Here is a 72089-nt window from a genome sequence, read left to right as displayed (position 1 = left end):
GAATCCAAAAATAATATTATCAAACCAAATAATTAAGACAATCACTACAAACAAATCAAAATAGAGTAGAGTTGAAAATGATAAAACCCGAAATGCCAATAGAAGCGGTGCCGGACTCGACGACAAACTCAAGTCCCAACAAGCGGTGCCGGACTCAACGACGAACTCAAATTCCGACAAGCGGTGTCGAACTCAATGGCGAGAAGGGGTGCCGAAAGTACTGCCAATTTTAATGGAGACCCTAGACATGAAAAACTATTATCAATTTTTAAGAATAGACATAAAAATTTATTTTCAAGAATCCGACAATAAAAATTTTGATGGCATTGAAATGTAAATAGTAAAGTGGAAATGGGTGCAAAATGGAGCTCTGTAAGACTGTAACAGAGAGTATATCATGACATTAAGTTTAAGAATGTTAATTGTAGTTTTTACATCATTAATTGTAACACTAAAAACTGGGTTAAATTTCTATTCTCTCTTCCTCCTGGCTCCTGCACAACTACCAGAAACAGGGAAAGCACCAAACCCCAACTATCATACTCTCAACTTTTCCCTCTATCTATATGATTCTATCTATCGACAAAGAGGTAAAAGGGGGGAACTAATGATTCAGCACAACAAAGCACCAACGATTACTTGAGTTAAAAACGAAAAAAAAGCTCCCGTTGCCACATAGTCAAATGATTCATTCAAACCACAGTTCCGGCAGCCGGCACATTCTGCCCAAAAAATAAATCCCCCGTTCCCCAATTTAAGCGAAATTTTCCAACAATCTTTAAAATTATAGTTTCTATTGCTATCCATTTATCAACAAAGGGGTTAAAAAATCATAAAGGGCTTGTAATCACTAATCAGTAAGCTATGTCTGGACTCTGGTCTCTATAATGACGAATTGAAAGTTGGAACAGGGGTGGAGCCGCGGAGGGCGGAACTGGAGAAGGAGAACTCACCTAGTCGGCTAGTCCCCTGACACCTAGAGAGGGCGGACTGCGGAGCCGCGGAGGGCCGAGAAGGAGATCTGGAGAAGAGACGCCGTCAAGAACCGAGTTATCGAGGAACGGGAAGCCAAGAAGGAAGAACTGTTGAGTCAAGAACCGAAGAAGAGCTGAGCTGCTGAAGGAAGAACTCAAGGATGAAGAAGAACACGCCGTCCTCTTTGGTTATTTGGGATTATGGTGTCGGTGACTACGGGCTACGGCTAACATTTAAGAAGTAAGAAGACGGTGGCGTGCCAGGCGGATGGTTGGATGGAGAAGACGGGCTACGCTAGGGCCTGGGCAGCTGGAGCCTGGAGAAGACGGGCTATGGACGGGGGATGGCTAAGATGTCTTGTCCCGTTACTCCCGTAGGCGGTAGGCCGTAACTCGTAAGCTCTATCCCCGTTGCCGTTGGCCTGGATGTCGGTTGCCAGACCGTTGGTCGCTGCCTGTTGGTCACTGCCCGCTGGTCGCTGGAGGAGGAGCTCTCCCAGAGGCGGAGGCCGGAGGCCTTCCTTTGGTCCGAGGCCCTAGGCGACCGCCTCGATCGCCTAGGGCTCGGGCCGGCATGGGCAACCGTTCTCATTGGCTGCATGCCAAAATATACCAAGAGGCAGGAGATTCAAGTACCAAAAATAGAATAAATAATAAATATTTTTTTTATGCAAAGCAGTGTTATAAAGCATTTATGTTAGATTACCAGGATTCAAAAAAGGTTAAGATTACTTGCCGCTTGTAAAAATTATCAAATGAACCAGGTATATCTAGAATGGTTTTATCTTAGATGAATTAATTTTATTCTAAGATAAAATTATTAGTCAATTCATTTTATTTTAGATCCACGATGGTCCATAGGGCTGAAATTGGATCAGAAATAGACCATATACTAGCATATCTATTGTTAGAGTAGAGAAAGGGGATGCATTCCCATAGAAGGTGTTGGGGAAAAAAATGGATTGCCCCAAAGCGCGTGAGCACACCGCCGGCACGTGATAACAGGTACCTGACCTCAAGGCACGCCCGACCAGGTGCAGGCACCCGACCTCAAGGCACACTCGACCTCAAGACGCCCGACCTCAGGGCGCCTAACCTCAAGGTGCGCCCGACCAGGCGCCCGACTTCAAGGCGCGCCCGACTTCAAGATATCTGACCTCGGCATCCCTGACCTCAAAGTTCTGTGGCCCTGCAACCTTGGTCTCGGCCCAGTCGACCCCGAACGACTTCGATCCCAAAGAAGACCCAGTCATAGAACAAGGCAAACTCCTCCACTCCGCCGGGAACCAAGCCTTTCAGGGCCCCATCCTGTGATCTCCGCCTAAACGGCTATCAGCAATTAATGCGCATGGTCTCCACAGATCTCCGGCTTACTCAATAAATGCGCATGCTCTCCATGGATCTCTAGCTTACTCAAAATCCACGTTCAGTCATCTACGGCAACTCATTAATGCGCACGATCGTGCCCAATCATAATGGTAACTCATTAATTCACCCAGTCAAATCTCAGGTAACTTTGCACCCCTCCTATAAAAGGGGAACTCCTTCCCCTTAGGAGGGGTCTTTTTTCCGCCGATTTCTAGTAACAATATATTCATCACCTTCTCCTAACTAAGCCCCCTCTGACTTAAGCATCGGAGGGCCGGCGCCGGAAACCCCGGCCACCGGCTTTTTGCATCTCTCCGGAGGACGTCGCCTGCTGACACGCCCGCCGGAGCTCCTCCTCCTCAGCTCGTGGTCCCCCCCGGGTCCAATTTCCAACAACAAAAGGTATTGTCTGCTTTGGAGGCAGGTCACCCTCGAGTCTCTTCGGCTCTTTGGGGCACCATAAATCCCTCACGGCTTTGTCCTTTAAAAAGACGCCTTTTGAGGAAAGGGGTGTACCCTCCTTAATAAGGCGCAATCCTTTCCGCTACTTAACCAATGTGGGACTAAGTCCCTAGCCCCCTCCACCCCCAACACTAGCTCCCCAAACGAAAAGGATTCATGCAGAGTCTATGGGGGGTCCACACTCACTGCACCATCTGTTAGAGTAGGAAAAGGGGATGCGTTCCCACATAAGGTATTGTCCGCTTTGGGCAGGTCACCCTCGGGCCTCTTCGGCTCTTTGAGGCGCCATATACCCCTCACGGCTTTGTTCTTTAAAAAAGTGCCTCCTGAGGAAAGGGGTGTACCCCCTCCTTAATAAGGCGCAATTCTTTCCACTACTCAACCGTTGTGGAACTAATTCCCTAGCCTCCTCCACCCCCAACACTAGCCCCCCAAGCGAAAGGATTCGTGCAGGGTCTATGGGGGGGTCCACGCTCACCGCACCATCGGTTAAAGCAGGAAAAGGGATGCGCTCCCACAGAAGGTATTATCCGCTTTGGGGCAGGTCACCCTCGGGCCTCTTCGGCTCTTTGGGGCGCCATATACCCTTCACGTCTTTGTCCTTTAAAAAAGTACCTCCTGAGGGAAGGGGTGTACCTCTCTTTAATAAGGCACAATCCTTTCCCCTACTCAACCGATATGGAACTAAGTTTCTGGCCTCCTCCACCCCCAACACTAGGCCTCCGAGCAGGAAGGATTCGTGCGGGGTTTATGGGGGTCTACGCTCATCGCACCATCTGTTAGAGCAGAAAAAGGGGATGCATCCCCTATTGTCCGCTTTCAGGGCAGGTCACCCTCGGGCCCAGTGGGCTCTTTGAGGGTGGAGGGAGCCAGGGACTTAGTCTCACATCGGTTGAGTAGCGAAAAAGATTGTACCTTATTAAGGAGGGGTACACCACTTCCCTCAGGAGGCGCCTTTTTAAAGGACAAAGTCGTGAGGGGTATATAGCGCCCTAAAGAGCCGAACAGGCCCAAGGATGACTTGCTCCCAAAGCGGACAATACCTCCTGTGGGGACGCATCCTCTTTTCCTGCTCTAACAGATGTTGCGGTGAGCGTGGACCCCCCATAGACCCCGCATGAATCCTTTTCGCTCGGAGGACTAGTTTTGGGGGTGGAGGGGGCCAGGGACTTAGTCCCACATCGGTTGAGTAACGGAAAAGATTGTGCTTTATTAAGAAGGGTACACCCCTTCCCTAAGGATGTGCCTTTTTAAAGGATAAAGCTGTGAGGGGTATATGGCGCCCCAAAAAGCCGAAGAGGCCCGAGGGTGACTGGTGCCGCACCAAGCACGGGAAAATCAGCTGCGGTGATGGTCCAACTCGGGCGTCTGCTGTGGTGTTACAATAAGAAACAGAAGAAGAAGAAGGAAAAACAGGAGGAGAAGAAGAGAGGAAGAATGGCAGAAAGAGAAGAAGAGGGAGAAGGAGAGGGAGGAGAGAGAAGAGGGAGACGTGGGGGAAAAGAGTTTCTTAATCTTTCATTAACCCTAATCAATATAAAAGTTCTCGATAAATAGGGCCCAAATAAGAACAATTAAAATAAAACCCTCCTTACACAAAATAATTCCCAATGAACCCGAAATACACAAATAAATCCTAAAATGCGAACAAGCCCAGAAATAACATAAAACAAATATGTAAAATAAAATGGTGGACTAAGCGGGGACATAATCAACTCCGATGTCCCCATCAACTCCTGAAACATTGCGTTTGGCTTCTTGAGGGCGGGTTGGAACCTAGTATGCATTTTTCTTTATCAGTTGATGGACTTTGAACAGGCATCAGGGACGGCCTAGTCGGTGCTTGGCTAGAGCCGGGCTGGTTAGGAGGGTTGGAAAATAGTCTGGATTGCAGGAGATAGCTTTGATTAGGTCGGGCTCCTGGGGGTATGGACCGAGAGTTGGTACGCCTCACTACAAGGATCCGTAAGAAACTATCCACATCTTGAGCCAACTGGTATGCTTGGCCAAGGGTGGTAATCTTTCGAAGGATTAATTTTTTCTGGATCTCCTCACGGAGTCCTGCCCGAAACCTAGAGAGGGTAACAGTCTCCTCTTCGATTACACCGCATCTCATATGAAACTTCTCAAATCGTGCAATGTAATCGGCAACGGTTGATGTCCCTTGAGTTAATTTCTGCCACCTATCCATAAGTCGTTGTCGGTAAGAGAATGGCAGATATTTCTCATTCAACTTTTCTTTCATATCCTCCCAGGTGGTGATACGAGGAAGCCTTTGGATCTCACGCATATGTTCAACGTTATGCCAGTACTAGTGAGCTTGCCCAATAAGCTTCATTTTAGCGAACCGTACTTTTCTATCATCAGTCATTTCGTACCACTCAAAATAATTATCCATGGCTACTCTCCAATTAAGGTACACGCTCGGCTCTAATTGATCAGCAAATGTGGGGGCATCTACTCTTACGGTACGAAGTAGTCGCTCGTCAAGATCGTGTTGGTGATTAGGAGAAAGTTGGTTCCTAGGAGGATGGGGAAAAGCTACAGGTGGTGTGGCCAAACCAAGCTCGGGATAAGCTGCGATTGGGGTTGACGGTTCAGGAGTCCTAGGATGTTGCACTAGGGCACGGATCTCTCGTTTGAATTCGTCATGATTAGCTCGTAATGCAGCGATTTGTTCCACAAGATCTTGCAGAACTCTGGGGTCCATGGTGGTTAAAGGGGTCTGAGAGCCAGTGAGGAGGTTCTCCCTACCACTACGGGTTGGCATACAGGGATTACACTAGTTGGTGATATGACATGCAATGCTACTAATGAACCCTAACTTACTAAATGTAATGCAGGACAACCTACTAATGCAACCTACTATAAATTCGGAAATCAGCAAATTTTCATAAAAATAACTTAAAATTAAATGTTACTAATTTGTACTTTGGTTATTTCAGAATTAAAATAGGAAATTAGTCACTATAAGAAGTTAGGTTGCAAGCACGTATTACAGTCATTCTAATCCTAAAGTAATCTGATTGACGGATATTGAGAATTGTCGCTAAGGTGTGCTAATTTAATATCTAGATTTAAATGATGGGTAGGATGGTGTGGTAGTAGATGTTCTAGGTTTTACAGTTTGACAGGAAAGTAAGTTTACAAAATAGGATTGTCATACAAGAGAACTAGAACATAATTAGATAAGCAAGCCCAAAAGAAAGAAGAACCTGTTACCTATGGCGAATGTAATCAACCAGAAGCGTCCGTTGTGGAGTCTCGAACATGAAGTTGGCGCTGGGCAGAGCTAGCTGGAGCTGTGGACCTGGATCTACAGCACAAGAATTTCTGGGCTGCTGAAATGGGCTGAAGAACACTCTGGATCGGGCCAGGGCCTGCGGCCAAGGGGCCTTGGCCCGCGCTCAAAGAAGCGTGCCCGCGGGCCTGGGCCAAACCGAACCTTCGGCCGCTTGGGCCTAGGCCACGCTCAAAGGATCTGGCGCACGGGTTGAGTGGTGGGAGATGGCCTGGCAGCCTGCGGAACAGACCCTAGGGCAGACCGCTCAAGCTCGGGGAAGAGAAGAAGGCCGGACGGAGTTCGGTGAAGGGGTGCTGCAGGCGGTCCGTTCGGAGGCGACGCTTGGGGAGAACGGCTCAGACAAGGACTAGGCGGAGAAGAAGAGGCTCGGCGGCGGGAGGTGAGGACTCGGCGGCAGGGAAGCATTCAGGCGGTGGAACTCGGGCGGTGGAGCCGACGACGGTCATGGATCGGGGAAGACGAAAAGGTAGCGGAGAAAAGGAGGTGGAGGTGGCGGAGGGCTCGGAGAAGGAGGCGGCGGGCTCGGAGGGACGCTCGGCAGAGGCGGCGCTCAGAGGATGAAGGCGGCAGCGGTCTTCCAGCGTTGGCTCTGATGCTCGGAAGAGGTGGCGAAGCCGGAGGCCGCTCGGGGAAGAAGACCAGCGAGGACCGGTGGGGCTCAGCGTCCGTGGGATGCTCGGCGGCGTTGATGGCGGCAGCGGTGGAAATCCTCTAGGGTTTCCTTGTCGTTAGGAGCAGAGGTATTTTTTTTATAAGGCACGTGCAGATCACATGCCTTCACTTGAACCTTTCGCGTGCAACCACACGTGCGGGAGTCACGTGCAGATCACATGACCCTACGGATTCTTTTTTTTTGAAACCTTTACGGGTTCAGGTTTCAGTTGCAACCCACTCTGATAACTGTTAAGCCTAGCACGTGCAGATCACGTGCAGTCTTTTTTTTTTGAATTTTTTTTTTGGACCCAGGTTACCGGGTTGCGGGTGATAGGTTTAGGACTTACCCGTTACCAGACTTCGTCTTCAACCTCCTAACCGATTCGGGAGGGCGATCTAGTCTCTTCAGCGGCAGCTGCGGAACCGCTGAAGGGAACTGGGATGGAGCAGGTGGCCCTGACACGGTGGTGGGCGGTGACAGGCGGCGGCCGAACGCGGCGGCAGGTGGATTCCCCCTGTGTGCGGTGGCCGGCGGGTGCTTCGGCGGGTCCGAGGGACAGGGCCGAAAGAAGGGCGGCGATGCTCCTCTTCTTTCCGGCAACGGGAATCGCTCGTGGCCCGTCAACACGCTCCGGTGTCCGTGGTCGAGGGACGGCGTAGATCTCGTGCGCCCACCGGAGGCCTGGGATCCGGCGCGGCTCTTCCATACACCAGTAGAGGGTGCTGCGGGTTTCTTTGCTCTTTATTTTTTTTTCTAGTGAAAGCTGACAGAGGGGAGGGGGAGGGGTTGGTGAAAACTAAGAGAGAGAGGTCTGGTGAACGAGGGGAAAGAGGAGGTGGAGGCGTCCCAGGGCGAGAGGCGGTGGGCTCGGGCGGCACCTGACGGTGGGGAAGAAGGTGGCGGTTCCAGCAAGACGGCGGGAGGTAGATGGGTTTGGGACCGAACCCCTTGAGGGATGAAAAGGAGGGATCACGGAGAGGGGGGGTATCGGGCGGTGAACCAGGGATCGTGGCTTTGGCAGGACAAGGCCGACTGGCTTTGATACCAAGCTGATGCCGCACCAAGCACGGGGAATTCAGCTGCGGTGATGGTCCAACTCGAGCGTCTGTTGTGGTGTTACAATGGGAAACAGAAGAAGAAGAAGGAAAAATAGGAGGAGAAGAAGAGAGGAAGAATGACAGAGGAGAAGGAGAGGGAGGAGAGAGAAGAGGTAGACGTGGGGGAAAAGAGTTTCTTAATCTTTCATTAATCCTAATCAACATAAAAGTTCCCTATAAATATGGCCCAAATAAGAACAATTAAAATAAAACCTCTCTTACACAAAATAATTTCCAATGAATCCGAAATACATAAATAAACCCTAAAATGCGAACAAGCCCAGAAATAACATAAAACAAATATACAAAATAAAATGGTGGACTATGCGGGAACATAATCAGCTCCGATGTCCCCATAAGTGACCTACCCCCAAAGCAGACAATATCTCCTATAGGGACGCATCTCATTTTTCTACTCTAACAGATGGTGCGGTGAGCATGGACTCCCCATAGACCCCGCACGAATTCTTCTTGCTCGGAGGGCTAGTGTTGGGGATGGAGGGGGTCAGGGATTTAGTCCCACGTCGGTTGAGTAATGGAAAGGATTGTGCCTTATTAAGGAAGGGTACACCCCTTCCCTTAGGAGGCGCCTTTTTAAAGAACAAAGCTGTGATGGGTATATGGTGCCCTAAAGAGCCGAAGAGACCTGAGGGTGACCTGCCCCCAAAGCGGACAATACCTCCTTTGGGGACGCATCCCCTTTTTCTGCTCTAACATCTATATACATATTTGTTTTATTTGATACGAAATACAGATATTAGTCGAATGCAAAAATTCACACTCATATTTATTTCAAACGGATACGGATACAAATCGGATACTAAATATATAGATATAAAAACGAATATAAATCGGATAATTAAACTTTATGACCACGAAATCAATGATATTACCAAGTGGATGATAAATCAAGTTAATAACATATTAATGCCATCATTTATTTTTCTAAAAAATTCATAAATGCTATAAAAAATTAAATAGGATTATAAATATAATTTAATATTCGGATACAGATCGGATAGGTGTCTATTCATATTTATATCCATGGATATTCAAATGTCTATTCATATTCGGATAGATATTATCTAAACTCAAAGTCTACTCAAATCGGGCCAAACCGCCAGATTCAGGCGTACCGAAACTGAGTCGGTTCGTCATTCATATTCGGTTTTGGCCCCTACCGGCCAGAACTGATATTAGACCAACTGAAACCGATTTTTTACTGCCCAGAACCTGCCGATTTGCACCGAATCAATCTAGTTTCGAACTAGATTTGGTATGGGACACCTGCGACTGTTCTACTGGTTCCGTCCCATACTAAATTGGCACCGAACTGTATCAAACACCAATCAATATGAGTTTCGGTATCAGTTCGGCAGATCTTGTCCAAATCATCGGTTCCAATTCATCAAATAATATCCGATGTGCGTTAGGGTGAACCACATCCGCACGTGATTGTTATTTCTGTTCACCCTTAGAGAGAGAGAGAGAGAGAGAGAGAGAGAGAGAGAGGTTTGGCAGCTTCGGGGCAGCAAGCCCGTCTCCAGCCGCTCAAAGAAAGTCAATTAATCACCAACCGCTGTACTAACACAGTCAAAACCGCAGCACCTTTTGACAAAAATTAATACCTCCCAAGAACCACTAGTTCGAAGACCCAAAAGTAAGTGGATCTTTAACTCCCGCGCCCGTGATTCTAGAAAGATATGATTGTAGGGAATTCTTCCAGATCAAGATATGAGTGATATTTGTTACTAAGTTATGACTTTGACTTAGATCTAATTTATTTAGAGTTTACTTTTAAATATAAAAATTATCTAATTTCTTTTTTTACCCATTAAACTTTGATATTTATGAAATTTGATGAAACTTCACTTAAATGCTATGATAATATGATCAAGTGATTTTCCTTCAACCATGAATCTTGAAATACAGCCTTATATGTTGCCTAGCCTTCAATTGGAGACTAAATCTTCTCTAAAAGAAATCTAGATATGTTTTATTTTATTTTATCTAGAATTAAAAGGATCGCAATTATAACCATCCATTCTTATTTTTAATTATTTGGATTTGTTTTAATAATAATTGCAGCATGATTTTCTGATGATGGATGTGTGTATGGTTCAGATTTGACACTATTTTGTTGTGTTCATGTACAGTGCTCTGCATTGGCAATGGTAGACTTGAAGCATGGGCATGGACATAAGAGTGAACCATCTTGAAATAGTAGATACTACTAGTTTGGCGAAGTCAGTGCTCAAAATCAAGCAAGGTGGGGCTCACATGAGACTGAGGTGGTTACCCTACCCTTCACCGTACGTCACATCCGTTAATCCGACTTTATATTATCTTACTGAGTAGTACCTTATTCTATTCCAACTAAGAGCACAAATGAGCCTAACTCCTCCTGGGCTGCTCAAGTCTGACTCAATCCCAAGCTCAACTTGACTCGGATATTACTAGGCTCAAGCCAAGCTCGAATAGTTTGAAGAGTTTTTCAAATCTAGCTCGAATAGTAAAATACTCGACTCGAAAGCTTACAAACCTAATTATATATATATATATATATATATAATAATTTATTTATAATATATATTATTAATTTAATAATTTAAAATATAATATTATGTTATGTTTTTTAATTATATTTTTTTAATTTTTGAATTCGAGCTCAAAATAGCTCGGTTCATATTCGAGTTGAGTCGATTTTGAGTATTATTTATTTTTTTATTTAGACGAGTTTAAGTTTGAATATTAAAGCTCGATTAATCTCAAATCAAATTTTGAATCTTAATATTTTAAATTAAGTCAAACTTGAGCCTTTTGTTATTCAATTTGGTAGACCCTAGGACCAACCCACTATTGATTATTATTACAAGGATATATATATATATATAACAGCTATTTCTTGGTGGGACTCGCATAGCGTTGATAAAAGTTGACGGGGTTCCTGGAAGGAGCCATGCACTGATAGCCTACGACTGTAAATAAAGAAGTTCAATAACTTCGCGCGCCGACACAATCCCTTCCGCCACCGTCTGTACTTTATTCTTTTCTTTCAAACTTCGCCATCTTGCCAACCCCACTGTGACTCTGTGAGCCTCTCAGCATCACAGAATCACAATTGACCACAAAGTAAAGGGGAAAAAAAAATAGATACACTGCCCTCTCCTTATATATTTCATTTTTTTATATTTTCTTTCTTTACGTTTAGGTAGGGTTCCAAATGAGCTTTAACAAACTACTAATAATTACCTGAAAAAAGTAATGTTTGAACAACATAAAGAAAAAAACAAAAAAGCACATTAAACTAACATTACTTTTATTCATATCGCTGAGCATTCCCTCTTTTTTTAAAGATCATGAACAGACGCCAGAAAAAGACCAATTTGGGTTTTGTCAAAAATAGAGTACCTGATGAAGCTTGTTTACCGGAAGGCTAATGAGGCTGCCGATTGGATGACTTTCTTTATTGCTAACCATTTGAAAGGATACCTATGGGTAAGTGAGGCGGAGCTGCTTAGTGCTCTTTGAAATGTTTTGCTTTTGATTTTTTTGGTTGTATTCGTATATGTTTAGTATGATACTTTCATTTTTTAAGCCAAAAAAAAAAAAAACAAACGGGATACTTGCATCAGACAAAAACAATAAAGAGAAGGAATTTAATTACACATTGTATCATGGAGCATGGGGATGGGTCTGGCTTAAGGGGGTGGTGTCGGTGCAAGATGGAATGGAATCTTACTTATACCTATCCAATGATAGGTCTTATGGAATGATGGAACCTCAGAGAATTAATCCTTTTGGCATCTTTGTTTGGAGAAGGCTTGCGTGCAACCTAAAACGAGCATTGGCTCCTCCAGAACCATCAGATATTTCCTTGTGGTATTATGGCCGAGTAAAATTAGTTAGCACTGGTGGGCATAATTGATGATTGATTTCGAGCCCACTTAGGAATTTGTATTAGGCTGTTGTTAGATTTATCTAATTTATTGATTTTATTTTAAAATTTAAAAGTTCATTTTTAATTACTAATTAAGAAGTGATTCTTCATTTTCTTCTCCTATTCAGGGAGTACTGCATTTCTTGATTTATCTTTTTTTATTTTTCAACTATCATCGCTTGAGGACTTCATGGCACGAGTTCTTTCAACTTCGAAGCAAAGACAAAATAAAGTCGTCAAGGTGAAAGTAAAATAGTTGGAATGGAGATTCTCCATAAAATATATAGCTTTCATGAGGTTGAAGGAGTGTTCTTTTCTCACATGTATAGTAGTTTCATTGTTTTTTCTAGCTATCTGTCGGTGTGACATTTTCTTTAAATCACATTCTCTATGAAGCAATAAGGTCACTTAACTTACCTATGGTATCCAAAAATAAAAATAGGTTACTATCGATTTGTCCGGATTTTCTCTTAAAATAAAAGAAATATGGATACATCCATTTGCTTGATGCTTTCACCGATAAATGGTAAAATAAAAATGCTATGCCTAACCTTCTACTTGTTTAATCTCATTATCATGAGCGCTAGATCAACCATCTACTCACCTTGCCAAATTGTCCTATCCAATTATAGGTGTACTATTCTGATAATTTTAGGTAGAATGCCCCTCGGCCATTTGCAATTGAACCTTAGCACCCTCCATCATCCAAATGAAGCTGTCTCCATCTCTCCAAGTGTTCATGACATGGGACCTATCATTAGTGCTGCTAATGATAGAGGGTAACTTTATCTAGTTGCAAAAGGGAGGAGAAAAGGGGCTACAAAGAGAGGCGAATGGATTAGAGCGGCGGTTGCGCGTAATGGCTGTCGTTCACGTGCTTGCGCGTGACTCCAAGTGTGTCACGTTCTCGACGGATGCCCCCAGATCACCTCAGACAAGACCTTGGCATCTGTGTCGGCAAGGGGTTTGTTATAACTCTTAATACGCTCTCGCCATAGAAATTTTGATTATGTTCCCCAGAGAAAATCTACTAGCTTATTATAATTATGGTTTAAGTTGCATATGCAGGTCTCCATTTTTTTTTTTTTTTTTCTAGTAACTCCCCCTTTTTTTTTTTGCTAAAACGGATATTTCATACATCACGGGTACGAATACGCCCAATAGAATCTGAAAGCAAATAGGTAACTCCCTTTCTCCAACACAAAGAGTACCTCTAGAGTGATTAGCCACGTACGAGGCCACCAAATTCGCAACCCCTATAGCTTCTCTATAAACGTGCCTAGCTTGGAACTCAACATTATCTCTCACCATGATCCAAATGTCCTGGAATAGAGGATGACGCCCATCCGCGCCATTAGATCTCTCTAAATCTAGCCGATCATCGTGTGAGTCGCCCTCTAGTACGACCGCTCTGGCCCGCAGCACACGCCGTGTATACTCCAGACTAGCCTACGCCGCTCTCAACTCTATACTTTCATATGTGTGGAGTGATTGATTAAAACCCCATTTGATTTTGATGAGCTCAAAGCAATTGAGTATATCTTGTGATTACTAATGAATTCAATTGAGTGTTTCAGTGAAAATCCTGTCCAAGTGTTTCTAGACTTGGTTCATAGTATTTTGGATAAGTTAAGAAGTCTGCATGAACCAATGTCTGAGACTCGAGTCCACTCCCGAGTATCACGAGTCGACTCCAAGCGTATCAAGTTCACTGGCACGAGCTCGAGTCGACTCCAGATTAGTACGAGTCGACTCCGACTGAGAACAGAAAGAAGAACAGAAAGCTTCATCTCAGAACCTGTCAACGAGTCGACTCCTGAAGTGCGCGAGTCGACTCCAATGTTCACCGAGTCGACTCCAGGGAAGTAAGAGTCGACTCCAAGCAGTCACAGGCAGAAAAGTCAGAGAGCAGTTTTCGGGTCTGAGATTCGAGTCGACTCCAGTGGAACGCGAGTCGACTCCGATGGTTGGCAGGTCGACTCCAAAGAAGGTAAGAGTCGACTCTCAGAGGAACACAAGGAAAAAGTCAGAGAACGATTTTCGGACTCTGAGATTCGAGTCGACTCTCGCAGTACACGAGTCGACTCCGAGACTGAGTGACCATCAACAGACAGAAGACCATGTTACTGCCTCTGAGCTTCGAGTCGACTCACAGACAGCTCGAGTCGACTCCAAGACAAGCTACACGTCAAAAGGCAGAAGACCAACTTTCGGAAACTGAGAGCCGAGTCGACTCCAAGACTGGATGAGCCAAACGACAGAGAATCGAGAGTTCGGGCTCTGAGATTCGAGTCGACTCCCAGGACAGTCGAGTCGACTCGAGTGGACAAAATTCAAATTTGGATCCACGGACTTCAGTGGATGAGCCGACTCCAAAAATTGCCAGGTCAACTCCAGAAGTTGGCGAGTCGACTCCAGGTCAAGACGAGTCGACTCCCAGTCAAGACGGCAACTTTAATTCAAATTTGGAACAGTTGCCGAGTCGACTCCGGAAAAGCGTGAGTCGACTCCTGCTACAGCCGAGTCGACTCCTGATCGCGCGAGTCGACTCCAACCCACCAACGGTCATATTGTCAGGCTGCGCAGAGTATGCAGAACGGCCAGAAAAAACAGAGTAACGGCTAGTTTCCGTGGGGATTGGGTTAAATAGCCACAGTGGACTGTAGCAAGGCAGAGAACAGAGATTCCACTCCAAGCATTCAAGTTTTCAAGCTCTCCAAGTGCTCTTAAACGAAAAAGGGGAGATCTGCATTTACTGCTCCAATAACTTCTTCCCAACAATCAAAGCTTCCTCCTCCTGCATTCAAGTCGACCACTCTTTCAAGAGGAGACCGGAGTTCCAGAAGCCATACCTCTTCACCAGCTTAAAAGCGTTTGAGGGCTTCTAACTCCTTTACGATTATATTGTCTTAAGTCTGCTTTTTGAGAAGCTATTTTCTGTTTTCTTCTATCTCTTGTATTTACTTGATTCAATCGGGGGATTGAATCAAGGGGTTTAAGGTTGGTTGGTGAGCCAAGTTAAAACCAACGTGTGTAAGGGTTTGATTGTGAGCCCGGGAAAACAATCGGGGTTGGTTCTAGTCGGTGAGCCTGAGAAAACCGACCGAGTTCGTTGTGAGCTCGTAAAACAACAAGTTTGGTTGTGAGCTTGCAAAACAACCGGCTGTAATCCAAGGGGGTTATAGTGAAATTCCCAAGTGAGACTTGGGGAGTGGACGTAGGAGCAAGGGTTAGCTCCGAACCACTATAAAACTTTGTGTTTGTAGTGCATTGTCTCTCATCTTCTTCCCCGCACATTACTCACAGCACTAGGCGTTAATTAAATAACTTGCTATAGTTTTTAATTAATCATCCACAAAGTTTTAATTAGCCAAATTATATTAAAAACCCAATTCACCCTCCCTCTTGGATTGTCTATCTGGGCAACAAGTGGTATCAGAGCCAAAAACTCTTCCACTCAAGAGTTAAAAGATCAAAATGACAACCCCATTTGGATCTTCTCACATTGAGGGTCAGTCCACCCAAAGACCCCCTTTCTTCAATGGATCTGACTACTCATACTGGAAGGCTAGGATGAGAATATTCATCCAAGCCCAAGACTATGAGATGTGGTCCATTGTAGTAAATGGGCCATACATCCCATCCATATACGTAGATGGTGTTAAGGTACCTAAACTAGAAATGGACTGGGATGAACATGACATGAGGAAGGCACAATTAAACTCTAAAGCTATGAATGTGTTTTATTGTGCCTTAGACCGTAATGAATTCAATAGGGTCTCTACTTGCAATTCTGCAAAAGAGATTTGGGACAGACTTGAAGTGACCCATGAGGGCACGAATCAAGTGAAAGAGTCCAAAATAAATATTTTGGTTCATAAATATGAACTATTTAAAATGGACTCTAACGAAACAATTACATGCATGTTCACTAGGTTTACTGATATTGTCAATGGCCTAAAAAGCCTTGGCAAGAATTATACTAACAGTGAACTTGTCAGGAAAATCCTTCGGTGTCTACCAAGGTCGTGGGAAGCTAAAGTGACGGCAATCCAAGAAGCTAAAGACTTGAACAAGCTTCCACTTGAAGAGCTCCTTGGATCCCTTATGACGCATGAGCTTATCATGAAACAACACAACGAGGAAGAGTCCTCCCATAAGAAAAAGGTAATAGCTTTAAAATCTACTTCTTCTAACAAGGACTTGTCTTGCAGCAGCAGCAGTGAAGAAGAAGAAGATGAGGAAGATGGTGGTGAGGCTCTTCTTGTGCGCAAGTTCAAGAAATTCATCAACCACAAGAAGTCCTATCATCAAAGGAGAGGCCCCTCAAATTCCTACCGCAAGGACAAAGGTAAGGAAAGGGAAAGTGAGGGGATCGGCTGCTATGAGTGCAAAAAGCCGGGACACATCCGAGCTGAGTGTCCCTTACTAAAGAAGAGCAGCAAGTACAAGAAGAAGAAGAAAGCCCTTGTCACCACCCTATCGGACTCCGACGCATCATCTTCATCATCGGATGAAGAACAAGAAGAGAAGGCCAATTTTTGTTTCATGGCCAACGAAAATGAGGTAACTTCCGATACGCACTATGATTTTTCATTTGATGAACTTTATGATGCATTTAATGAATTAATGGTAGAATATAAGGCTATAAATCTTAAGAATAAAGAACTGAAAATAACCAATCAATCATACCTACATAAATACGATAAATTAGTTAAGGATAAGGATTTAATCACCAAAGAAAATATAGAACTTAAAACAAGCAACCAACTTTTAACTCAAAAGACCAACACCTTAACTAAAGAAAATGAAAAACTAACTAAGGAATTTTCAGAACTTAAAAAATATAAACAAACCTTAGATAAGGATCTTACTAAAGAACTTAATGATCTAAAAGCCGAAAATCAGACACTAACTAAAGAACTTAACAAATACAAACCCTTAGTTGAAAGATTTACCTATAGTTCTGAAAAATTAAACATGATACTAAATAGTCAACGTGCAGTGTTTAATAAAGTCGGTTTAGGATATAAACCAAGGAATAAGCAAAAACTTCTTAGTAACTTCTTTGTTAAAGCTGGAGAAACAAAAACTAAGAAAATAACCTGCTTTTATTGTGGTACAGTAGGCCATAAAGCAAATGTATGTAATTTTAGAAAAAGTAAAACTAAAAGAAAAATTAAAAGGGTATGGGTTCCAAAAGGAACCAACTTGACTAACCATGAAGGACCCAAGAAAACTTGGGTACCTAAGATGACATGATTTGCTTGTGTAGGAGTGTCTTGCAGCCAAGGTCAACAAAAATTGCTGGTATTTGGATAGTGGCTGCTCAAGGCACATGACGGGTGACAAAGACCAATTTTTCACCCTTGAAGCTAAGAAGGGAGGTGCTGTGACGTTTGGAGACAACAACCAAGGTCACATCATTGGTATTGGTAAAGTTCAAATCACCCCTTCTACTTTTATAGATAATGTTAGATATGTTGATGGTCTTAAGCATAACTTGTTAAGCATTAGTCAATTATGTGACAAAGGATATGATGTTATGTTTAAACCATCACTGTGCATTATAACAAATACTAATGATAATAGTTTAGTTTTTAAAGGGATTAGACGTGGAAATGTATATGTGGTAGACCTAGAAGACCTTGCAAAACATAACCAATGTTTAGTTGTTAATGAAACTAAAGATAATAATGCTAGTTGGTTATGGCACCGTAAGTTAGGTCATGTAAGCATGGACACAATAACTAAATTAGTTAAAAGAGATTCCGTGATAGGTTTGCCAAAGTTAAAATTTGAAAAGAACAAAATCTGTGAAGCATGTCAATTTGGCAAACAATCTAGGAATTCTTTTAAACTCATAAAATGTGTCTCTACCTCTAGGCCTCTAGAATTATTACACATGGACCTATTTGGTCCAACTAGAACAACAAGCCTAGGTGGAAATAAATATGGTCTAGTCATAGTAGATGATTACTCTAGGTACACATGGGTCATGTTTCTAGCACATAAGGACCAAGCATTTTCCATGTTTAAAAAGTTCCATAAGGAAGTAACAAATGCTAGAGAGTCTTCAGTCATAGCCATTAGAAGTGACCATGGTACCGAATTCGAAAATCAATTATTTGATAAATTTTGTAGTAAAAAGGGGATAACCCATAATTTTTCTGCACCTAGGACACCACAACAAAATGGAGTTGTGGAAAGGAAAAATAGAACACTAGAGGAAATGGCTAGAACGATGTTATGTGAAAGTAACCTCCCTAAGTACTTTTGGGGAGAAGCCATTAATACTTCTTGCCATATATTAAATAGAGTTCTATTAAGACCCATCATAAAGAAAACACCTTATGAACTGTGGAAAAACAGAAAACCAAAGGTTAACTATTTTCATGTTTTTGGATGTAGGTGTTTTGTACATAATAATGGGAAAGATAATCTAGGAAAATTTGACCCTAAATCTGATGAAGGAATATTCTTAGGTTATTCTACAACTAGTAAAGCCTATAGAGTCTTTAATAAAAGAACACTAGTTATAGAAGAATCTATACATGTTGTATTTGATGACTCTAGTGACATCTCCTCTAGTAAGAAAGCCAATCTTGATGATGATATTGAAATACTTGAAGAAAAGATAGATGAGGTGGGATTACAAGATGGTAATCAAAAGTTGATTGAAGGAGAATCATCAAACCAAGAGCCTATAGTGGATCATGGGCTAACTAAAGCTTGGAGGTATGCTCACGGGCATCCTAAGGAACTAATTCTAGATGATCCATCACAACCGGTTAGGACTAGAGCATCTCTTAGAAATTTGAACAACCATCTAGCTTTTGTTTCACACTTTGAGCCCAAACATATAGAAGAAGCCGAAAATGATGTAAATTGGATAAATGCAATGCAAGAAGTTTGATATGGAGGGAAACAAGTCAATCAGCACCCCCATGAGCTCATCATGCAAGTTAGACCAAGATGAATCAGGTAAATCTGTAGATCAAAAACTTTATAGAGGTATGATAGGTTCTTTACTGTATCTTACTGCAAGTAGGCCTGATATTATGTTTAGTGTGTGCATGTGTGCTAGATATCAGGCTAATCCTAAAGAATCACACCTAGCTGCAGTTAAGAGAATCTTTAAATACTTAATTGGAACTAAGAACATAGGGCTGTGGTACTCTAAAGAATCTAGCCTAAACTTAATAGGGTACACAGATTCAGACTTCGCTGGATGTAAGCTTGATAGAAAAAGTACCAGCGGGTCTTGTCAATTTCTAGGAGAAAACCTAATCTCATGGTTTAGCAAGAAACAAAACTCGGTTGCATTATCCACTGCAGAAGCTGAATATGTTGCAGCCGGGAGTTGTTGTGCTCAAATCTTATGGATTAAACAACAATTAGAAGATTATGGCATTAAACAAGATAAAATTCCCATTAATTGTGATAACACAAGTGCCATAAATCTAACTAAAAATCTAATTCAACACTCAAGAACTAAACACATTGAGATAAGACATCACTTCATAAGAGATCATGTATTGAATGGTGATGTGTCACTCCAATTTGTATGTACTGATAATCAATTAGCAGACATTTTTACAAAACCCCTAAGTGAAGAGAGGTTTAGTGTGCTTAGAAGGGGATTAGGAGTGATTGATCCATCCTAGTGGGAGTTTTTCACTAGATTAATTGATTTTGATGATTAGAATGAGGTTAAAATAGAGTTTCTATGCAGTGATCATCAAATCAGTCCTTAATTAGGTGATTTTCCCTCATTTGGCACGATTATGGCATGGTTTTTAGGTGCGTGCCAAGGTTAGAGACGACTCGAGTAAGTTTCAGAGCCAGCTCCTAAGGGGGAGTCGACTCGCGCATTAGCGGGAGTCGACTCGCAAAGTTGGCAGCTGAGGGGGAGTCGACTCGCACACTGTCGGGAGTCGACTCGAAGTCTACATGCGCTAACAGAGAGTCGACTCGCGCATACTCTGGAGTCGACTCGAGGTCGAGTCGACTCGCGACTCAGGGGAGTCGACTCGCAGTCGGGATCCGACTTTTTAACCCTAGGTTTGTCGTTTCGCAAACACTTTTCCTCAAGCCGCCACTGTTCACAAAGCCCTAGAGCCGACTCCTAGGTCATCCCCGATCGTCTCCAAGACCTTTTCCCGTCGATTCTTCGCCGGACATTGAGTTTCCGTCCGTTCCTAGGTCATTTCCGGTCCGTCCCGAGCTTCCTCTGTCGGTTCTTCACCGTCCTCTAGGTATTTTTCTTTCCGTTTAAGTCAAGATGCCTCGTAAGACCGTCGTTAGGAAGAGGTCCCGTCCGGAGGCCGGTCCCGAGCGACGCTCCAAGGCGCGGCACGATCCCGCGAGGCAACCACCTCCGGATCGGTCCCCGCCTAGGGTGGTTCTCGTTAGGCCGTTGGCCGGGAAGGCCGTCACCTCCGGGAGGTTTGTCGATTTCGACTATCTCTCCCGGGAGGGGTTCACCATAGGCGATAGGCTTAGAGCCCAGGGCCTAGAGTACTTCCTCACCTTGGACCTTCCCACCTATCCTGGCCTAGTTCAAGAGTTTTACAGTACCGTCCATCGGGGAGATGGAGGTATCGAGGGTACGGTAGTAGGTGTCCCGTTGCGTGTCACAGAGGACCTCATTGCCCATATCCTTCATCTTCCATTAGTAGGGGTGGCTCCCGCACACCCTGAGGATAGAGTTGCGGCCCTTACGGTCGTCTTAGGGCATCCACCTCAGTCCCCTCTAGATGAGGTATCTGCTAGCTCACTTCCTATTGAAGTAAGAATTCTTTTGAGCATTCTGTCCAGGTCCATCTTCCCTAAGACAGGGAGATTTGATTTTGTGAATGAGAGGGACTTAGCTATTATGTCTTATATCCTTCAGGACACCCCGATCAACTTTCCAAAGCTAATTTATAGGTATATGTGTGAGCCCCTAGATAGACCTAGGCTCTCACTCCTATACGGGATGTTATTCACTCTTCTTTTTAGGCAGTACGAGATTCCCATTCCTGAGAGGGAACCCTCTCGTGCCTTGCGATGGACTGATCGCTTGTGTACGGGGACTATGCACAGGATGGGATTTCGGAAGAGAGAAGGGATCTGGGTTAGGAAGTCTACTCTCACTGCTCAGACCACCAGACCATCACCCAGTCCTGAGCCAGATTCAGACTACCCAGACCTTCCAGACCATCCAGACCTCCCATCCACTCCTCCTGCTCCTACCACCTTTGCCGGACCTTCCTCCTCAGCTACACCATCTATGGAGGTTCGGATTGATCCAGTGCAGCTCCGGGAGCTGCGGCAGGAGATCGTCCGAGATCTGAGGGACGAGCTGCTTCGGGAGCTCCGAGGTGCGGTGCCTGCTCCCACTCCTGCACCCGTATCTTCTCAGTTGGTCCCTTCCTTGACAGCCGTGACTGACATGACGGCTCATGTACGGGAAGAGATCTACAATATCCGGAGTTTGGTCCAGGCCCAGTTCCACAGCATGAGTGAGGTCACGAGCTCCACTCGACAGATGCGAGAGGAGATAGGTCGTGACATGCACACCACCACCGAGGGGGCCGAGCGCTTGTCGAATGTACTCATCGACAAGCTGGACGCACTTCAGACATCGGTGACTGGGCTTCAGGCGTCGGTGACAGAGCTCTCCACTACACATAGCAGAGCCACCACGTCTATCATCGCACAGCTTGGCCATGTGACAGATGCAGTCACCCTCCTCATGGAGCAGAGCCGATTGAGAGGAGGAGCCACATCCTCGAGAGGAGGAGCCACATCCTCCAGAGGAGGAGATGCATCCTCGAGAGGGGGAGCCTCATCCTCGAGGAGGCCATAGATGTTTTTGTGTTTTGTCTTGTTTTGCTTTACTTATTGTATTCTCAAATGTATTCACATTCATATCAATACAATGAGTAGACATTTTATCTTCAATTATGTGCCATTTGATGTGCCATTTGTTGATTGTGTGTGATTACCTCCTTTTTGGTATGATGACAAAAAGAGGGAGAAATATGTATAAAATATGGTAAAATATGTAAAAGGGGAGAAATATTAAAAAATATGTAAAAGAAATCAATGGAAATCAATATAACGATAAACTCTTAAAAACACACACAAATTTGTTCTAAGAGGATTCGGTACCTCGAGGCTCATTATCTCTCTTTTGGGGCTCCTAATGGAGTAATCTCCAGAATCTATTCAAGGGATATTCGGAGATTAGCTGAATCCTACTCAAGAACAAATTGACAGATTTTCCCTCTAAAAAGATAAAATTCAGTTCAAAAACTTCAAAGCATTAAAAGGAAATTCAGAGAATCAAAACATAGTTGAATGCATATGTTGAGGGGGAGAATCTGAATTTTAATCAAGCTAAATCATTAATGACATATAAGCCAAACAATTGATTGCATAATATGTACGCTTATATAATTCCAAATGAAAGGGGGAGCTTTAACTCCGAAATTTAATGTTTCACTCCTTTCAAACTTGGATAAATTAAATTATCAGACATTTGAATTCATTTATGGATTTTACTTCATTGTTTTATGAGCAATTCATTTTACATATACTCAAAGTTTTGTCATCATCAAAAAGGGGGAGATTGTGGAGTGATTGATTAAAACCCCATTTGATTTTGATGAGCTCAAAGCAATTGAGTATATCTTGTGATTACTAATGAATTCAATTGAGTGTTTCAGTGAAAATCCTGTCCAAGTGTTTCTAGACTTGGTTCATAGTATTTTGGATAAGTTAAGAAGTCTGCATGAACCAATGTCTGAGACTCGAGTCCACTCCCGAGTATCACGAGTCGACTCCAAGCGTATCAAGTTCACTGGCACGAGCTCGAGTCGACTCCAGATTAGTACGAGTCGACTCCGACTGAGAACAGAAAGAAGAACAGAAAGCTTCATCTCAGAACCTGTCAACGAGTCGACTCCTGAAGTGCGCGAGTCGACTCCAATGTTCACCGAGTCGACTCCAGGGAAGTAAGAGTCGACTCCAAGCAGTCACAGGCAGAAAAGTCAGAGAGCAGTTTTCGGGTCTGAGATTCGAGTCGACTCCAGTGGAACGCGAGTCGACTCCGATGGTTGGCAGGTCGACTCCAAAGAAGGTAAGAGTCGACTCTCAGAGGAACACAAGGAAAAAGTCAGAGAACGATTTTCGGACTCTGAGATTCGAGTCGACTCCCGCAGTACACGAGTCGACTCCGAGACTGAGTGACCATCAACAGACAGAAGACCATGTTACTGCCTCTGAGATTCGAGTCGACTCACAGACAGCTCGAGTCGACTCCAAGACAAGCTACACGTCAAAAGGCAGAAGACCAACTTTCGGAAACTGAGAGCCGAGTCGACTCCAAGGAGGTTCGAGTCGACTCCAAGACTGGATGAGCCAAACGACAGAGAATCGAGAGTTCGAGCTCTGAGATTCGAGTCGACTCCCAGGACAGTCGAGTCGACTCGAGTGGACAAAATTCAAATTTGGATCCACGGACTTCAGTGGATGAGCCGACTCCAAAAATTGCCAGGTCAACTCCAGAAGTTGGCGAGTCGACTCCAGGTCAAGACGAGTCGACTCCCAGTCAAGACGGCAACTTTAATTCAAATTTGGAACAGTTGCCGAGTCGACTCCGGAAAAGCGTGAGTCGACTCCTGCTACAGCCGAGTCGACTCCTGATCGCGCGAGTCGACTCCAACCCACCAACGGTCATATTGTCAGGCTGCGCAGAGTATGCAGAACGGCCAGAAAAAGCAGAGTAACGGCTAGTTTCCGTGGGGATTGGGTTAAATAGCCACAGTGGACTGTAGCAAGGCAGAGAACAGAGATTCCACTCCAAGCATTCAAGTTTTCAAGCTCTCCAAGTGCTCTTAAACGAAAAAGGGGAGATCTGCATTTACTGCTCCAACAACTTCTTCCCAACAATCAAAGCTTCCTCCTCCTGCATTCAAGTCGACCACTCTTTCAAGAGGAGACCGGAGTTCCAGAAGCCATACCTCTTCACCAGCTTAAAAGCGTTTGAGGGCTTCTAACTCCTTTACGATTATATTGTCTTAAGTCTGCTTTTTGAGAAGCTATTTTCTGTTTTCTTCTATCTCTTGTATTTACTTGATTCAATCGGGGGATTGAATCAAGGGGTTTAAGGTTGGTTGGTGAGCCAAGTTAAAACCAACGTGTGTAAGGGTTTGATTGTGAGCCCGGAAAAACAATCGGGATTGGTTCTAGTCGGTGAGCCTGGAAAAACCGACCGAGTTCGTTGTGAGCTCGTAAAACAACAAGTTTGGTTGTGAGCTTGCAAAACAACCGGCTGTAATCCAAGGGGGTTATAGTGAAATTCCCAAGTGAGACTTGGGGAGTGGACGTAGGAGCAAGGGTTAGCTCCGAACCACTATAAAACTTTGTGTTTGTAGTGCATTGTCTCTCATCTTCTTCCCCGCACATTACTCACAGCACTAGGCGTTAATTAAATAACTTGCTATAGTTTTTAATTAATCATCCACAAAGTTTTAATTAGCCAAATTATATTAAAAACCCAATTCACCCCCCCTCTTGGGTTGTCTATCTGGGCAACAATATGTTTTACTTCTAATTCTCTTCTCCATATGGGCTATCAAACCACTCGGTAATTCATGAGAGGGAATAGCTTTAACCCTGCACGAGGTAATGCATTCTTTCAATCGAAGGAAGGCTTGGCCGCCCCAAGGCAGCTCCAGATAAGCACATTCATGAGGAAAGATTAATATAGGATCGGTATTTACCTTTTTTTTTCTTTTTTTTTTTGCTAGGACGGGTGGATCATACCTGATGGGTACGGATACACCCAATAAAGTCAAAAAATAGATTACCACGGAGTGCCAAGGGCAACTCCCCATCTCCAGTCCACAAGGTGCCTCCGGAGTGACAAGCTATATACGCAGCCACCCAATCCGCAGCACCATTGGCTTTACGGTAAATATGCTTGGCCTGAAAGGCCCCACTGTCACTCACCATAGCCTAAATGTCACGGGGCAATGGATGTTCACAGCCGTTACCCCTTGGACCCCTCCGGATCCAACTGATAACGGTGGCTGAATTCTCCTCCAAGATGATGGACCTGGTCTGTAACACGCACCGGGCATGGCGAAGGCCCGCCCAGGCAGCTATCAGCTCCGCATACGGAGCCGAAGTGTCAAATAACTTATTACCCCCAGTAGCCACAACCCAAGCAGACGGGTTCCGAATAACAAAACCCGCACCTCCCCTCGTGCCACTATCCAGGACTGATCCATCAAAGTTGACCTTAAGAAAACTCGGGGGTGGGGGCTTCCAGGTGAAAAACACCGTACGGGATACTGCCGAAACAGAATGGGAACTTCAGATGTCCCGAGCTATCAAGGTCCTTCAAACGAGGATAGTGTGACACAGCTCAACCGTCTGAACGCGAGCACTCTCGACCACAAGTCTCGGCGACATACGTCGTTCGCCGAATGTACGAGCATTCCTGGCCAACCAGATCTGGTAGGCAGTGCAACTCGCTCAAACCGCCTCCTGACGAAGCACTGGGGACTCCGAGCCCTGACACATGGCCTGTAAGAACTGATCGTTACGGCTCCACACCACCTGCGGGACCCCTACCATACGCTAAGTAACTCTAGCCCATGTGCACTGAAACAAGGCATGGTCCACCGTCTCGACCATATACCGCAAACCCCACACTCCAAAGGAATCCTCAATCCTTGACCTCCAAGTACCGCTCTCGTAGGAAGGTGGTCCCAGGCCACCTTCCAGAGGAACAACGCGACCCTCGGGTGGAGTCCCAATCGCCAGATTCAGGCACAATCCGGACTAGGCTCATACTTCCGCTTAAGAATGCGGAAAAGATCGCCCATCCTGACCCTGGTTCTGGTAGAGGAACTCTACACTCGTACATCTGGTCCACCACTCCGTGGTAAAGAGAGGGAACGGACCCGCTCCGCTAGATGCTTCCCGAAGAATTGGGCCAATCGAGTCTCATCCCAACCGCCCCCCCCCCCCTCCCCCCCCTCCGGGGTCATAAGATCACAGACATGTGGTATTTACCTTTCGATCTGCCTCTTTTGACCGATCTTCTCTTCCCTCCGTAATTTGATTTCGTCCATTCTTCTCTTCAACCCGTTCACTCCCATCATTCTGCAGGCCCTTAGCCGCCATCACAGACTCTACCAACTCCCCCCACCGCCGTCTTAGATTCATCTTCTACGCCAGTTGATGCGGAAGCCGGCATTGCTGGATGGTTCAACGTCGGTGCCTGAGTCGGGGCAATTTGGGTGTGTGGGGAGTTCTTCTTTTTGCCAGTTGGATCCTGTGCCCAATCGATTTGGCCCAGCCCAAATCTTGGACTCTACGTTGCAGTCTTCCGAACCAAACCCAGAGCGAACTGCATGGGCCCTTTTGAGAATGGGCTGAGGTCGAGTTCGATTAAGATGAGAATCCATGCCATCGATGGCAATTTTTTCCATTGAATCCCCGTAGCAGTCTCCTCTGATTCCTTGCCTTCGTTATCTCTCATAATGATACCTCTTTCCTTCTTTGTAGTACCGCACGCACAACAATAGATATGTATGCCTTCATAGGCAAATGGTTGCCATATTGGAAATCTGAATACAAAGTGATCGCCTCCAATAGGAAAGCCCTCGAAGTCCTGCCAATCTCTGCTAAAGTTTTAAAGATTAGATTTGGTAGGGGTGCGCCAGGCCCGTGCAGCAGTGCAACGCATGGGCGACGCTCGAGGGCCCCGATGGCAAGCCACCGTGATGGGCTCTCCCACACAAAAAATTAATTTAATATCATGGTGGGCTGATGGCCCACGTATCAGATATTAAACTGATAAGAACAGATACTACACTTGATCTTAGCCAAAAGGCCGAGAAAGGTATGATTTCAAAAGGAGGCTTCGACCTTCGTTTATCGCAACAGTGGCTCCTCCCAATAGCTCCCCCTTCCGATGTGGGACTAAATGTTATCAAGGAGTTTCGAATTTAGCCCTTTTCTTTCTATTCCTCCCATATTTTTGATATGCTGCAAAACAAATTGCATTGATGGCAAATTCTAATAGGCCAAGATAGAATTTTTGCACAGCTAACAAAAATTTGCCATAGCCAAATGTTAAATTTTCTATGACAAAGATGTTAATGGAAAGATCGTTACTTTCTGTAAGATAGATCGCTACCATTTACACCAAGATTGAGAGCTCGAAGATAGTAGCCTAGCTATAGCGTAAGCGAATTGTCTATTGTTGCATCCTATCTTATGATCCCTCTGAAAATTAGTCCGTTAACAGGGCCTACAATTATAGTAATTGTCAACTTGATGGTGCCGAGTCATATTTCATCCAGAGCTGCCATGGATTTAAAAGACTTCTAACTAGATAGGGCAAGCGTACGATCACCTCAAAGCTCTAAGCAACCAGGCATTTGATCCTCTATCTTGCAGTTCAAATAGGGTCTCCGGATCACCTTTGAGCTCACAATAGCCAATTCTACTTGATTAAACTCCCCGCCAGCTCGAGCCAACTTGAAATGCCATACTAAGCTCAAGGCAGCTAAAATGCATGGTTGCATCTTGTCGCAAGTCATTTCCTTCTTGTATTAGATATAAAATCTAATCTGTTTGGAAATTTTACAAAAAGGATCCGATGATTAGTTCCCTGTAGACAACTCCAATTTCTTTGAATAGTGTTTTTTTCTTATTCTTATTATTTTAAATAATGCATATGATTTGAATTCTGGATCGAGGAGGTACCAACCAACTGAGCTAGCAGTTGTTACATTATATTTTTGGAGATAGAACGTGAGACGGAACCTTGATAAAACTTCTTTCTTTCATCTCCTGTACCTACAAACCTTCCTTTCATGAACATTCTCTTATGTTTGATGCAAATATTGTTTCCTTTGTCACTGACGGTTACTGGGTTAGGAGGAAGTTTTGTGAATGCTTTTGGAGAGGACGCTGCTAGGTCCATTAAGGCGACTCCTGTGTACCAATATTGACGGAGCTGATAGGTTTAGGACGAGGGATCGGAGTTGTATCTTTCCTGCGAAAAAAAAAAATACCTTGCTTTGTGCCAATGCATTATTGAATCATTTACTAGCCATTTTGAGATCTGTGTAGGCATATGGATGACGGCTTCGGAGCGCTTTAGATATGTGGTGGGCGATCTTAGGGCTCATTTGGTTCGCAGAAAAATTTTTCTTACTGAAATATTTTTTTTTTGAAAGATTTCTGAGAATATGATATCTAGAAAAATAGTTTTGGCATGTTTCGTTGATCATAGAAAAGTGGCATATTTTAGAGAGGCTTATATTTAGTTGAGCATTTAGTTTCTCAGAAAAGTTGTATAAAATATCTATTATATATTTAATAAAGAAAAAAAATTTATCTATAGATTTTGATGGTTTAAAGGTGCTTTTTTTTAAAAAAAAACTAATTTTTAATAGGTAGAAAAATAGCTTTTCTCACTACCGCCCATTTTTTTTTTTTTGGTACATCGGCAACTCACCTACACTTAGTATGAACACAGCCCAAAGAGTCAGACAAAAGAGACAAAACGGAGTTGTGGGTCTCCCAAAGAAAATCTCCAGAGTGATGAGTCGCATATGATGCCACTCAATCTGCAGTGCTATTGGCCTCTTTGAAGATATGAGTGGCCCGAAATATAACACACTCATCTAACAAAAAGCGAATATTATGAAGCAACTGTGTCCCCTCGGGCTCCAAGATCCCCTCAATCACTATAGCAGAGTCCCCTCTCAATCATAATACAGTCTGCCTCCAGAAACCTCCCGGCACGGTTGCCTCTTCTAGGCACCCGCCTAACATAATTTAAAGATAAGATTTGGTAGGGGTGCGCCAGGACCGTGCAGCTGCAACGCATTGGCGACGCTTGCGGGCCCCAATGGCAAGCCACCATGGTGGTCCCGCGCCCGGAAAAAAATTAATTTAATATCATGGTGGGCCGATGGCCCATGTATGAGATATTAAATTCTCAATAGCTTCCACTTCTGATGTGGGACTAAATGTTATCAAGGAGTTTTGAATTTAACCCTTTTCTATCTGTTCCTCCCATATTTTTGATATGCTGCAACACAAATTGCCTCGATGGCAAATTCTAATAGGCCAAGATAAAATTTTTGCACAACTAACAAAAATTCACCACAGCCAAATGTTAAATTTTCTATGACAAAGGTGTTAATGGAAAAATCATTACTTGCTCTAAGACAGATCCAATCTCTTTGAATGATGCTTTTATTATTATTATTATTATTTTAAGTGATGCATATAATTTGAATTGAGGAGGTACCAGGCAACTGTGCTAGCAGTTGTTACATTGAATTTTTGATGAGAGAATTTGAGACGGAACCTTGATAAAACTTCTTTCTTTCATCCCCTGTACCTACAAACCTTCTTTCTTTCATGAACATTCTCTTATGTTTGATCCAAATATTGTTTCCTTTGTCACTAACAGTTATTGGGTTAGGAGGAAATTTTGTGAATGCCTTTGCAGAGGAAGCTGCCAAGTCCATTAAGGCGATTCCTCTATCCCAATATTGATGGAGATGATAGGTTTAGGACAAGGGATTGGGGTATCTTTCGTGCGGAAAAAAAATTCACCTTGCTTCATGCCAATCCATCATTGCTTTATGATGGCTTTCAGAGTGTTTTAGATGTGTGGTGGGTGATCTTAGGGCTCGGTTGGTTCGTGGAAAGAATTTTCTCACTAGAATTTTTTTTTGGATTTTTTGCATGGATATCTTTTTAAATATCGAATTTTGCGTGAATACCCTTCCAAAATTGATATTTGCATGTATACCCTCGTAAAATACTTGTTTTGCTATTTTACCCTTTTTTATTTTTATTTTTGCATATATACCTATACCATCTAACGCCGTTAAAAAATTAATGGTTTCAAATTAAAATGACTAAAATACTCTTAATGGGTAGGCATGCAAATAGAAATTTTTATAAGGGTATACAAGCAAATAGTAACTTTACAAGGATATTCATACAATTTTCTATATTTAGAAGGGTATATACGCAAAAAAAATAATCCTAGTAGATGAAAAGAATTTAGATATATTAATTAATGTGATAGCCTTTATAATCCTATATTTATTGGGAAATGCATTTGGTTCTATGACCAGAGGCCTGTTTCTTTATCATGAATATAACAAAAATATACAATAGGATTCACAAATTGGCTGTATCTGATGGACTCTTCGTTGTGAATGCTGTGAGTAGGTCTAGATCTCAGCTATTCTGTTAACTGATTGTATTGAGCTTCTTCTTTAAATTCTAATTTTATGTTGGATAGTGTGTTACTTCTATGAATTAGCATATAATATTCAATTCCAAATATTGTTCTATGTGTCTATTAGAATGAAATGTGAAGCATTTCATAATCAAACTATATTAGAGTCAGAGAAACAGATGGTGTGAATTATTATTATTATTATTATTTTGGTTTAACAGATATTGCATTGAGCTTGAGTCATCGTTGTTTACTTATTTTCAAGGTAGATATCTAGCTTGCAGATCCACTTGGCATATCTTTTAAATTTTTTGTTGTACCCTTTTTGATTAAACATAGAGTTGCATCCTGACAATGAAAGATAAGAGAGATTTGGAAGATTTGAAGAATGGATTGCGTTCACGACTAATTTTTGGAGAGGATAGATTTAGGAGTAAGAATTGTTTATCATTTATTGGATTATAGAACAGGAAGGAAGGAGGAAGGAGATCGCGAGCGAGCTGTATCGCGTTTTCGGGCCGACCTCGCTCCCCATGGCCTGCGTGATCTTGATCTCGCTCCCCATGGTCCGCGTGATTGCGATCTCGCCATTGCGATCGCGATCCCGATACGCGGGGGGCGGGCAGGGGGGAAGTCGCCGATGGGGGGGGGGGCGGTGCGGGGTCGGGGGGAAGCCGGGCGCCGCGCCCGGGGGGGGGGGGGGGTGCGTCGGGGGGAAGCCGGGCGCCACGGGGGGGGGAGCCGGGCACCGCACAGGGCGGGGGGGTGGGGGTGGGGTGGGGGGACGCGGCGGTGCGGGTCGGGGGGAATCCAGTGTGTGAGAAGGGTGAGGCTAATAACGTCATTTCAAATTTTAATTTTATTTTTAATTAATATAAATATGATTTTTTTAATACTGTTAGAACTATTAAGGAAATTTGTATAATAACAGAGTTTGATGAGGATATACATGCAAATATCAATTTTAGAAGGGTATTCACGCAAAATATGATATTTAGAGGGATATCCATACAAAAAACCCTTTTTTTTGAAAAGATTCTTGAGAATATGATGTCTAAAAATATGATTTTAACATATTTGGTTGATCATGAGAAAGTGACATTTAAAAGTAATTTATATTTAGTTGAGTATTTACTTTATCAGAAAAATTGCATGAAATAAAGAAAAAAATTCTACCTATATGAATTTTAATGGCTTAAAGTTACTTTTGAAAAAAAAAAATAGCTTTTCTCATTAGAATGCTACTTTTCCATCTTGTCATAAGCCTCGGTCCGTTGTAGTCTTGAAGTGGAGAGTAAGGTGGTAGTAAGCATCGCTTCGCCCTTCTGCCATCCATCGCCATTTTCGATAATCTCTACCCCTCCTGGATCGACCTCTCTCCGATGGTTGCCTCTACCAGGCCTCAAGAGTCAGCCTGCAGCCACCCCTTCGCCCACGCAGGCTGAAAGTCTGAAACCCCGCTACGAAATGAGGCGAAGAAAATGAACAAAATTTAGAGCTTAGATTTGGTAGGGGTGCGCCAGGCCCGTGCAGTAGTGCAACGCATGGGCGACGCTCGAGGGCCCCGATGGCAAGCCACCGGGGTGGGCCCTCCCCCACAAAAAATTAATTTAATATCATGGTGGGCCGATGGCCCACGTATCAGATATTAAACTGATAAGAACAGATACTACACTTGATCTTAGCCAAAAGGCCGAGAAAGGTATGACTTCTAAATGAGGCTTCGACCTTCTTTTATTGCAACAGTGGATCCTCCCAATAGGTTCCACTTCCGATGTGGGACTAAACGTTAACAAGGAGTTTTGAATTTAACCCGTTTCTATCTCTTCCTCCCATATTTTTGATATGCTGCAACACAAATTGCCTCGATGGTAAATTCTAATAGGCCAAGATAGAATATTTACACAACTAACAAAAATTCGCCACAGCCAAATGTTAAATTTTCTATGACAAAGGTGTTAATGGAAAATTCATTACTTGTTGTAAGGCGGATCGCTACCATTTACCCTGAGATTGAGAGATCGAAGATGGTAGCTTGGTTATGACGAAGGCAAATTGTCTATTATTGTCGCCTATCTTATGATCCCTCTAAAATTTTTTTCATTGACGGGGCCTATAATTATAGTAATTGTCAGCTTGATGAACTGCAATAAACAGACTCTTGCAAATGCAACAAGTGATCTTAAGATTCCTGAGGCTCGGATTGGAAGAAGCACGGAGTCATATTTCGTCCAGAGCTGCCATGGATTTAAAGGACTTCTAATTAGATAGGGAATGCGTACGATCACCTCAAAGCTCTAAGTTGCAACAAGGCATTTGATCCTCTATCTTGCACTTCAAATAGGGTCTCCGGATCACCTTTGAATTAACACCAGCCAATTCTACTTGATTAAACTCCCTATCAGCTCGAGCCAACTTGAAATGCCATACTAAGCTCAAAGCAGCTAAAATGCATGGTTGCATCTTGTCGTAAGTCATTTTCTTCTTGTATTAGATATAAAATCTAATCTGTTTGGAAATCTTACAAAAAGGATCCGAGGATTAGTTCCTTGCGGACAACTCTAATCTCTTTGAATGGTGCTTTTTTCTTCTTATTATTATTATTTTAAAAAATGCATATGATTTGAATTCTGGGTCGAGGAAGTACCAACCAACTGAGGTAGCAGTTGTTACATTATATTTTGGAGATAGAATGTGAGACGGAACCTTGATAAAACTTCTTTCTTTCATCTTCTGTACCTACAAATATTCTTTCTTTCATGAGCATTCTTTATGTTTGATACAAATATTGTTTCCTTTGTCACTAATGGTTACTGGGTTAGGAGGAAATTTTATGAATGCTTTTGGAGAGGAGGCTGCTAGGTCAGACATCTCAGCGGCGGGATTGGATACCCGCATCAGATCGAAGTTCCATTTTTTTCCATTAAGGCGACTCCTCTGTCCCAATATTGGCCGAGCTGATAGGTGTAGGAAGGGGGATCGGAGTTGTATCTTTTGTGAGAAAAAAAAAATCACCTTGCTTTGTGCCAATCCATCATTGAATTATTTACTAGCCATTTTGAGATCTGTGTAGGCAGATGAATGATGGCTTCGAAGCACTTTAAATATATGGTGGGTGATTTTAGGATTCATTTGGTTCGCAGAAAAAATTTTATCTCGCTGAAATATTTTTTTGGAGAAGATTTCTGAGAATATGATATCAAGAAAAATGGTTTTGGCGCGTTTGGTTGATCATGGAAAAGTGACAGCTTATATTTGGTTGAACATCTAGTTTCTCAGAAAAGTGTATAAAATATCTATTATATCTTTAATAAAGAAAAAAATAACCTATAGAATTTGATGATTTAAAGGTGCTTTAAAAAAAATTCTAATTTTTAATAGGTAGAAAAATAGCTTTTCTCACTACCGCCCAATCCTTTATTTTTTCTAGTGCGAACACAACCCAAAGAGTCAGACAATAGAAGAGAATACAAGAGAGACAAAACGGAGTTGTGGGTCTTCCAAAAAAAATCTCCGGAGTAATGAGTCGCATATGATGTCGCCCAATCTGCAGTGTTTTTGGCTTCTCTGAAGACATGAGTGGTCCGAAATACAACACATTGGCCTAACAAAAGGCGAATATCATGAAGCAATCGCGTCCCCTTGGCGGCACTCTCGGGCCCCAAGATCCCCTCGATCACCATAGCAGTGTCCCCCTCAATAATGATGTGATCTGCCCCTAACACTCGTCTGGCGTTGCAGCTGCAACACTCGCGGGCCCACAAAAAATTAATTTAATATCATGGTGGGCCGATGGCCCACGTATGAGATATTAAACTCCCAATAGCTTCCACTTCCGATGTGGGACTAAATGTTATCATGGAGTTTTGAATTAAACCCTTTTCTATCTGTTCCTCCCATATTTTTGATATGCTGCAACACAAATGTCTCGATGGCAAATTCTAATAGGCCAAGATAGAATTTTTGCACATCTAACAAAAATTCGCCAGAGCCAAATGTTAAATTTTCTATGACAAAGGTGTTAATGGAAAAATCATTACTTGCTCTAGGACAGATCACTACCATTTACACTGAGATCGAGAGCTCGAAGATAGTAGCCTATGACAAAGGCAAATTGTCTATTATTGCAGCCTATCTTATGATCCCTCAAAAATTTGTCCATTAAGAGGGCCTACAATTATAGTAATTGTCAACTTGATGAACCACCGCAATAAATAGACTCTTGCAAATGCAACAAGTGATCTTGAGATTCCTGAGGCTCAGATTGAAAGAATACCCGAGTCATATTTCATCCAGAGCTGCCATGGATTTAAAAGAGTTCTAATTAGATAGGGCAAGTGTACGATCATCTCAAAGCTCTAAGTTGCAACCAGGCATTTGATCCTCTACCTTGCAGTTCAAATAGGGTCTCCGGATCACCTTTGAGCTCACAATAGCCAATTTTACTTGATTCAACTCCCAGCCAGCTCGAGCCAACTTAAAATGCCAAACTAAGCTCAAGGTAGCCAAAATGCATGGTTGCTTCTTGTCATAAATCATTTTCTTCTTGTATTAGAGAATATATTGATCAGCAATGAAAAAAGCAAGCAAAACATGAGGTCAGAACCCACAAAAATGTACTAAGAGATGCTCCTCAGATTCATGACAGTGGAGCATGGGACAATAATGAGAATTCTCTTTGGTTCTCATCTAAAATGGGCACCATGAAGTAGGACACTATATGCAATTGAAGAGGCAGGCTTATACTCCCTTTACAATATAACAATTTAAGTTAGCTCACTAAGACTGATACAGGAAAGCAAAAAGTAGGTACTTGTAAGAGCACAATATGAAAGATAAGCCTGTCATATATAGCATCACTTTCCATTGAAATTATCCAACTTTCCAGTATCAACCATTTTCGTGCATGTAACCAGCAAACAGAAAAAGCTGAAAGTAGTTGAAGCCTTTAAGGTGCAGCAAATACTCCACCAAGCAATAAGTTCACCAAAGCAAAGAAATATATAAGCAAACCTATTTTGGATGATGGATAATAATCAGTTCGTCTTTCAGGCCCGAGGAAATTAGGTTTGATCAGAAGGCAAGAAAGAGATACCTCTGCACCAAGATGTATTTTAACATCTACCAAAATCAAAAACAGCATTATCTCTCTGAGAAGGGTCACATAATATAAACAATAAAGTCTACAATCTTTGTTATGTGAATTAATTTTTTCTGGCCAGTCTAAATTATAAACCTGCTCTTGTATCAGTCGAAACACATAATCTGTACAATTGAAAACAAGTAACTCAAAAAGTAAAGAAGATGCCTTTACATGACCTCAAATGAATAACTCCGCACTATGTCAAGCAATGGAAGAGAATATCACAAAGCAGAATGTTTTATAATCAAGTTTATTATTAAATAATCAAAAAATAAAAAACAACTAAATGAATCTTTGTACTGCCAAAGAAAATTATACAACTGAAGAGTCAAAATCTAAGGATGTTTGAAGATCTGGTGCACGTTTAAATTATCTACAATATCAGATGCAAAAGAATTAAATTTCGCCAGAATTGCATATTTTCAGGCTTACATCCAGGAGCATGCTCTGCTCCCATGGAAGACTATTTTGCTAAGCATTTGGTTTTGGTTCACCAACATTTACTACAGAATTGTTTCCATGAAAATACTCTGCAAGTGTGCTATATACAAGACTATCAGGTTTGACACCATCTGCTACCATCTTATTGTAAAACATCCTGGCTTCAGCTAATCTTCCAACTGCACAAAATCCACGAATCAAAATTCCATATGCCACAACATCAGGCAACAAGCCCCTGTTCACAGCGCAGTGAAAAGCCAGTGAAGCTTCTTCCAACTGGCCTGCCTTGCAAAGGCCATCGATAAGAATGCTGTAGCTAATGATATTGGGGGTGACATGATTATTTAGCATTTCTTCATGGAGTGCAATTGCATTTTTGAAATTTTGAGCTTTGAAACGACCATCTACCAAGCAACCGTAGGTGACCACGTTGGGCAACGGACCCTTATCGAGCATTTTATTAAAAAAATAGCATCGCTTCATCCATTCTGCCTTCTTTACAAAATGCATCAATCAGAATTGTGAACGTAATAGCATTTGGCTGAAGACCTCTTTCATCAGGCAATTTTTCATAATATTCAATGGCTTTATCAATTGTTTTCACAGAACAGAAGCCGCTAATCATCGTATTGTATGTCACAATGTCTAGCTCCCATGCCCGTTCATTAAGCTGGCTAAACAATTTAGATGCCTCTTCCACATGGCCCTCCTTAAAAAGACCATTTATTAGAACATTATAAATAAACATATCAGGATCAACACCATTCATAAGCATAATATCATAAACTCTAAATCCGGCCATGACATTATTATGTCTACAGAAGCCGTCAATCAAACTGCAGTATGTTACAACATCTGGCATAAAACCTTTCTTCAGGATCTGAAAGAGAACCATAGTTGCTTCCCTCAATCTCCCTTCATCTGCCATTCCCTTGATAATCACACTGAAAGTAACTAAATCTGGTTCTAGGTTTTTCACTACCAACTGCCTGAAAACCCTTAGCATATCTCCTAATCTCTTCGCTCTACACAACCCATCAATCAACACATTATAAGTTACAGTATTAGATTTCAAACCTGACTTGATAAGTAACCTGAGGGCATCATTCATCCTCCCCAATTTACAAAGACCTTTTATTAACACACTATAAACAAATGCATCTGGAGAAAAGCCCTGGTTTATCATAAGTTCATACAGTTCAAATGCTTCCTTCAAATTCCCAGCATTGCATAGCCCATCAATCAGGCTGCTATATGTCAAAACATTCGGCTCAATCCCCTGCTTCAAGATTCTAGAAAAAATTCCACAAGCCTCAGCAACTCGGTCATTCTGACATAGCCCATTAATCAAAATGCTATAAGTGACAACATTAGGCAATACATCTTCCTCCAACATTCTCTTGTACAACTCGAATGCCTTCTTCACATCTCCCACTCTAACATATCCATCTATAAGTGAGCTGAAGATCACCACATCCGGCTTAAGTCCATCATTTAAGCCCCTTCTAAGGAGACCATGCCCCTCATTCACTCTGCCTTCCTTACATAACCCATCAATCAGAATTCCATAAACTACCAAATCAGGAGCAATGCCCTTCTCTACCATGAGCTCATAAACCCCAACTGCAGAATCCACTCTACTGCCTTTACAGCACGCACGAATCAAAGTACTATAAGTTACCACACTTGGCTCCGGACCAATTTCTAACACCAAATAAAATAAATCAGAAGCAGTACGGAACCGATTCCCCTTGCACAGAGAATTTAGAAACCTATTAAAATCATAAATTCGCGGCACAAAACCTCTCTCCATTAGAACTCTGTGCAAGTTCAATACCTTTTGATCATCTGACTTCCCTAAGAATGCATTCATTAGAGTGTTATAACCATCAGATAATTCTCTGTAAATTTCCAGCATCTCATCGATTTGGCCCACAGTGACCAAAGAATCTAATAGCTCCTCAACTACGAGCGGGGAAATGCTGATACCCATCTGCCGAGCCCGAAGAAAAGAATCCACTGCTCGGTCTGTAATCCCAGCGCGACAGCAGCATTCAGTCAAACAGCTAAAGGCCATTCCAGGATCGGAACATAGCGACTGAGAGCTGCCCGGGAAAGCCGAGAGAACTTCGGCAAAACTGAAGTTTTGGATCATTCGGTCGACGAGTTGGCGCGCAACGTCGAACATTTGGCGGCGGAGGGCGGCGTGGGCGGCGGCGGAGAGGGAAGGGAGGGTGGGGGAGAGGTGGAGGTGGCGCTCGGACCATTGGAGGAAGCGGACAGCGGAGGCGGGATCGGAGCGGAGGAGGAGGAGGCGGAGGACGGCCTCGGCGTGGTGGGGGCGGAAGCCGGAGAGGGAGAGGGGGTCGAGGGGATTGGGGGGGTTTGGGTGGGAGAACGCGGAGGCGATCTCGCGAAGGGTTTGGGAGGAGATGGGGTCGGAGAGTTGGGGGGAGGGGAGGGAGGAGAGGGAGCGGAGGAGGAAACGGGGCTCGAGTTTGAGGACCAAGTGGTGGAGAAGGAGCTTTGGGGAAGCAGCAGCAAGAAGCATGGGATGCGTCTCCCACGGAGAAGCCTAAACGAGGATAGCCGTTTCTTCAAAGGATGGAGAGGGGGTTTAGATTTAAAATTATCATCGCGTGATTGAGTTTTTAGACTTGCGCTTTACGATTGTATTATTATTATTATTATTATTATTTTTGCGCACCGGCTCCTCACACCAAGTTTATATAAGTACAGTTAAAAAAAATCAGAAAAAAAAAATTGAGAAAAAAACATCTGCTTGATTCACCCAAAAGAAGTCCTTCGAGCAATGTGCCGCGTAGGAGGCTCCCTAGTCTGCAGCTGAGTTGGCCTCCAGGTATACATGTGTGGCCCTGAAGGAGCCGCAGTCTCCTGCCATCTGTCGTATATTAAGAAACAAGGACTGCCCATCCGACTCGAAGAGTTACCCATAGATTTCCTCGATCACCGAGATCGAGTCACCTTCTAGGTGGACGTACTCCTTACCCAGAGTGTGCCTCGCGAAGGAAAGTTCCTTCCATACCGCCTGCAGCTTCGCACTAATAATAGAGGTGTCGAAGATCCGTCGACTGCCAGCCGCTACAAACCTGGAGTAGTGATCTCTGATAATAAAACCCACCCCCCCCCCCTCTCGCCTTGCTCAACTGCACCATCATTAAAATTCACCTTGAGAAAGCTAGAGCGTGGAGTCTTCCAGGAAACATAAGCAAACCTAGCCACTGTCACAGCTGGATGGGAGACCTAGGTGTCCCTAACCGCTTCAAGGGAATAGGATATTTGATAGGGACATGGGAGCCGATTATGTCCCCGCTTAGTCCACCATTTTATTTTTCATATTTGTTTTATGTTATTTCTGGGCTTGTTTTGCATTTTAGGGCTTATTTATGTTATTCGTGGGCTTATTAGGATTTATTTCTGTGTAAGGGGATTTATGCAAATTGTATATTTGGGCCCTATATATAGGGAACTATTTTCATGATTAGGGTTTAATGAAAGATTAAAAAATCCTTTTCCCCTCACGTCTCCCTCTTCTTCCTCCTCTCTTCTTCTTCCCTTTCTCCTCCTCTTTGCCTCTCTTCCTCTTTATTCTCCTCTTCTTCTTCTTCCCTCTTCCTCTATCTTCGTATTTAGCAGTTGCAGCAGTCATTCCGCGTAATGACTGCTGCTGCTAAATACGAAGACAGAGGAGGAGGGAAGCAGAAGAAGAGGAGAATAAAGAGGAAGAGAGGCAGAGAGGAGGAGAGTGACCCCTTCCCGTGCCTCCCTATGCCGTGGGATTTCAAATCTCATCGGAAGAAACACCGAGACAAAAAAAAAAAGAAAAGAGAACTGTTCTTCATCGGCTGGTTCTTCCCCGTCGTCGCACGTGAGCCACCACCGCCATCCGTCGCCGCCAGCACCACTGAACCACCTCACAACGCCGCCACACCACTGACTGCTGCCGGAGAACCCCGTCGGTGTATGGTGGAGCAGCGCCGAATTTCAGGATTCTGGTTGGCGCACGAGCTCTACGCGGTACCCCGACCACGGATGCCGGAGCGTGTTGACGGGCCTCGCGCAACTCCTGTTGCCAAAAAGAAGAGGAGCATCGTCGCCCTTCTTTCGGCTCTGTCACTCGGATCCGCCGTAGCAGCCGTCGGCCACCGCACACAGGAATCCACCCGCCGCCGCGTTCGGCCGTCGCTTGTCGCTGCCGACCACGGAGCCGCGGCCGCGAACTCTGTCGCCGTTCTGTTCGGCCGATCCGCGGCTGCCGCCAAGGAGATCGGATCGTCCTCCTGAATCGGTCGGGAGGTTGAAGACGAAGACGAGTAACGGGTTAGTTCTAAACCCGTTACCCACAACCCGGTAGCCCGGGTCCAAAATCCCAAAAAAAAAAGAGCACGTGAGCTGCACGTGCTAGCTCTAACGGGTATCGGAATGGGTTGCAACTGAAACCTGAACCCAATAACCCGAACCCGTAAGGGTTCAAAAAAAAAAAAAAACACGTGCCTTGCATGCGCCAAAAAAAAAAAGTAACACGTGCCTTGCACACACCAAAAAAAAAAAAAAAAAACCCTTACCTCTGTTCATCATCCCGATCAGCCGCCGCTTCCCATTCTACCGCACCGACCACCCTTCGTGAACGCCGTCGCCGCCACCGCCTTTGCCATCAACGCCTCTGCCCTCGTCCACCGTCGCCGCCACCGCTTCACCATCACCGCCTCCGCGCCCGTCCGCCGTCGCCACCCAAGCGCCACCTCTCCACGTCGTCCTGCCGCTTCATCGCCGTCGCCGAGCATCTCCTTCCCCACGGCCGACTACCGCACCGCGGCCACCTCCCTGCTCCGCTACCTCTTCGTCTTCCCCGAGCCGTTGCCGTCGTCGCCTCCACCGCCCGAACGTCTTCTTCTCACCGCCGAGCCTCCTTCGCCGCCCGGGCGTCTTCTCCTCGCCGCCGAGCCCTCCTCCGAGCGCTGTCTCCTCCGAGCGGGTCATCTGCAGCGCCCCTTCGCCGAGCTACATCCGGCCCTCTCTTCTCACTCGAGACCAGGAGGCCTCCGAGTGGTGCCAACAGGTCACACCCGAGCTCCACGAAGCTTGACCCCAGCTCGTGGACAGCAGGCCGCAAGTCCAGATTTCCCCCACCTGACCCGCGCACCAACCTTCCTTGAGCGCGGTCCAGGCCCAGGCGGTTTCAGAACGGGCTTGGTCCAAGCCCATGTGCCGTTTGCTGTAGCGCAGCCCAAGGCCACTCGGCCGCAAGACCTTATTTCAGGCCCGATCCAACACCTTTTTTCAGCCCATTTCAGAAGCATAGGAGCCCTTGTGCTGCAGATCCAGGCCCATCACTCCAGCTAGCTCCGCCCGATGCTAACTTCGTGCTCGGAACTCTATAACGGATGCTTCTGGTTGACTGCATCCACCACAGGTGACAAGTTCTTTTTTCTTTTGGGCTTGTTTATCTAATTATGTTCTAGTTCTCTTGCATGACATTCCTATTTTGCAAACTTACTTTCCTGTCAAACTACAAAATCTAGAACATCTATTACCACACCCATCCTTTTCACCATTTAAATCTAAATATTAAATTAGCACACCTTAGCGACAGGATAATTCTCAACATCCGTCGATCAGATTACTTTAGGATTAGAACGACTGTAATACGTGCTTGCAACCTAACTTCTTATAGTGACTAATTTCCTACTTTAATTCTGAAATAACCAAAGTACAAATTAGTAATATTTAATTTTAAGTTATGTTTGTGAAAATTTGTTGATTTCCAAATTCATAGTAGGTTGCATTAGTAGATTGTCCTGCATTACATTTAGTAAGTTAGGGTTCATTAGTAGCATTGCATGTCTTATCACCAACTAGTATAATCCCTGTATGCCAACCCATAGTGGTCGGGAGTACCTCCTCACTGGCTCTCAGACCCCTTTAACCTCCATGGACCCCAGAGTTCTGCAAGATCTTGTGGAACAAATCGCTGCATTACGAGCTGATCATGACGAATTCAAATGAGAGATCCGTGCCCTAGTGCAACATCCTAGGACTCCTGAACCGTCAACCCCAATCGCAGCTTATCCCGAGCTTGATTTGGCCACACCACCTGTAGCTTTTCCCCATCCCTCTAGGAACCAACTTCCTCCTAATCACCAACGCGATCTTGACGAGCGACTACTTCGTACCGTAAGAGTAGATGCCCCCATATTTGCTGGTCAATTAGAGCCGAGCGTGTACCTTGATTGGAGAGTAGCCATGGATAATTATTTTGAGTGGTACGAAATGACTGATGATAGAAAAGTACGGTTTGCTAAAATGAAGCTTATTGGGCAAGTTCACTGCTACTGGCATAACGTTGAACATATGCATGAGACCCAAAGGTTTCCTCATATCACCACCTAGGAGGATATGAAAGAAAAGTTGAATGAGAAATATCTGCCATTCTCTTACCGACAACGCCTTATGGATAGGTGGCAGAAATTAACTCAAGGGACATCAACCGTTGCCAATTATATTGCACGATTTGAGGAGTTTCATATGGGATGCGGTGTAATCGAAGAGGAGACTGTTACCCTCTCTAGGTTTTAGGCAGGACTCCGCAAGGAGATCCAGAAAGAATTAATCCTTCGAGATATTACCATTCTTGGCCAAGCATACCAGTTGGCTCAATATGTGGATAGTTTCTTACGGATCCCTGTAGTGAGACGTAACGACTTCCGACCCATGATCCTAGGAATCCGACTTAATCAAAATTATCTCTCACAATCCAGATCACCTCCCAATCTTTCGAACCAGTCCGGTTCTAGCCAAGCACCGACTAGGACATCCCCGATGCTTGTCCAAAATTCGTCAAATGATAAAGGAAAGGGCATACTAGGTTCCAACCCTCCTTCGAGAAGCCAAACCCAATATTTCAGGTGCCAGAAATTTGGCCATATAGCGTCCCAATGTAATGCCAAGACCTATCTAATGACTGAACTTGAAGTTGGGACCCAGGAGACTGAATGTGTCGAAGAAGTCTATGAACCGAACATTGAGGATTTTGTAGAAGACTTTGGAGACGAACAGACCGGGTTATAGTTTATCTAGACTGAACCCCAAAATGAGCCCACTGATCGGAATGACCAAAACCCTAGGCTTCATGTGGTTAGGTGTACTCTAGCTCAAACCAAGACTGAACAAGATTGGCGTAGAACCTTCCTATTTTACACGTTTATTAAGATCAATGGTAAAACATGCAAAATCCTATTTGATAGCGGGAGTTGCATCAACGCCACTGCGTCTGGAGTTGTTTTCCGCCTCGGTCTGAAATCTACCCCTCATCCCAATCCATATAAGGTAGCCTGGGTAGATAAGACGTCCATCTCGGTGTTGGAAAGATGCCTTGTCCCGATTCAATTCTTATCTTATAAAGACGAGATCTGGTGTGACTGCCTTCCGATGGACGTAGGTCAAGTCATTCTAGGGAGACCTTGGTTATATGATAGGGACGTCACACTTCATGGTCGGTCGAATTTGTGTAGCTTTATGTTCCAGGGTCGGAAAATTATACTGAACTCATTACCTCCTAGAGAGTCCGCCCATGAAAAGAAGAGTGCTACACTATAGAAAGGTGAGTCACTTCACATCATTACTTCGAAAAAGGTAATGAAAAATATCGAAAGCCAATCACCTGTGTTTGCCCTTGTGGCTAGAGTTATCAATGTGGAGTTGAATCCTAAGCACCCACCCGCAGTAGTCCCCCTGTTGGAGGAGTTTCACTCTGTTTTTCCTAAGGATCTTCCAGATACACTTCCTCCGATGCGTGATATCCAGCACATAATTGACCTCATTCCTGAAGCATCCTTGCCAAATCTTCCCCATCATAGGCTCAACCCAAACGAGCATATTGAACTGAAACGTCAAGTTGACGAACTCCTCACTCGAGGGTATATTCGTGAGAGTTTGAGTTCCTGTGCTGTACCCGCACTCCTCACTTCCAAGAAAGATGGCTCTTGGAGGATGTGCGTCGATAGTCGTGCTATCAATAAAATCATAGTTAAGTATCATTTTTTCATTCCTCGACTGGATGACCTTTTAGACTATATGTCTGGTGCTACAGTTTTTTCCAAGATCGACCTAAAGAGTGGGTACCACCAGATTCGGATTCGTCCTGGGGATGAATGAAAAACTGCCTTTAAGACCAAAGATGGACTCTACGAATGGTTAGTAATGTCGTTCGGGTTAACAAATGCTCCTAGTACTTTTATGAGGGTGATGACATGGATCTTTCAACCTTTCTTGAATAAATTTGTTGTTGTATATTTTGATGATATGCTCATCTATAGTCAAACTCAAGAGCTCCATCTCTCACACTTAAGGCAGGTTTGTGATGTCCTTCGGAGAGAAAGCTTCTTTGCAAACCCTAAGAAGTGTGCCTTCCTGGCTGATCACGTCACTTTCTTAGGGTTCATAGTGTCTTCCAAGGGTGTCTCCGCTGATCCAAAAAAATAAGCACGATAGTCGATTGGCCTGAGCCCAAGACCCTAGCAGAAGTACGTAGTTTCATGGCCTGGCTACTTTCTATCGTCGCTTCATTAGAAATTTTAGTTCAATAATATCTTCCATCATAGATTACATGAAGAAAAGAAATTTTATCTGGACTAAGTCGGCATCCCAAGCATTTAATGAAATTAAATAAAAGGATGACCGAAGCGCTTGTCTTGCACCTCCCCGATTTCACTAAGGTATTCGAGGTCACATATGATGCCTCTGGTGTTGGCATAGGTGGCGTGTTAAGCCAAGAAGGTCACTCTGTCGCGTTCTTTAACGAAAAATTAAGCGATGGTAGGTTGCGTTATTCCACCTATGATAAGGAATTCTATGCGGTAGTGCAAACTTTGCGACATTGGCGACACTATTTGCTACCGCAAGAATTTGTATTGTACTCTGACCATGAGGCTTTAAAGTATCTCAACTTCCAAAAGAAATTGAACCATTGGCATGGCCGTTGGATTGAGTTTTCTTCAAGCCTATACTTTTATCCTCAAATATAAAGTCGGAGTTGAAAATAAGGCTGCTGATGCGCTCAGTCGATGGATCTTCCTTCTATCTGTGATGAGCACTGAATTAATTGGTTTTGAAAGGATCAGGGAACAATATACCACCTGTCCCGATTTTAATGATGTATACCTGACCCTACGAGATGGAGTAGAGAGAGAACAAGATGATTTCTTTTTACAAGATGATTACCTCTTTCGCTCCGACCGATTGTGTATTCTCCAAACCTCATTGAGAGATTTTCTAATATGGGAAATACACGCTGGAGGACTGTCTGGGCACTTCGGGAGAGACAAAACTATTGAGATGGTGGAGAGACGTTTCTTCTGGCCGAGTCTCACGAGAGACGTGGCCAAAATTATCGGCCAGTGTCGCACATGTCAACTAGCTAAACAACGTAAGCAGAACATTGGTCTTTACACTCCACTGCCCGTTCCTGATTGTCCTTGGCAAGATGTTAGTATGAATTTCGTGTTAGGGCTTCCACGTACCTCCACCAAACACGATTCCATTTTTATAGTGGTGGACTGATTCTCTAAGATGGCTCATTTTCTTCCCTGTTCTAAGACTTCTGATGCTTCTAGGATTGTGAAACTCTATTTTGACGAATTCGTTAGACTCCATGGCCTTCCAAAATCTATTGTGTCCGATAGGGATGTTAAATTCATGTGCTACTTTTGGAAAATCCTTTGGCACATGATGGGCACCAAATTAAAATTTTTCTCTGCCTATCATCCCCAAACTGATAGCTAGACAGAAGTTGTCAACCAAAGTCTAGAAAATCTTTTAAGATGTCTGGTAGGAGAGCATGCTAGGACTTGGGATCTCGTGTTACCAACCGCCGAGTTTGCATATAATAGTTCGGTCAATAGAACCTTAGGCATGAGTCCCTTCGAAGTGGTGAATGTATATAAACCTAGGCAACCCATAGACTTGATTCCCATGTCTCATCAATATAGAGTCTCTGAGTCTGCACAATCATTTGCTTCACACCTGCATTCATTGCATCAGGAGATCAGCAAACGTATTCACTCTAATAACTTAAAATATAAATTTCTTGCTGATTTGCACAGACGTTATAAAGAATTGAATGTAGGCGATTATGTCATGGTAAGAATTAAACTTGAACGACTTCCTTCGAAAACGTTCAAAAAAGTTGCAATCTCGTAGTGCGGGACCGTTCAAAGTCGTAAAGAAAATCAGTTCGAATGCTTATGTTGTAGATCTTCCTGAAGACTATGGGATTAGTGCGACATTTAATATTGAAGATTTAGTCCCATACAAGAAGTCAACATTCATTCCTTCTGACCCTTTTGTTGATATACCCGCCTTTATTGATCACCTTGACCCATCACTTGCTATTGAGCCTCCACACCCAAAGTTTCATGCACGCAGAGAACACATAGAACATATATTAGATGAGCAGGTTATATCTACCAGGAGAGGAAGTTATCAACGTTACCTTGTTCGGTGGAAAGGTCGACCCAAATTGGATGTGACGTGAATTTCGAGGGGCGAGTTGCAGCGCCTTGATCCTGACCTTCTGGAGCAGTACGATAGCCGGTCAGACTTGCACTCGATGGGGTCGAGTTCTTTCCATCCGGAAGGAGTTGATGGGGACATCGGAGCTGATTATGTCCCCGCTTAGTCCACCATTTTATTTTTCATATTTGTTTTATGTTATTTCTGGGCTTGTTTGTATTTTAGGACTTATTTGTGTTATTCGTGGGCTTATTAGGATTTATTTATATGTAAGGGGATTTATGTAAATTGTGTATTTGGGCCCTATATATAGGGAACTATTTTCATGATTAGGGTTTAATGAAAGATTAAGAAATCCTTTTTCCCCCATGTCTCCCTCTTCTTCCTCCTCTCTTCTTCTTTCCTTTCTCCTCCTCTCTGCCTCTCTTCCTCTTTATTCTTCTCTTCTTCTTCCCTCTTCCTCTGTCTTCGTATTTAGCAGCAGCAGCAGTCATTCCGCATGGATGTTCACTGCGTCAACTCTTCTCCCGTCTTGGTCCGGCATCAATATTGCACTGCTGATGAACTCCGATGTATGAAGCAGGGCTCTGACCGCCACCATCCTCAGATGTAGCCATCAGTTCTCGAAGATCCAGGCGTTCTTATTCAGCAATATATGGTAGGCCAAATAGGCACTCCGAACCCCCTACTCTATCATGTCTGGCCTCCTTGCCGACGCTCGCAACCGTAGGAGAAAGCCCTCCGATGGGGACAAGCCTCGCGCACTGCTAAACTTGGGTCGTACGCAGACAGCAGAAGAGGGCATAGCAAATGGTCTCCTCCATCGCTAGGTAAACACCATAGGTGGGGGACACCCTCATCTCTCTACTCGCCAGTACACCCCTGCGCTTTACGATTTCCACCGCCACCTTCGCTGTGACCCTTCCGCTTAGGTTTTGTAGTTGGGAGCCAAAATCTCTATTTAGAGACAAAAGGTTTTTTTAAATAATTTTGAGATATTCAATAAAAATTTTAAAATTCATAAATTGGAAGAAAAAAGTTAACAAAAAAATTTCTAATTTAGAGTTTTTTTTAAGATAAAAATACTAGCTAACATGTACTCAGTTTTATGTACTCAGTTTTAGACCTCCATAACAGCCCTCCTTGACTCAACATCTCTAATCCAACCTCGATAACCCACCTTCTTCCTAGATCACAATTAGGTGGTTATTGTCAAGAGATCCCAATCGTCAGTCAATGATATAGGCTCGAGCTCAAATGGAATCCAACACTCTTAACTCTTGTTGACTTTGAGAACAACGAGCTATCAAAAGGAGACAGAAATGATGACCAGGAGAGTCTAGGTGTATTCCTATTTATGCCATGCCCATGCCTCATGGTGGAGAGAACATTTTGGAGCTAGAGAGGAAAAGGCAAGGATTTTGATGAAGAGAAATTTTCTTTTTCGTTTTCTATAATGAGTTTTTCTGGAAAAGCTATATGCATTGTGTTAATGATGATAAAATATTTTATTTAAGAGTAAGTATTATTTATGAAAAATTAAACTAATAATTCACATATATATCAATTAGAGCGTAATAGTATTGTCTTCCGAAAAAAAAAGCATGTTGCTATAATAAAAATAATTGATAATATATTTCTTTTCTTTAAATTTAAATCAGAGAGAAAAAACTCTAATTACATTATAGATAAGAACTTTAAATAGCAGTTATTATATTTCAAAGATAGTTGTTAAAGAATGAAAAGAATAGATGCTACTCATTTTCTCACTATAATTATCAGAAGTTATTTGATATTTTTGCTACTTATAGAAATGAAATTATATTTTTAAAATTTGAACTTTATATCAGCTAGGAAAAAAAGGTCCCCAAAAGGTAATTTGAGCAAAGAATTTATAAATTAACAAGCGGTATAATGAATTTGATGAAGAATCATTAACAATTAAATAAATAATTAGACTATTTATTATATTATTTAGATTAAAATATAAAATAAATGTTGAATTCCATCAACACAATTCCTTCAAAATTGTAGCAAGCAACCATCTGTACCTTTATTTTTTTCCCCAAAACTTTAGAGCCATCAAAATTGCTACATCTTTACTAGTTACGAATAAAATTTCAATGCAGTTATAGCAAGAGTTTAGAGTACCTGAAGTAATAATTGGCAGATGATAATGATAATATAGAGACATTAATTAGGTGGATAAAATTGCTAGGTTGCATCACTTGCCACCTAAATTTCAGAGATTGACAAAGTAAAACAGTTTGAAGCTTATAGGGCACTCATTGTCAAATAAAGCTAAGATTTCACGGCATTCTATTTCCAGTATTTGCTGCAAAATAAAGGCAACAATCACATACAAACAGAGATCAGAAAGTGCCCCTTCCTGAATGAATTTTAATTAGTATATCTCATCAACTGGAATCTCTAGCGTTAAAAATTTTCTAGGACCCCTATCAATAACACCATTGGTAATGCCATATTCAACAGCCTCAATGGGGGACATGTAACGGTCAATATCTTTTTGGATCTCTTCAAATGTTCGAGCAGCAAAGCATGAGATAATTCTTCACTTTAATACATGGGAGATTTTCACTTTTAGGGCCTGTTTGGGTGCTCCGGCTAGATTTGTGGGATTGGATAAGCAAAAAAAACATTGCTGTTTTGTTTTTCTTTCTCGAGAATTATTGCAGAAATATCCAAACAAACTCTAAAATCTTAAGATTTTCATTAAACCTCACTTTTTTTCGTGTTAGGGTCAAACTATAAAGTATTTAGAATGAAGCTGCTTGAGTCTCACCCCTGATCCAAAGGGAAAATCTAGGTAAGCTTTGAGGCAAGAAATTTAGCATTTTTTTTTTCAGTTAATAACATCATATATAGCAGAACTAATACATATGGTACTATACACGATTTTAGCCATCACCACAACAAAATTTACAAGATTGATAAAGAAGGGCTCGTGCTGCAAAACAAATGAAAATGTTCCAATTTTACACTCAGAAAAAATATTGACCTGGCGGTAAAAACTAAATACTTTTAACATGAATCTCAAAGATATTTATTCATTCTTGGATAAATGATTCAAATTGAATATATAGTAAAATGTGAGAGGCAATAAGTTGAACGAATGAGATTTAAAGGTAAAGAATAATAGACTCGATAGATATTGAATACTTGTACAGGATTAAGGAACCTAAATAACACTTTTCAGCTAGCCATTTTGGGTGAAATCCTGAATTGTTACAAATGGTACCAGAGTGGATCAGGGCCATATAGACTAGGAGACAATGCAGCACATATTCGTGGAGGTCGATTAGAAGCTGATCGTGTTGCTTTTGATTGTATTTGAATGGATTTGGACTCAGCCCGACAAGAACGCTAGGGCTTAAACAAGAGGAGGATGTGAGGACTCATGTGAGTATGTGTTTAGACTCACATTAGCTATGCACTAGATAAATCTTAGATATTTGTAACAGACCAAGGAACCTACTTTTCGACTAGCCGTTTTGGATGAGGTTCTAGATTGTTATAAAATGGTATCAAAGCGGATCCCATTCCAGCCCATATGAACTAGGAGACACTACAACATAGGTTTAGATGGATTTGAATGGATTTAGATTTTTAGTCTGGTGAGAACACTAGAGCTTAAATGGAGAGAGTATGTGAGGACTATGCGAGCGTGTGTTTTAGCTTTCATTTAAGCTTGAATTAATTTGATTTAATTTTGAGCTAATTTCAGCTTGATTTAGGATTGGCTTGTTTGAAATAAAATAATAATAAATAAATTAAGCTTGACCTTAAATTTGGAGGTGGAGATTTAATTAGTAATCAAGTTTGATCAGACCCAAGCTTGGTTGGCTTGGTTACACCGATAGATGTCGGTGCTTCAAAGATTAGCTAAAAGAAGCGTACGCCCAGAATTCGCCTCGCAAGTTCGCGTTCCGGAGCTTGTCCTGAAGTCTCGAACTTGTTGGTGTCGAGGAGATGGGAAACCCTCGGGGGCCCTCGAAGAAGAACCAAGGAGGTGGCGAATCCGATCTCCACGCCGCCGCGAGGTCCGGCGACCTCCGCAATGTCGAATCCATCTGCAACTCCAATCCCCTTGCCATCAATTCCAGAGACCGCCATTCCCGAACGCCGTATCCTTCTTTTCTTGGATCGTTTAATCTTAAAATATTCTCCATAAGGTCTCATCTCCATGTCTCTAGATTTCAGTGCTGAATGGAATTAGAGTAAACTGCTCCTTGCCCCATGGTAATTTGGTAGACTGCTATCATTCTTTTAGGGTTAGGTTTTATTCATCTTTCGTGTTTTTTTTTCTTTCTTTTTTTGATGTTTTTATCTTGCAGTTGATTTTATGGATTCCTATTGGCAAGAATTATCAAAAAGATACTTTTTTTTTGGAGCAGTGAACAGGAATAGAGATTTATGCTCAAGGCAAAGGCTCTGAACATTTTCCCCCTTTTTAGCTGGTAGGCTAATGTTGGTGAATGTCTATCAATCTAGGGGAATTATGGCATTGTTATCCATGAGGTGGTTTTTAAAATTTTGTTTTTTGGTGGAAATCTGTTTAAAGATCTTTGTTTTAGTAGACATATTAAAAAGATGCATCTTGTTGCCATGATTATTTTTTGGAAATCGAGGCCGGAGATGCTAATGTATTCATTTCAGAAGCTAATTACCGGTGAAAAAATAGCAGTGTACGGTCTACTTATGTATAGTGGATTCCCAGGAGATTTGGTAGAGTCCCATGTGTCTCTGATAGGGAAAGTTATATAGCTCCAGTGGTGTTTTTCTGAGTGGGAATGTTAGGGTAAGATTATGAAGAAGATTATTAGACACAAGGAGTGAATATAATGAGGCGTGTGTGCGGTAAGTTTAGGATTACAGAGTTAGAAATGAGTACACCGAAAAACCTATTAGAAATGAGAAAAGACAAAGTTAAGGAGTTGCACTTATATGAGTTATAGTGATTTAGAGCTGAATAAGATGGATTCACCTTATTTACTGTAGAGAAGAATCACACAAAAGTGATAGTATAATCAAGGAATGGGACAGACACATGACATATTCACCATTAGGTAAAAGCATAGGCCATGGTATTTGTGGGTACAAGTTTGATATTTCAGGGAATTATTTTAAGAAGAAAACATGAACCATTTATGTTCTAGTTGCTTTCGTATGGTTTTCTATAGTGTTTTCTACGCATCATGTTTTTGAGAAATTCAAAATAATCTATTCCAGGACATGTTTCTATGGAATATAATGGGACATCAGAAACTTGTGAGATAAATACCATGAGATCATGCATGGAAAAAAGACTGCAGCAGGTCCTTGCAAGGAGAACTTATTGGATTTATGTGTAAAGGTCAAGAAAGAGGGCCATATCTCAGAAAACTTTGTTGGATATAGGTTTTAAAATTTTCTTGGTTTGAATTAGGATGACAAAGAACTAATGGAGGCAGTCCAAACATATGGCATCAGGCTAATTAGTTACGGAGGAAACCCATGTGCATGTAGGATATGGTTCCTGTAGATATATAAGAAGTAAGAACAATAATTACTAGCTGAGTAGTACAGTATAAAACACTAGAAAAAAATAATTCCTATTTGAGCAACATGACTTCTATAGGTATTGGGAACTGATATTCCCATCTCCAGGAATATAGACAACTAATGGTTTCAGTCATTGTAGTTATCTTCTGACAAATCAGGATAAGGAGTGGGCTATCATAAAAGGATGTGAGAGATAAATCTGTGGTATTTATAAAAAAAATGAGTGGAAGTTAACCTTCTCATTCTTGATTAACTGGATTAAATTTTATTCTCAAATATAGTATGGCAGTACCCGGGCAGATTCTGCTTTTGTTATCAAATTAATTCTGTTCTATTTTTTTCTTGGCTTGGAGGAGAGGGAAAATATTCTTAGTAAGAATTGAAGGAAATTGCAAGTTGATATTAGAAATCTTTTCTCAAGTAACATATAAAGCCTGATATAGTAGACTTAAGAGAAGCTAAGCAAGAAAAGGAATGATAAGTTTTGCGAAGTGAGGGGTGTGAAAGATGAAGGAAATATCTTGAACAAAGTTAGTTCCAGAAATTACAATAAACCTTTGCTCTTTCAAAAATTACTTTGCTTTCTTCTGCAATGGCAATATCCATAGATATGCCACAACAATTTTTCTATTTTTTATTATTTTAAAAAGTGAGGGAATGGATAGCAAGTTGCAAAAATCATCTTCTAGATTCTCAGGGGTATATAATGCACACTCTTAATGGTTATGTAGGACATTTTTCTACTGTTATGAGCTGGAAATATTAGCCAGCAGATCGCCCTATAGTCAGCCAATGTCACTTGATTGGTCTGTTTCGTGAGTTTGAAGATTACATATTTGGATGACAAGTCAGTGGGTAGTTAGATGGGCATGTTGCTACAAAAGAATATATTTGTTATCATATTAACTGCGTTCCCTTAAGAAAAAATATGATTATTTTGGAAGATTGTAAATTTGGTTTGAGGGTCAATTAATTGTTAGTTTTATGTCTATTTGTGCTAAAGCATTTTTATGGAGTTATGTACTTTCTATAAAATGGAAGTCTAGTATTGGAACCAATGAATTTAAAAGAACAATTCAATCAAATGTGTTTTGGTCATTTTTCCTCTTATATGCATGCTCTACATGTTTTTCCTGAAAAACATTTTGCTCCCAAACCATATTGCACTTATCAGATGATGGTAGGAATGCCTAAATAAGCTAATCAAAAGTAATTTATAAACTAAAGCAAACAAAAGGGTGATGGACTGCTCGATTTTTGTTCTCAGTATTTGTAATTGTATAACCAGAATTGTTGCCTAAGGTTTTGAATAATGTGGTCTTGCGACTGATTGCTGATATCGACAATTTTCTTTTTTTTTTCCTTTATGACTTCAAAGTCTTATTTTTGCATCTAAAGAATATTGAGAATATCTTATGTTTTATGTAAAAGAATATTGAAGACTTTCATTTGGTTGAAGTCATGACTGGTTAAATTGTTTATGATTCAGAATGTAAATGGTTTAATTTGCGGATCATTCAACTGCTATCTCTTCTTTTACAAACACAATACACTTTTTGCTTCTCTTGACAACTTGGAAATGCTTCTTATGATTTAATTATCCTATTCCTGCTAACTCTTGTGAACAACTGATTTTTTAATTTACCTTAAACCAACTTACCAGACCACATAAGGTGGTAGACTATTCATTTACTTTTTGTTTCGGATATTGAAACTCTGTAACTGTAAGTGACTTTTAATGGTTTGAAATGCTTGACTGTTATTTGATTACACAATTTCTGTACTGATACTTATTTTAATTAATGATCTTTCTTTCTTTCTTTTTCTTTCCCCAATTGTTTGGTCCTTTTGTTGATCATTTTGTTTGCAATGCAAACTTGCAATAAATGTAGTTTTTAGGGTATTAAACAAAACTTTTCCTTCTTACATGCTCTCTACATATTATAATGTTTCTCTTCATCTTGGCCATTATCTATAGTATGTTTCCCTGACATTAATGATCTGAAATTGAGACTGCATCTAGCTGCATGGTCTGGGCAGACAGATGTGGTGAGGTTTCTCTGCAAGAACAAGGCTGATGTTGGAGCTGCTGCGATGGATGACACAGCTGCGATCCATTTTGCTTCTCAGAAAGGTCATCTAGAAATAGTTCGTATTCTTTTGGCTTCCGGAGTCTCCGTAAAAGCTGCTAACAGGAAAGGGCTGACTCCTCTGCACTATGCTGCTCAGGGATCCCATCTAGAGCTCATTAAGTATCTAATTAAGAAAGGTGCGAGCCTTACTGCCAAAACAAAATCTGGGCAAACCCCTCTAGATTCTGCACCTACTAAGGAGGTCCGCTCTTTTCTGCTGGAGTGTGAAAAGTCATTAACCAAAGGGGACCAATCGACCACAAGCAAGATGGGTAAAGAATCAGAGTTAGCTCAGTCTGTCAATGAAACCAACACAGGTTCTGATGCTAATGATACAGTTAATGAAGTTGATGATGAAGACAGTGATGCAAGAGAGAAGCGAAAAGCAGAAGAAGCCGATGACGAAAGCTTGCCAAAGCCCAAGAAGGCTAAGGTTTCTCTGGAACACCTCCTAACGGAAGATGATGCACAAGAGGAGGTGGAAGAATGAAACCTGTGAAGGTAGGAGGAACATAACTGGTATCTTCTAGTCTAAAGTGGAGTTAAGAAATGCATTTTTTTTTGGGTTAATCTAGCACCAAAACAGTTGTGAGCAACATTGATGGAAAATTTATGGACAAGATTCGCAACTTTGGAGAGTACTAATCTCGAGATTGAATGCTTGCCACTGTAGAAGCTTCCCCATGATGATTTCTGTGTTTCTAATGGAAGATCTTCGCGGGGATAGGAATGAGGTTAGACATAAAAATGATGTTTTCATAATTCTTGTACTTTGTTTTGAAGAAGAGATCAACATCATTTGTCCTCATAGCAGGGTCTTTTTTTTTTGTCAGAGTTACTATGTATTAATGAGCTGTTGCCTTGGTGTTCTGTTTCTGGTTACAATTTTAGATACTCTTAACTTGTTTGGTCCAGTGGCATGGAAGCAAATCATGCTCTGTTTGAATTTATATAAAGCTTCCCCTTTCTTCTAGTAAGTGCTTCCTGTTGCATTAGCTGATGATGTGTGATGTTCTGTTTGAATTTCTATAAATATTCTTCATGCCTATTATATTTATTGGCCTTTATATTGGCTGAAAAGAATATAAATTTATTGATAAAAATCATCTGAAAATCATGACTTCCTATGCTTCTCATATTTATTTGTTTAGATTATTTATTATTAAATTAATTATACAATTAGTCTAAAGTTCATGTAAAATGAAATCTCACACTTTTGTGATGGCGCACATGCATTTTAACTTTGGACAACTCTATTTGTCAAGCATGAGAATGAGAAAGACATTGAACTTTAGTGTATGGTACATCAAAATATTTACTACTTATCCCCTCACAAGTAACACATCACTTTAATGTGTAGCACAATTATTTAAGACTTACATTGCAACCCAATCTACTATATATAATAAGAAAGTCTTAAAGAGTCAAGAAGTGGGAGCTTGCTCTCGAAGGCCTTAAAAATGTTACATGTGTTACCAACATGGCTTCTTTAACTTTTTTTTTTAACTTTTTTAAACTCCTCAAAGTCTCAATAGCATGATCTGTCCTTTTTGTATCCATCTTTTCTCTTCCCCCTTTAATCATGGCCTCTTCTTTTCCTCCATTTAAGTAGGTCCATCCATCAAATACTCTCTCTATGAACCCACACGCATTTTAGGTGCCAAGTTTTAGTCCTCAAATAATAATTAACCTATCGGCTTGCGCTTTTTTGAAATCAATAGATATTCTTTGCTCTCCTTGCAGATCATTGCTGATATTTGTCATAGAGATTCTTTGCTCTGCAGGCAGATCATTGTCGATATTTGTCATATTAGTACTCTTAGGTGTACTTTACTCGAAGAAAAAAAGAGTACTATTAGATGTACCCCAGTGTGTATCCAGGATGAGCCCCAAACTCGGTTTACTGCCGCATACATGGAGGGGCTTTAATGCCCATTTCATTCTCAGAGGTCCATGATAAACCCTTCCAAGACATGCATTGCTGCATCTGCACCTAGCTGGATTTTAGATTCAGGAGCCTCCCACCATATGACAGCTGATATCTTCATCATGGATCATCCATTATCACTTCATACTCTTGAAATATTGATTGCCAAGGGCTCTACTTTATCTGTTACACACCAGATATCTCATGTTTTATATGTTCCTAAACTTGCCATGAATATTTTTTCTGTCAGCTTGCAGGTCACCACAAACTATTACATTGTCTCTTCATCTTGTTGAGTGCAGGATGTCATACCAGGTGGTTGATTGGCCCAGGTCATAGGCAAGGGGTGAAGGCTTGGCATGCGGCATGAGATCGGATGGAGGAGGTGTCGGAGGTTAGCCATCGGAAGTACTTGCATTCAAGTCTGACACTGTTGGTAGGCTGAGGATGATTTCAGGTATCATGTTGTCTGATGGAAGGCTACTGTTCTTCTTGTCTTTGGACCAAGAGCATGTTTTCACCTCCTTCACTGCAGCAGCCAGACTATGTTCATATTGGTTGTAGGGAATTGATGGCGGCTATGAGGGGAGGAATCTAAATTGGTGACCGATGTTTTCACCTCTGAATATGGATTGGAAATCCAAATAAATTCTGTGATGAGTGGCTAGAACAGAGCAAGTAAAGCGTATGTCACCAGTGCTTGAAACCTTTATATGGTTGAATTAATTATATTGGAGGATCCTACTTCCACTGTACATATAAAAGGACATATGCCCACCAGAAGGAATCTAAATCAATTCCCCCTCCCCAATCTAATAATCAATCAAAAGCAAGAAAGAAAAGCTTCCCTACTAGGAAGTTCCTCAAGGTTTTCCATCAAAAAACAAAAAAAACCTCAAGGTTTTTGTTGCCACAAAATCTAATTTGTAGGTCAATGTGCAAACAGGAAAAATCCTGTTATGCCAATTATCATCATGTAAAGCATTTGATGTATGTTGGCACCATGCATGTAGAAGAAGTGTTCCATTAACTATAACAAGGATGATTTGTGAACATGATCTCAACATGATCAGAACCTGGGGAGGATGCCTGCCATTTAGTACAGGAGCCTGCCAACTGAACCAGTGATAACTGTGACTAGGTAGCATAAAAAGATATCTAGTGTTACAGTTTACAATATTCAGCAGGCTTAACCTGAGCCTGATTCTCCATGGTGAAGTTAAAAATTATAATGATAGTTGTAGCAATGTAGATTGTGAAGTGGATTTCAAGCAACACGCATCGTAGATCAGGTCGACCACCAGCCATCTTTAAGGCCTCAGTTTTGGAATAGCCATGAGCCCCATAATGATGAAAGGAGGGATTGAGAAGACACCAAGAAAGACCGCAACCCATCCAACTATGCTCAATCCTCTATAATTCAGTTAACACCACTGTCAAACCAAACACTGAAAACGTTCTCGGTAGTCCACCTCGAACTTCCGGGATATATAACACACTTCAGATAGTCCAAGAAGAGAAGAAAAGTACAGGCTACCACATGGCAAGGATGGGATCTATCGTTAAGAAATTTCAGGATCTTTTGTAATTGAAAGTTTTTTGTTTTTTCATTTTGCTTAAACAGATGTATATATCATACATTACGGATACGGATACAACCAAAAAAATCGAAAATAATAGATCCCGGAGCGTATCTCCAAAGTAATTGGCCATATAGGAGGCCACCCAATCGGTTGTCCCATTGACCTCTTCATACATATGCTTTGCCTGCAGAGCTATTCCATCGCAAACCATAGCCCGAATGTCCCTAAGTAGCGGATGGTAGTCACCCACCCCATCCACGTTCTGCTGGATCCAGTTGATGAATGCTGTTGAATCGCCCTCGAGCAGTACAACTCTAGCCTGCAGCACCCGCCGAGCATAATTCAAGCCAGCGGGTAATTGGAAGCCTTCAGATTTCTTTAATATTCTTCATAAAATCCTCTACTTCTTTTTAGTGCGATATAAATTATGTTTAGCTAAATCTTCTCAAAGTCATAAGGCCCTTTTTATCAGATTGTTTTCCCTTCTCTACTTACTTTTCATTTCTTCTCTCTTATATTCTCTTATAAAATATCACTGTAACTTTTTAATGCTTTTATAATAAATTCGAGGAAGTTTCTCACTTCCTCGACTTTCCATTCAAAAAGAAAAAAAAAGAAATGGGAAATATCTTTCCCTACAAACATGCAATTTTCTCATGTTATAAGAACCAAATTACTTCATATACAATTATTTAATATAGAAATAGTCATAATAGAGCTCAGGTGCTCTGATTTAGCAGCAGAATAAACGTACTTCAGAATCCAAGATGAGACGATCCACTAGAGTCTCATGACTTAAAATGTGCACACATGGGCCATGCACAATTTAGACCAACCTTTTGCAATAAATCGACACCATTGTAATAAATATGTCAAATAAATTAATTATATCATGCAGCTGAAGATTCATGCTATCATTTCAAACAAGCGAGACAAATATACTTTCCACTGCCTCGTTACTTCACCTACAAGTGCTGATGACAAGCTCTCGAAGGTTACCCTTGCATCCCCATTCCCATTATTTCAACCCCATTGTAAACACACACCCCTTTGCTCACCTAGGAAGCAACCAAGTACCATGTGAAACACTTCTTTTTTTCTTTTTTTTGATGATGAAGAGTGGCTAAAGGGAGCCATCCAGCTTTTATTAATAAAGATAAAAGGATTTACATCTTGGAAGAGAGAACAAGAGATTAGTTAGAGAGATAAAGGGATGAATAATAAGAACTCCAATAAAAATCAAACAATAGGAAGAGTGTAAGAGATATTCTTGATGATTTTGTTCCAAATTCTCATGAAAGCCGATAGCTTTTTTTGATTGCATAGCATAGACCACTCATTGAAATTTTGAAGACCAGCATAAGCAATAGAAAGTGATGGAGGATTGCTTGTTAAGAAAAACCCGAGGGTTTCTCCTCTTTCAAACAGCCCAGATTATTGCCATGAACAACATGAGAATAATAGGCTGAAATTGCTTTGAGAAATTTCTGAGTCTCCATTCCATAAAAAAATTTTTAAAGGAGGTTTAAGGGTAAAGAACTCCAAGGAGAGTAGCCAAATGGTAGAGAGAAGAGGGCAGAAAGAGAACAAGTGATCCACTAATTCCTGCGTTTGATGACATAAAACCCAATTTGTCAAACACTTCTTCGTGGCTTTGCAGACTTGGATCTCATTGTTTTTCTGAATTAGCTTGTTGATGACCTCTCTTCAATGCGAAGAGTTTGGAGGATCATGCCCCTACAAGAATCCATGACCTCTATTTATCTGCAGCAAAAAGGATGAAGAAATCGCTCAACAAGAATCAATTGGGTTTCAGCAAGCACTTTACTTTATACAATGAGCCATAGAAGCGTCAGCGAGGGTTTATTAGTAGTCCAAGACAGGGTTGGGTGGAGAAAGTTTGGAAGTTTGGGTTGAAGCGTTGACTTGATGGTCTCCTCGGTCTGTCTAAACACCAGTAGATAACGAAAAGAGGGCATATGGTGAGCGGGCGTGGGAGGATGGTGAGCGGGCGTGAGCGGGCGGATGCTTTGAGATCTGTGCTTCGGCGGGGGATCTTTGGGGCATTTGGTCGAACAGTGTGGTAGGGTGTCATGGCCGAGGTTGGGGGAGGTTCGTCGGCGCCGGCGGAGACGACGGAGGCAAGGGAGCAGAACCGCACCCTCCCTAGGAAGGCGGCTAGGAGGCCTTCGTGGGCGGAGGTGGCGAGAGGTGCGCCGAGGCAGCCGGCGTGGACTAGCTATCGGATGTCCGGCCGCGATCTGGAAAAGCTGCAGCAGAGCTTCTCGGAGGTGGTCGACATTGCGGAGGAGGAACTGGAAGAAGCGCGGTCGGAGTGGAGAACCTCCACCGTCCTTGTGAGGAGTGTGGGGAGGACAGTTCCGGCGGAGTGGATGGCAAAGGAGATGCGGCGAGTTCTGAAGCTTAGCTACGACGTCGAATCCTTCTCACTGGCGGATGGTGTAGTCGCTATTCGATTCGCCAGTGGAGAGGATCGAGAGGAGGCGTTGAGGTCTGGCCCGTGGACAGTTGCGGGACAGCTCCTCGCGATGGAGCGGTGGCGCCCGAACTTTTCCGGGGGGGCCGGCGGTGTTGGGCGGGCGGTCGTATGGCTTCGTCTCCCGGGACTTCCGTTGGACTTCTGGAAGAAGAATACGATTTTCAAGGTGGCGGCGAGAGCTGGCAATCCCTTGGGGTTGGATAGCTTCACGGAGGAGCGTCGGAGGTACGGATTTGCGAGGGTGAAGGTCGAAGTGAATGCCCTTGCGCCTCTCGTGCCGGGGACCTGGGTGTTGGGGCGAACGGCAGATGGAGCTTCGAAGTTCTGGCAAAGCTTCGTATACGAAAACCTGCCAGCACCGTGCTCCTTGTGTGGGCGGGTGGGTCATTGGCCGGCGGTGTGTGACTTTGGATCTCCGGTGATGGAGGGTAAGAAGCCGGCGGAGACGGAAGCAGGGCCTGAGAAGGTGAACAAAGGGAAAGCCGCGATGGAGGACTCCAGGCAAGCCGGGGGAGGGGAAGACCGGTCCCGGGTGGAGGGTGCCTTCGGACCGTGGCTAGTGTCTAATCGGATAAGAACGACCTCGTCGGCGGCTAGGAAGAAGGAGAAGCTCGGTCCGGATGCCAGGAAGGGGGTGACGCCTGCGACGCCTGGCCCTGGTCCGAGCAGGACGGAGGAAGGGTCGACCTCCACTCTTTCTCCGATCGATCTGGACGGGTGGCAGAAGCCGACCAAGGTGGCGCGCCGGAGGACGCCCGAAAAGGACGTCTCGGAGGCGGGGGCTAGCTTGCTGGTGGGTGAATCGAGCAGACCCGGTCCGGGTTCTGAGTCGGGGGCTGAGGCGACTCAGTGCGTGGATCGGTCGCTGCCGAATTTGGGCCGGCTTGACGTTCGGCCCAAGTCCAGTGGAGGCCTTCGACCGAGCGGACCGGGTTCGAGTCCGTTGAAGCGGTTCAGGAGCCCGCCCGGTTTTGAACCGGTTGTTGACCGCTCCATGGGGGATTCTTCGTCTCAAGCTGGGCGGAAGGAGGCGGCCCGAGCGAAGGTGCGGCGGCCGGCGGCTGGATTTCGTGGGAGGAGCCGGAGCTCACCTCCGCCGTTAGCTCCGGTGCGAGGTCGACCTCCCTTGGTGTCGGAGCTTTCCACGGGGGTTGAAGGAGTTCAGTGGTGCGAGCCAACCGTGAGCACCGCGAGCACGGGGAAACTGATCCGGTCGTTATCGGCGGAGGTGGGCGTGCCGGAGTCCGGCAGCGCGCTGGTGCTTGATGTCCAACCGGGTGAGAAGCTGGCGGGGCAGGCTGGTGGGGCGGATGGCAGTGGTGGTGACTCAGAGCAGGGGGAGTGGCCGACTGTGACGCCGACGGGTAGTGAGTTGCAGAAGGTTCATCTGGGCCAAATGGCGCATGGGAGCAGTGCTTGTGACCCTGTGATAAAGGAAATTGGTGTCAATGTGATGGGGGAGGATTCTTCAAGTTGTGGTGGGATAAGGCTGAGCATGGCACGGGCACATCGGTGAGTTCGTGCCATATGTCACAAGTGAATAGTGGTGGTCAGCACCTTCAAGTTTTGCTTCAATTAATGGCCTCGGCAAAGGGAATTAGTCCTAGTCCTCATTCTCTTAGAGGTGCTGGTTGTATGGATGTGGATGCAGGGGATAGCAACAGCTCCGGAGGTGTGGGCTGTTCGGGATTGAAGGGTGATTTATGAAGATCTTACTGTGGAACTGTCGTGGCGCGGGGAAACCATCGTTTGCCCCGGCATTTCGCAGGTTAGTGCAACAACACAACCCGGATGTTTGCATTCTTCTTGAGACCCGGTTGCGTGGTGGCAGTGTACAGAAGGCAAGAAGGGCGGTTCCGAGATCATGGGGGTTCTATGCTGTGGACTCTCAAGATTTGTCGGGTGGTATAATAGTTATGTGGAGTTTGGGGAGCTACACTTTGGATTGTTTCAATGTCAGCAATCAAGAGGTGATCATGGTGATTTCGGAGGGTGACAGAAGACCTTGGGTTCTTTCAGCTGTTTATGCTAGCACTGACTACAGAGTCAGGAGGGCCCTGTGGGAGGAGGCCTCTCAGATGATTAGTCATGGCCATCCCTTGTTGATGGCTGGTGATTTCAACTGCATTGTGGACTCTCAGGAGAAGATGGGGGGGAATCCATTTTTCCTCAATAGGAAGATCAAGGAATTTCAGGACTTCATCTCAAGCAATGGTTTGATTGATTTGGGCTTCTCCGGACCTAGGTATACATGGTGCAATAATCAGCAGGGGCGGGCACGTGTTTGGGAGAGATTGGACAGAGCTTGTGCCACAGCTGGGTGGGTTCAGTGCTTTCCAGATTATCATGTCAGACACCTGCCGAGGATTGCGTCGGACCATTGTCCATTGCTGGTGAGTACCGAGGCACTTATTCCAGTATGCTCCCCTTTCAGGTTTGAAAAAATTTGGCTCAGCTATCCTAGGTCTTGGGAGATGGTGAGGGAGGCATGGAGATCCCCGGTTAGGGGTGACGCCATGTATCGGGTGTCCCGCAGGCTAGAGTTGACCAGGAGGAGGTTGAGAAGGTGGAATCGTGAGGAAGTGGGGAATATATTCAGGAGGACAGAGGAGGAGGAGGAGGCCATTTCCATACTACAGGCCCGGGAGGCACAGGGGGGGGGGGCTATCTGAGGTGGAGGTGGGGGTCTTGAGATCTCATTTGGCGTTACATGATGGCCTTCTTAGACAGCAGGAGACACTATGGAGACAGAAGTCCAGAGTACAGTGGATAGTAGAGGGGGATCGAAATACAAAATTCTTTCATCAGGCTACGGTGATCAGGAGGAACCAGAACAGGATTAGATCTATCAGGAGTGAGGATGGCCAGATGTCAGATGATCCTGCTATGGTCCGGAGGATTGTGGAGAGTTTTTTCAGAGCGAGGTGGACAGAGTCGACTGGAGAGGGGGGCCGGGGGGAGATGGTGATGCCGGCGACGAGGGTGTCAGAGGAGGAGACTGCAGCTTTGATCAGGCCGGTTTCGGCTGAGGAGATTCGGGAGGCGATTTGGTCCCTTGAGGGGGACAAGGCGCCAGGGCCGGATGGATTTCCACCCTTATTCTTTCGGAGGTACTGGTTGATAGTGGGACAGGATGTGACGGCGGCCATACAGCAGTACTTTACCACAGCGATGATGTCAGCGGACTGGCAGCGTACTTTCATTACCCTCATTCCGAAGCGGCGGGATGCTTCTGAGCCAGGGCACTTTCGCCCGATTAGCCTGTGCACCACTATGTACAAGGCTACGGCAAAGATTCTTGCCATTAGGATGCGGGGTATTCTACCGAGGCTGATTAGTCCGGAGCAGGGAGCTTTTATAGGAGGTCGGAGTATATCCGACAATATCATGATTGCTCAGGAGTTCATGTTTGACTTGGAGAGAGCCCCGATGAGGAGGAGCTTGATGGGAGTCAAGCTGGATATGGAGCGGGCCTATGATAGGATACGGTGGGAGTTTGTTCATCAGTCACTGCAGGGGTTTGGCTTTCCTGAGGGGTGGATTCGGTGGATCATGGGCTGTGTTAGGTCTCCATCCTTTGCCATTCTGGTGAACGGTACGCCCTCTCGCTATTTTGTGTCTGTGGGAGGACTACGACAGGGATGCCCCCTATCTCCCTTATTATTTATTATCTGCGCGGATGCACTATCCAGAGCGTTGCGTCAGTCAGTGGTTACTCAGGAGTTGGGGGCTTATAGGCCTGTGGTGGTGGGCCCATCGATCTCCCACTTGCTTTTTGCGGATGACTGTTTGTTGCTAGCTCGTGCGACATGTCGTGATGCTCGGGTGTTGGGTAGGATTCTACTGGATTATTGTGCCATGTCTGGGCAACGGGTTAACTTCTCGAAATCCGCAGCTTGCTTCAGCCCGTCTACCAGGCAGGAGGTGAGACACTCTATCAGTGAGATATTAGGGGTGGGTGAGCATGGAGGTGTGATGAGATACTTGGGGGTCCCGCTCTCAGGCCGGCGTCTGCGAGGGAGCGACTGCTCTTTCCTGGAGGCCACAGTTAGGCAGAGGCTGGAGGGCTGGCAGATGCACTCACTATCCATGATGGGGAGGGTCACTTTGGCTCGGTCGGTACTCTCTTCGATTCCCATTTATTTGGTTTCACATGCTTTTATTCCAGTGTCAGTTTTGAGGTCCATTGAGCAGCTGGTTAGGAATTTCATCTGGGGGAGGCAGGATGGCAGGGGTGGTATCCATTTGTTGGCCTGGGAGGTGGTGTGCCAGCCCACTAGAGATGGAGGTTTGGGGGTGCAGTCACTATTGGTACGGAGGGAGGCTTTATTGGCTCGTCACGTAGCGAGGTATGTTTTGGAGCCTGATTGTATGTGGTCCTCTCTGCTGAGGGCCAAGTATGGGGCCTTGGTTGCTGATGCGAGAGCTGGCCGTCGCCATTCGGTGGTATGGCGGGAGATGTGCGCCAGAGCACGGAGGGTTCTACCGGAGATCAGATGGGTTATAGGTGATGGTCGCTCCGTTGATGTCCTGGAGGATTGCTGGGTGACTGATGTGCCGATTAGCCGTATGCCGACATTGGTGGACTCGGTGCGTCTTGCGGGTCGGAGGGTCAGCGACTTGTTGGATCCAGACGTGGGCAGTTGGAGGGTGGGGCTTGTTCGAGAGGTGTTTGGGGCGCAGTTGGCTGAGATGATTTTGGGTCTTCCGGTGCCTTCCCAGGGGGAGTCTGACAGGTTGGTATGGGTGCCGACGGGGCGATCACAGGTGCGAGCGAGGGATTTGGTCGCCCTCTTCAGTAGAGAGTCACCTAGACGGATGGAGGGAGGCTGGATCTGGAGGATGCGGATACACCCACGGGTGGCGCTATTCATCTGGAAGGTAGCCTGGGGCTGCCTTCCCACCAGGAGTCAGCTAGTCAGGCGGGGCATGAGGGTTCCTCAGGAGTGCGAGGTGTGTCCGGCCAGTGAGGAGACCATTCAGCACGTGCTTTTGCAGTGCCCTAGGGCTCGAGAGATATGGAGGTCGTCTTCAGCACCTATTCCCCACTTCGTCGGGACGACACAGGATTTCATACAGTTATTGCGGGCTTCGGTTCGGAGTCCTAGGCTGGTGGAGGTGGGCATTACTAGGGCATACCTGGCCTACCATATCTGGTTGGACCGGAATGCTCGTATGTTCGAGGGCAGGAGGTTCTCGGCGAGGATGGTCGCAGAGAGAGCTGTGCTTCAGGCTGGGGAGGTTATCTCTTGCTTTGGCGAGTCTTCACTTGGGATGACTAGGGACATCTGGGGTACCCGCAGTGCTATTTTAGCGCCCAGGTTTGCCATTGTGTCCTGGGTACCCCCACCCCCTGGTTATCTTAAAGTGAATTTTGATGGCAGTGTGATGACGGACAGGAGGTCGGGAGGGGCTGGATTTGTTATACGGGACCATTTTGGGAGTCTGGTCGCAGCAGGAGGCTGGGGCACGACGGGGCTCACGGTCGTTGGGGCAGAGCTGTGGGCTGCCTGGGCGGGTATTTCCTATGCGCGGCGGGTGCTCGGGGCTGGCCGGCTGTATCTTGAGGGGGACTCCTCCGTAGTCATAGACTAGATCCGGGGTGCTGATAGATATGGGGATGGACATCCGCTCATTCGGGAGACCCGCAGACTGGCGATGGAGATGGACGAGTTTATGGCAGTGCACATTTTCCGGGAGGCAAACAGGGCTGCTGACTGGGTTGCCTCCCATGTTGCACGACATTCTGGGGAGATCCATTGGACTTCCACGGTGGAGTTACCGCCACAGCTGTATTATTTACTTTCTTCTGATTTGGCAGGATGTACTCACGTTAGAGCTATATGAATTGCCGTTTTGACCAAAAAAAAAAAAAAAAAAAAAAAAAAAAAAAAAAAAAAAAAAAAAAAAAAAAAAAAAAGGGGCATATCCCTCCCGTTTCATTGAGATAATGAAACATTTACATCGGGATCTAAACTCTCATCTTTAGATCTTATTTCAATCTAGACAAAGTTTCACTGCAGCTGCAAAGATGGTTGCAAGCACCATTTGAACATCTAAAAGCGGAAGAGAACAGCGAAAAGCAGCACAAATTACTGGCCATGAGCTGAGGCATCGTCGCCGGAGGCTGCTTCTACGCCCACACTCTCGAGAGTCAGACCGGACTCGAACAGCTTATGCTGCGTGATGGCGTCCAGCCTTCGAGCCATCTCCGGACTCATATGATTCTTCCAATCTCCCCCACCTCCTTTCCTGAAGAAAGAATCATTCGTCACAACGAAGCCAGGACCTCCTTGGGTTCCCATCTTGTTTGCTTCCAAGCTCTTCAGTTTCTCAAAGCTACAAAGCTCTACAATGTCCTCCACCACCCCTCCCTTCTCTTCCTCTTCGGTGAAGGGGCAGCTCAGGAACTCCGCCAACCTCCTCGCGTTCCCCACCGGCTCATCCATCATCTCCTCATACTTCAAGAACAAGACCCTCTCAGGGCTCCTCAAGCTCGCCCTCCAGTACTCCAAAGCATGGTCCCACATCGGCCCAACGGGGCTGGTCCCCTCACAGAACGCCTCGAAGGCTTCGGCGAACGGAGTAGGCTCCACGGTCTTCGGCCTCGACTTCTCTCTGAAGTGCCACATGGAGACCAGTGTGTCCTTCGGGTCACGGCAGATGTATACGAACCGGCAGCTGGAGCTCGTCATCGAGTCCGGCAACAGTGAGTAAGGCATGTGGATGGCGAGGATTCTCGGGGAGGGCAAGGCTTCCATCTTGGAAATCAGGCCTTCGTGGAAGTATTGCTCCACGTACAAGACACAGTCGTGAGGGTTGAAGCTAAGAAGAGGGTGGTGAGCTAGAGGATACTGGGTTCTGGTCATGGTGGCAAAGGTGAGAGCTTTAAGCCAGGTGGTTCCGGACTTTGGGTAACTCACGACGAAGAGGTCGTCGGGGCGAGCCTTGAAGTTTTTCTGGATGGCCATTACGCTAGGGAGAAAGATCTCAGGGACCCAAAACCCTTGGTATTTTCGGGTGCGGATCGGTCCCCAACCCCCTTTCGGCAGGGTAGAGATGAAGTCGCTGCAGTCTTGAGGAGGTCTGGGGGTTTGATCCTCCTCCTCTTCCTCTTCCTCTTCCTCTTCCTCTTCTTGTGCCTTGCGTGGAAGGAGGCTGCTGGGGAGAGAGGGAAGCATGGCCATGAGGGAATTAAAGAAAGTAACACTACGCTCCTCCCTTGGGTTACTCCTAGGTCCTAGCGAGGATCTGATCGATGAGGTGTTCTTATAGAACACCATACTCCCGGCTGTGGGCTATCATCTATCAATTGTTTTAATTACATGGACGCTGGTGTCAGACGTGGGCTCCGAATGGTTCCACGGAGGTCGACAATTATGCGTTGGAGCACTAAGCTTTTGGTCTGATGCAATATTGGCTGCATGCTCAGCGACCGCTGTCATGCATTATTTGCTATATAAAAATATATATACACCGGCTTTATGAGACCGTCCAAAGGTTTATTTCCTGTTTCCATTATATAAAAGTATTCCACAGTCTACCTACCACCGGACTATGTCGCTATCCCAATGCGGCCATCTAAAGGTTTCCAACAGGACCTCTCTTGCCAACTACCACCTTGGCGGATGCCTTTTACAAACTACTGTAAACTAGATCAGGGACATGCGTGATGAGAGAGAGAGAGAGAGAGAGGGGGAGAGAGAGTAGCTATGAATCTTTTATCAAGTTATGTGAGAACTTGAGCCGGAGTTGGCGGGCATAATAGACGGCTTTCGTTAAAAAAAAAAAAAAAAAAAAGAAAAAGGAGAAAGAAGGCTGATATAGCGCCCAGGCTTATCTTTTGAGTGCCCTCACCTTTTGTTTCAATGACGATCCTTAGTAACTTTTAAACCTATGCTCTGATACTAAAATTACACTATTGCATAAACACCAAATTTGACGCAATCTAAATGGTGCGAAAAAAATAGCGTTGGGGTCTTCAAATGAAACTTGCTCTAACGGCCACTCTCTTTCTCTAACGTGTCACACCTCGAGCTTCGAGCGCAACAGACGCCGCACACATGCACGGTAAACCGTACAGGCATGCAAGGCGTCAAATTATATCAAAACAATGATAAATTCCTAATTTTTTTAAATCAATAATTCATCTCAAAGCAATCTTCCAAAGTTTTAGAATAACAAATGAGAATATAAATCAATTACTCCAACTAGTCTAACTAAAATACCAATAATCGAATAAAATCTTCAGAATCTAGCGCACTCTCCAAGTCCCGTGAGATCACGTATCTGAATATGGAAAACAAAAAAAATATAATAATGGCTATACTAGCCCAGTAAGTAACATAATACCCAGAGTGAGGTCAGAGTATACCAGATATTTAATCAAAACACAAAATAATGACTAAAAAATAAATAACAAATAACATATTTTTCTTCTTAAAACTTATTATCATTTTCATAAAAACTCTAATACCATAATTCCAACATCAATAGGCTATGGGCATGTAACCCAGTGGCATGGATCGCACAAAGTGCCAAAAACCACTATTGTTAACCACCGGTGGCAACAGTGTCCAAAAAGCACTATTCTAATCACCGGTGGCAACAGTGTCCAAAAAGCACTATTCTAATCACCGGTGGCAACAGTGTCCAAAAACTATCATTCTAATCACCGGTGGCAACAGTGTCCAAAAACTACCATTCTAATCACCGGTGGCAACGGTGTCGAACTAGTTTCTCACATATACAAGTCGACAGGGCCAACGAATAATCCCTATTAGCAGGGCTAAAATAAATCATAGCTATACTGAGAATATATACATATAAAAACAGATTTCATCAGGTGCCCAGTCATATTTTACAGATTTAATAGCATATAACATAATTTTCAAATAATATTTAACATGTCTGGCCTATTTTACTAAGTACAAAAATTTAATCCATTAATAGTTAATTCATCAAATAATTTAGAAAACACACTTTGAAGTATCAAGTTACTTACCTTTTTTCGCTTTAAATCCCACTTCAGGCAAATATGTCAGATACACCTATTTAATATCATTAAAATATTATCAATTTTCGCATAATTTTTGAAGCCAAAATTAAATACTATAGTCTCATGCCTATAAATTAATTCAGTTCGAGCAAGAAGGGTTCAACGGGTCAAGGTGAAGATCGAAAGTGGCCAAATCTAGCTGGAGCTGAAGAAATGACCGGTCTACCGCCCGAGTACCAATGTGGTTCGGAGTTTCCAAATTGGGTTAACATGGATCCGAGCTACAAGAAGGACATGGCTTACACTAAGATCCCCAAGCTTGTCTAGAAGGAGAAAAAGGAGAAGAGAGGATCTCAGCTCGAATATGGATTTGATCTGATCTTAGTCTTGGCCTTAGCCCAAATGGTTCGGATCGACCATCAGAAAAAAGGTCTAGATCTAATTAGAGCATGGGCTTGCTTAGAGAGAGAAAGAGATACACGATCTAAGGCTAGTTGAGCTTTTGAGCTTGATCCACTTAGTTAGGTCCAATTAGAGGCTTGGCCTATTCAGTCCGGTTCGACCAAAATCGAAAAAGAGACATCTGGCCTAGGTCGACCTAGATCAATCAATGTATTTGATCCATAATGAATGGAATTGGCCCACAATAGATGAATAGGGCCCAAAAAGAATATGACCAACAAGTGATGAGCAAGGCCCAAAATGAGTGATCATGGCCAAAAATAAACATGGCCCACAATGGACAAACAAGGCCCAAAATGAATACGACCCACAATGGACACAAACTCAACATAGTGAACAGAGCCTGAACTCAGCCCATAAAGGACACGGTTCGATAGGGTAAACATGGTCCAAAAGGTATGCGGCCCACAATAGACACAACCCAACAAGATGAACAAGACCCAAACACAGCCCACAATGGACACGACCCAATAGGGCCCAAACTTGGCCCACAATGGCACATCCCAGCAGGGCCCAAATTTGGCCACAAAGGGCATGGCCTAATAGGGCCTAAGATTGCTGAACTGGGCCAAGTTTGGAACACAATGGGCATAGCCCAACAGGGCCCAAACTCAGCCCACGATGGGGGTTCTTCTTCCCATGAATGAAGAAACAGGGAGTTCATCCCACTAAGAAAACAGGGAGGAAGGAGGAGAGGGAAGAGAGGTTGGAAGGAGAGGAAGGGGTGGCCGACCTGGGTGCCCAACGGCCAGCCGTTGATGGCAGTAGCGGCCGGCGGCGGCTGCTGCGACAGCCGGTGAGAAGAGAAAAAAACTGAGTCCTCGGTTTGGATCCAGAACAGGGAACAGTGGCTCAATTTCGGGTCGGAAGAGGGAAATAGAGACAATGAGACTTACAGACGAGCGACAGAGTGGATAGATCTCAGCCGGAGGTAGCTGGTCCGGTGGCCAAGTGGCGGATCTCGCGGCGGTAGCGACGACAGCTTGAAACGAGTATTGGAACAAAGGAAACCAAACAAATCCAAAAAAAAAGAGACCCGAGGTGGTGCGCGAGGCCACCGAAGGAGGAGAAGGAGGGAGTTGAGGGAGGAGAGGCTCGATGGTGGAGCAATCATAGAGGAGGAGAGATTTAAAGGGGATCCAAACAGCTCACTGCCCCAATTCTCGCAGCGGTTGAGCGAGATCGGCAGCCGTAAAATGGTCACGGGGCGGCCGCAAAATGGCCATGGTTTCTCTATGTCCATCGTGCCCGAAGAAGCCGAAGAGGATCATGATCGCGACCCTCTATTCTGGCTCTTTCAAAAGGGCCTTGGGCTGCAGTTGGCTGGGGCTGCCAGCTTCAGCCCATTATCTCACATTTTTCCCCTCTTATGAAAATTTTATACTTAAAATTTGAAGAATCTAGACCTTTCAAATTTAGAGATGCTCAACCCATTGAGTAACATAAATCTAAGATCTCATTCTCCTCGATCAAAATCAGTGTGATAGATAACTTTGAATCAATTATAAACTATCGTATTAGAACTAAAGAAGTGACTAACTAAAATCTAAGATTGAAATTATCATCTTGATGTAAGTTAACGCTAGATCGGATTGGGATCCATTCACAACAAGATCATTTAAAACTAATTGTATCTGAGATAGAACTTGAAATAAAATGGATTCGATAAACTTATTATGATAGGGTGCTGATCCACAAAAGATACTTACTAACCTTAAGGTTAAATCATTATATGGTTTGGAATGTGATTCACAAAGTGAACATATAAAGAAGGGCTTTAGAAAACAATGGTCTATCTTAAAAAAATGATTGATATCAAATCACAAGAGCAAGTCTGAGAGGGCAAAGTATTGACAGCATGATTCAATATGTCACAAAGTTTTTAACTTAAACTTATAAATCATAAGGTGAGAGCGAAGAATGCATAGTTTATTCAGATACTTAACAAATTAGACTGTATTTAATCAACAATCAACCAACCCTAATCATGATATACTCAAAAATTTTTCTTAGCATATCAATAATAGAAAGATCATTCAGAGAGATAACATAGTCACATCATGATTAACCTGAGAATCAGCAGTATTCGCCTTTCCTTATTAACAAGAGCCTTTTTCATTAAAAAATCTAGTCTTCCATTATAACATATTACAAAGCACAACCAATATTTTTGACCAATTTAAAATGATTCAGTCCACCATACTTTCGCTGCGCAACTCTGATTATTATTCTCCAAAATTTCTTAATGATCCTAGATCATCATCATTTTTTTATAATAATATCCAAGAAAAAAATTTTATCCTTACTTCCCAAACATACTAGATCAAGATTAACCCTCGAGATACTTGCTGTATTTGTAACATTGTATGATCAAGTAATGATATTCTAGATCCAATTTGAACTAAGCCAACTTTAGATTCTCTTGACAATAAACAATTTTCTATTGACTTCACTTTTAAGAATATCAATTCTATGCTCCGATGAATTAAAAGATTTCAATTTAACCTATCCATAAGCATATTCAACCATCTTGAATCTTTTCTTTTATGTTAAACTTATTTGAGCCTCTCATGAAATCCCACTAGCATTTCTCCTATGGTGATACAAAATCCATAATCAATTCATGGCCTTTATTTATAATATTTTTTTTCCAAAAAATCTACTAATCTGGTTCAAAGATTTACAAAAAATTCCACCAAGACAAAATCTCTATTATTTTACGTTAAGATCA

General features: G+C 43.5%; 3 protein-coding genes and 3 non-coding genes across 8 annotated transcripts; 1 reads left to right on the top strand and 5 right to left on the bottom strand.

Annotated features, from left to right (window-relative positions):
• Window positions 1–26512: 26512 nt before the first annotated feature.
• Window positions 26513–26709, bottom strand: LOC120108009. The gene has a single exon (XR_005509556.1). It is a non-coding gene; the product is annotated as a U2 spliceosomal RNA (small nuclear RNA).
• A 1962-nt stretch (window positions 26710–28671) lies between these two features.
• LOC113462526 lies at window positions 28672–28863 on the bottom strand. The gene has a single exon (XR_003384994.1). It is a non-coding gene; the product is annotated as a U2 spliceosomal RNA (small nuclear RNA).
• A 2726-nt stretch (window positions 28864–31589) lies between these two features.
• On the bottom strand, window positions 31590–31786 carry LOC120108008. The gene has a single exon (XR_005509555.1). It is a non-coding gene; the product is annotated as a U2 spliceosomal RNA (small nuclear RNA).
• A 3678-nt stretch (window positions 31787–35464) lies between these two features.
• On the bottom strand, window positions 35465–38273 carry LOC120108004 (putative pentatricopeptide repeat-containing protein At1g31840). The gene is given in 2 exon segments (XM_039121531.1): window positions 35465–36135; window positions 36137–38273. Coding segments are annotated over 2 exon segments (2520 nt in total). The 5' UTR covers window positions 38216–38273; the 3' UTR covers window positions 35465–35694.
• An 11847-nt stretch (window positions 38274–50120) lies between these two features.
• LOC103703806 (poly [ADP-ribose] polymerase tankyrase) lies at window positions 50121–56570 on the top strand. 3 transcript variants are annotated; one of them, XM_026803300.2, is made up of 3 exons: window positions 50121–50339; window positions 53769–54389; window positions 56118–56570. In XM_026803300.2, exons 1-2 carry the CDS (start codon window positions 50185–50187, stop codon window positions 54376–54378), a joined length of 765 nt encoding a protein of 254 aa, XP_026659101.1. In that variant the 5' UTR covers window positions 50121–50184; the 3' UTR covers window positions 54379–54389; window positions 56118–56570. The 3 variants fall into 3 exon arrangements, 2 of the variants coding, with proteins under 2 accessions (XP_026659101.1, XP_008785018.1); XR_603494.2 differs by having other exon boundaries at window positions 50122–50339; window positions 53769–54622; XM_008786796.2 differs by lacking the exon at window positions 56118–56570 and having other exon boundaries at window positions 50122–50339; window positions 53769–54865.
• Window positions 56571–65809: 9239 nt separating this feature from the next.
• Window positions 65810–67196, bottom strand: LOC103703847 (flavonol sulfotransferase-like). The gene has a single exon (XM_026803256.2). It carries the CDS (start codon window positions 67179–67181, stop codon window positions 65991–65993), a length of 1191 nt encoding a protein of 396 aa, XP_026659057.2. The 5' UTR covers window positions 67182–67196; the 3' UTR covers window positions 65810–65990.
• Between the last annotated feature and the right edge of the window lie 4893 nt (window positions 67197–72089).

The sequence above is a fragment of the Phoenix dactylifera genome, unplaced genomic scaffold, assembly GCF_009389715.1.
Source record: "Phoenix dactylifera cultivar Barhee BC4 unplaced genomic scaffold, palm_55x_up_171113_PBpolish2nd_filt_p 001122F, whole genome shotgun sequence".
NCBI classification, from domain to species: Eukaryota; Viridiplantae; Streptophyta; class Magnoliopsida; order Arecales; family Arecaceae; genus Phoenix; species Phoenix dactylifera.
The sequence above is the reverse complement of the archived record's forward strand: the minus strand, read 5'-3'. Positions and strand labels throughout refer to the sequence as shown.

Coding starts and splice junctions, on each gene's coding strand:
- LOC103703806 (XM_026803300.2), top strand. CDS start 50,185: ATGGGAAACCCTCGGGGGCCCTCGAAGAAGAACCAAGGAGGTGGCGAA. Junction 50,340..53,768: donor GACCGCCATTCCCGAACGCC/GTATCCTTCTTT, acceptor TCTGAAATTGAG/ACTGCATCTAGCTGCATGGT.
- LOC103703847 (XM_026803256.2), bottom strand. CDS start 67,181: ATGGTGTTCTATAAGAACACCTCATCGATCAGATCCTCGCTAGGACCT.